This window comes from Pristiophorus japonicus, chromosome 2 (assembly GCF_044704955.1).
Source record: "Pristiophorus japonicus isolate sPriJap1 chromosome 2, sPriJap1.hap1, whole genome shotgun sequence".
NCBI classification, from domain to species: Eukaryota; Metazoa; Chordata; class Chondrichthyes; family Pristiophoridae; genus Pristiophorus; species Pristiophorus japonicus.
Window position 1 is genome coordinate 55,147,125 of NC_091978.1, and position 72,089 is coordinate 55,219,213.

At 45.6% G+C, this 72,089-nt stretch overlaps 1 protein-coding gene across 3 annotated transcripts; it reads right to left on the reverse strand.

Moving 5' to 3' along the window:
* Positions 1–15,684: 15,684 nt before the first annotated feature.
* Positions 15,685–52,302, reverse strand: smad7 (SMAD family member 7). Of its 3 annotated transcripts, XM_070867480.1 has the most exons (5): positions 51,875–52,302; positions 51,087–51,610; positions 49,778–49,831; positions 42,092–42,166; positions 15,685–16,532 (listed from the first exon to the last, which is right to left on the reverse strand). In XM_070867480.1, exons 2-5 carry the CDS (start codon positions 51,580–51,582, stop codon positions 15,994–15,996), a joined length of 1,164 nt encoding a protein of 387 aa, XP_070723581.1. In that variant the 5' UTR covers positions 51,583–51,610; positions 51,875–52,302; the 3' UTR covers positions 15,685–15,993. The 3 variants fall into 3 exon arrangements, with proteins under 3 accessions (XP_070723581.1, XP_070723580.1, XP_070723579.1); XM_070867479.1 differs by having other exon boundaries at positions 42,092–42,163; positions 51,087–52,302; XM_070867478.1 differs by having other exon boundaries at positions 51,087–52,302.
* Between the last annotated feature and the right edge of the window lie 19,787 nt (positions 52,303–72,089).

Here is a 72,089-nt window from a genome sequence, read left to right on the forward strand (position 1 = left end):
CTGCGACGCCTCATCATATGGGGTCGGTTGTGTGCTCCAGCAAGCCAATGTATCAGGCAAACTCCAACCCATTGTATATGCGTCCAAAAGTCTGCCTAAGGCTGAAAGAGCCTATAGTATGGTAGAGAAAGAGGCTTTAGAATGCTTATATGGGGTTAGCAAAATGCACCAATACCTGGTTAGGTTTCGGTTTGAGCTTGAAACAGACCACAAGCCGCTCATTTCATTGTTTTCTGAGAGCAAAGGTATAGACACCAATGCCTCATCCCGCATCCAAAGATGGGCACTGACATTATCCGCTTATGATTATGTCATCTGCCACAGACCTGGCACTGAAAACTGTGCTGATGCGCTTAGCCGGCTACCATTGCCCACAACCGGGGTGGAAATGCTGCAGCCCATAGACTTGCTGCTGGTCATGGATGCCTTTGAGAGCGAGGGGTCACCAGTCACAGCTCGCCAAATTAGGACCTGGACCAGCCAGGATCCTGTAATATCAAGCGTAAAATGAAAATTGGTCTGCCATTCCCAGGAAAATGCAGGATGAAATTAAGCCATATACCCGCCGCAAAGATGAATTGTCTATTCAGTCTGATTGTCTGTGTGGGGTAATTGTGTTGTTATGCCAAAAAAAGGCAGGGAAACTTTTGTGCGAGATTTACACAGTACCCACCCAGGCATTGTCATGATGAAGGCCGTTGCCAGGTCTCACGTTTGGTGGCCCGGCATTGACTCAGACTTGGAGTCAGTGCAACTTTTGCATGCAACTGAGTAACGCACCTGTGGAGGCTCCGCTGAGTCTGTGGTCATGGCCATCCAAACCATGGTCAAGGATCCACATAGACTTTGCCGGCCCCTTTCTCGGCAAAATGTTTTTAGTGGTAGTAGACGCTTACTCCAAATGGATTGAATGCGTAATCATGTCATCCAGCATGTCCACAGCCACTATTGAAAGCCTCCGGGCCATGTTTGCCACACATGGCCTGCCCGACGTCCTTGTCAGGAACAACGGACCGTGTTTCACCAGTTCGGAGTTCCACGAGTTTATGACCCGTAATGCCATCAAGCATGTCAGGTCTGCCCCTTTCAAACCTGCGTCTAACGGTCAAGCGGAGCGGGCTGTCCAAACCATTAAGCAGAGCCTAAAACGCGTGACTCACGACTCCCTACAGACCCACTTGTCCCGCATTCTGCTCAGTTACCGGACGAGACCTCACTCGCTCACCGGGGTCCCTCCTGCCAAACTATTAATGAAGAGCGGCCTCAAAACCAGGCTCTCCCTTGTACACCCCGGATCTCAATGATCATATTGAAACCTGAAGACAACGGCAGCAATGGTACCACGATCGTGCGGCCATATCACGTGATATTGCTGTTCATGACCCTGTGTTTGTCCTGAATTATGGTCATGGTCCAAAGTGGGTTGCTGGCATGGTTTTGGCCAAGGAGGGGAAAAGGGCGTTTGTAGTCAAACTGCTAAATGGCCAAACGTGCAAGAGGCACATCGACCAAACCAAACTGCGATTCACAGACAAACCAGAACAAATAACATCATCATCGGCCAACCAACACACATCCAACCATCAGTTGACCCTTGTCATTCACGAAGACGAACCTACCATCCCCAACAGTCCTGTCAGGCCGACTGCTCCGCAATGCAGCAATAGTCCTACTAACTCACCCAAGCTTGGGTTCGAACTAAGAAGATCAGCCAGGGAGCGAAAGGCCCCGGACCATCTTAACTTGTAAATACAACCTGTACCAAGGACTTTGGGGGGAATTATGTTATGTATATTAACGGGGTTTTACCTGCCATCGGAGGGCGTCTGTAGGAGTCCTAATGGTCACTGGCAGACACGTGCAAGCCATGTATATAATGTTGGCAGCCTTGTTGAATCCTCACTTTGAGAATAAATAAACTGGAGTAAGGTCATGCCTGAACTAGCTCACCGTGCTTAACCTTGTGGAGTTATTCGATACTAATCACAGCCTATTCATCCTTTCCTGATAGGTAGACGCTCGTATTTCTGGTATCATCCTTGTAAATCTTCTCTACATCTTCTCCAGTGCCTCTATATCCGTTTTATAATATGGCGACCAGAATTGTACGCAGTACTCCAAGTGTGGTCTAACCACGGTTTGATACACACTTTTCAATTTAGCCTACTTTTCAATTCTCTGTTGATTGCTCTCTGCTATCTTGACCAAGTGACCATTGCCCACGTACACACCTGGTCACAGAGTGTCATGCTATTTGATAGCGGGAAACATCATGAGCCACCCTTATTCTTACCCAAAACCTACATACATATGCAGGAAGATGGACCCTAGCTGATTTTTACTCAACCCACTGAAACCTTCAAATTGGTCTTGATTACTTGTGCGCAAGGCCAGGGAAGATTGACTAGTTACATTATATAAATGCAAGGAGTTTTTGAAAGGAAATTGGAGCAGGAAAATACGTCACTCTATGATAGTGAAAAATAACAGGTAAAAATATACAGGGGATAGAAGCCCTGTATATTAGACAGTATAACAGGAGTAGAGTGCAACGGATCAGTAGGTCAACAGATCAGAGCAAAGCACTGTAGCCCCACCACATCCAATCAAGAATAGTGGTGGACAAACAGAAGGAGGAGTCAATATAAGGTGCACTACTCCACTATAAAACCCAATATTACTTAAATGTTTTGAGAAGCTTACCTGGACCCTGACATAGACAATGTAAAATGCTCTCATAAACAGTAAAAACCAAGAACTTTACCTTATTTATTAAAAACAGGCTGTAACAAGCTGTGTACTTTATGTAGATAGTGGCCCAACACATCCCTCATTACTTGATCACCATCAAGCCAGGAAATCAACCTTGGTTTAATGGGGAGCATTATGTATGTAATAACTCGATAGACTGAATACTGTAAACTAACACAGGTACAAACCTGGCTCTGCTTTATTCGGGCCCAAAGTGATTACATTTCATGATGGCTTGCCTTTTATACCTGGGCCGCACACATGTGCGTACAGCCAAATTATCTCAGGCAGTGGCGCCACCTGGTGGCTAGTAACCCCAAGCATACATACATGACAATATCCCCCTTTAAGATATTAGTAACAGTCTTTTTACAAATTGAGATGGTCTGGGGTTTTCCGCCCCCGAGTTGATTGCCTCAGTTCAACTCCAGCCTTAGGCGAGCGTTCTGTTATGACTGGGGGCTGGGTAGCCGATCTGATGGGAGTGTCAGAGATTGAAAGTCCATATTCATTGATGACAGCGGAGTCCTCTGATGACTGAGAGTGTGTTGGCTGGTCACTGATTGTGTCTTCCTCAGACTGATCCGGTTCATCCGTGTGCCGCAGCTTTATCTGATCAACATGTTTCCTGCATGTTTTCCCATTCTTGAGCTTGACGATAAACACTCCGTTACTCTCCTTGGCCGTAACAGTACCGGCGATCCACTTGGGACCTTGACCATAATTTAGTACATACACAGGGTTGTTAACAGAAATGTCACGTGACTCGGCAGCGAGATCATGATACCACAGCTGACTTTGACGTCTTGAGAGCTCTCTTCATCAATAGTTCAGCAGGGGAGACCCTTGTAAGCGTGTGGGGTCTTGTCCTGTAACTAAGCAATATGCGTGACAAGTGAGTCTGCAGTCAACCTTGAATTACTCGTTTCATATTCTGCTTGATGGTTTGGACAGCTCACTCTGCTTGACCATTAGATGCGGGTTTGAATGGTGCTGACCTCACATGTTTGATACCATTGAGTTTCATGAACTCTTGAAACTCCAGACTAGTGAAGCAAGGTCCGTTGTCGCTTACAACGATGTCGGGCAGACCATGAGTGGCAAACATGACACGAAGGCACTCAATGGTAGCTGTAGATGTATTGGATGACATGATTATACTCTCTATCCACTTGGAATATGCATCCACCATAACTAAAAACATCTTTCCCAGGAAGGGACCTGCAAAGTCAATGTGGATCCTGGACCATGGTTTAGATGGCCACGACCACAGATTCAGCGGCAATTCCGCTGGTGCTTTACTTAGCTGCATGCAAGTGTTGCACTGATGCACACATGATTCCAGATCGGAGTCAATTCCAGGCCACCATACACGAGACTTGGCAATGGCTTTCATCATGACAATGCCGGGATGAGTGCTATGTAGGTCATGTACAAATTTCTTAGGCATAACAATACGATTACCCCACAGTAAACAATCTGACTGAATGGATAGTTTGTCTTTGCGATGGTTGTAAGGTTTGGTCTCATCACCCATTTGCTTGGCTATGGCAGACCAATCACCATTAAGAACACAATGTTTCACAACCGATAAGGTCGGGTCCTGGCTGGTTCAGGTCTTAACTTGTTGAGCCATGACAGGGGTTCCTTCACTTTCAAAAGTATCCATGGCTAACAGTAGGTCTGCAGTTTATGGCGTCTCCACCTCGGGTGTGGGCAATGGCAGACGGCTCAGTGCATCGGCACAATTCTCGGTGCCAGGTCTATGGCGAATGACATAATCATAGGCAGATAATGTCAGCACCCACCTCTGGATGCAGGACGATGCATTAGTATTGATACCTTTGTTTTCCGAAAACAATGAAATGAGTGGCTTGTGATCTGTTTCCAGTTCAAACCCAAGACCAAACAGGTACTGATGCATCTTTTTAACCCCATACACATAGGCTAATGCTTCTTTTTCTACCATGCTGTGGACTCTTTCTGCCTTTGACAAACTTTTATAAGTATACGCAACAGGTTGTAGTTTACCCGACTCATTAGTTTGTTGGAGCACGCAAACAACTCCATATGACGAAGCATCACAGGCCAATACTAGACACTTACGCGGATCATAGAAACATAGAAAATATGTCCAGGAGTAGGCCATTCGGCCCTTCGAGCCTGCACCACCATTCAATGAGTTAATGGCTGAACATGCAACTTCAGTACCCCATTCCTGCTTTCTTGCCATACCCCTTGATCCCCCTAGTAGTAAGGGCTACATCTAACTCCTTTTTGAATATATTTAGTGAATTGGTCTCAACAACTTTCTGTGGTAGAGAATTCCACAGATTCACCACTCTCTGGGTGAAGAAGTTTCTCCTCATCTCAGTCCTAAATGGCTTACCCCTTATCCTTAGACTGTGACCCCCTGGTTCTGGACTTCCCCAACATCATAATGTACCAGCAGCTTGTTAGAGCAAAGCAGATTAGTAGCTTTCTCAAAAGCTCTGTCTTGAGACGCACCCCAAACCCAGTTCTCGCCTTTTCTTAGCAGCATGGGCAGTGACTCTAATAAAATACTCAATCTAGGTAGGAAATTACCAAAGTAGTTGAGTAGACCAAGGAACGAACGCAGCTCCATCACATTCTGAGGCTTGGGTGCATTTTTGATGGCCTTGGTTTTCGAGTCCGTAGGCCTGATGCCTTCAGCAGCAATTTTTTTCTCCAGGAATTCGACTTCCGGTGCCATGAAGGCGCACTTTGAACGTTTCAATCAGAGTCCCACTTTGTCCAGACGATGTAGAACCTCTTCCAGGTTGTTCAGATGTTCGGCGATGTCACGACGTGTGACCAGGATGTCATCTTGGAACATGACGGTTCTAGGGATGGACTTCAGTAGACTCTCCACATTCCTCTGAAAAATAGCTGCAGCCGAGCGAATTCCAAAAAGACACCTGTTGTGGATAAACAGTCCTTTATGAGTGTTGATGAATGTAAGTTTCTTCGACGTCTCGACCAGCTCCTGTGTCATGTAGGCCAATGTCAGATCCAGTTTAGTGAACAACTTCCCCCCAGCTAGCATTGCAAACAGCTCATCAGCCTTCGGTAACGGGTATTGATCCTGTTTTGAAACTCGGTTGATCGTAATCTTGTAGTCTCCACAAATCTTGACAGTGCCATCACTCTTCAACACAGGAACAATGGGGCTGGCCCATTCGTTAAATTTGACCAGTGATATGATCCCTTCATGCTGGAATCGGTCCAGTTCGATTTCGACCTTCTCCCTCATCTTGTACGAAACCGCCCGAGCTTTATGATGGATGGGCCTTGCATCTGAGTCCACGTGGATCTGCACCTTGGCTCCTGTGAAATTGCCGTTGCCTGGTTCAAACAGCGAGGGGCAATTGCTCAGCACGTGAACACATGGAGTATCATCCTCCGACAACAACACTTTGATATCGTTCCAATTCCATTTGATTTTTTCTAGCCAATTCCTGCCGAACAGCGTTGGACCATTGCCTGGAACAATCCATAACGGTAAATCATGAACTGCATCATCCTATGGCACCTTGATTACTGCACTGCCAATCACCGTTATGAGTTCTTTAGTGTATGTACGCAACTTGGCATTGACTGGACTCAGCTTAGGCCTCACAGCCTTAATATCCCACAGCTTGTCGAATGTCCTCTGGCTCATTATTGATTGACTCGCACCCGTGTCCAATTCCATCGGTACTGGCACACCGTTAAGTTTCACATTAATCATTATCGGTTGGCTCTTTGATTGGAACGAATACAGTCCATACACTTCCTCCTCTGGTATCTCGGATTGCATATCCAGATCTGCACTATACTGGTCATCATCCTCCACGTGGTATGTCGCAGCACGCTTGCTCAGTTGCGGACACATGCGCTGGAGATGCGCCAGTCTCGAACAGCCTTTACAAATGTACTGTTTAAACCGACACTGATGAGGCCGATGATTGCCCCCACAACGCCAACACGGTGAAATCGGATTAATTCCCGTTGACGGACTTTGGGCAGCCACAGGTTTCGCATACGCAGTCGAGTAGGCCCTGTCATACGCAGCTCTGCCAAATGACGATACAATCTTGTTTACAGTACTTGCTGAGTTACGATTTTTAAATGATATCTGCTTTAAGTTTTTGTCCGTCATCGTACATGCCTGGGCAATCGTGATGACCTTGCTCAAATCCAGCGTCTCCGCCGCCAGTAGCTTACGCAGGATCACCTCGTGGTTGATGCCGATTACAAAGAAGTCCCGCAGCAAGTCTCCCAATGCGTTTCGAACTTACACGGTCCAGCTAGACATCTTAGGTCGGCAATGAATTCCGACACATCCTGGCCCTCAGAACAAACGTGCGTTTAGAATCGATATCATGAGATGATGATGCCTTCTTCTGGTTTGAGATGGTCACGTACCAGAGCACCTCATAGTCCTTGTCCGTTGGACTTGCAGGCGAGAGAAAATTATTTGAGTCCATAGATTTTCGGACTGCAAACCGTGAGGAAGACCGCCCTGCGCCTAATTGCGTCAGTGGATTCCTCCATTTTGTTGGCAATGAGGTACTGGTCCAGGTGAGCTACAAAATCTGCCCAGTCCTCTCCCTCTATGAATCTCTCCAGAATTCAAATTGTGCTCATTTTTGCATGCGAAGGTTCTTAAGTTACCTCGTCGCTAAATGTTATGTCTGTAATAACTCGATAAGACTGAATACTGTAAACTAAAACAGGTACAAACCTGGCTCTGCTTTATTAGGGCCCAAAGTGATTACATTACATGATGGCTTGCCTTTTTATACCTGGGCCGCACCCATGTGCGTACAGTCCAATGACCTCCGACAGTGGCGCCACCTGGTGTCTAGTAACCCCAAGCATACATACATGACGGAGTATAGAAGGGTGTGCCAAAAACAGCACCAAGTACACCTCAGAGTGAAGCTATTGCACAGGGCAACCAAAAGCAAAAGGCTAAATGGCCCCACAGTCAACAGATCACAGCAAAGCATTGTAGCCCCACCACATCCAGTCAAGAGTGCTGATGGACAATGGAGCAACTAACAGAAGGAGGAGTCAATATAAATATTCAACAAGGTGGAGCACAGCATGTGAGTGCAAGAGACAAGGCTGAAGTGTTTGCAAGTGCCTTCAGCCAAAGGTGCTAAGTGGATGATCCTACTTGGCCTCCTCCCAAGGTCCCCATCGTACCAATTTGGTTAGCTAACATTAAGAAGCAGCTGCATACACTGGACACACCAAAGGCTATGGGCCCTAACAACATCTCAGCTGTAGTGCTGAAGACCTGTTCATCAGAGTTGTTCGAGTACAACTATAACAATGCCATCTATCTAACAATGTGCAAGATGAAAAGGATAAAACGAATCTGGCCATTCCAATCATCAGTATAGTGATAGAAGCAGACATCGATTGTGCCATCAAGTGATACTTGCTCACCATTAACCTGTTACTAACACTCAGTTTGGGCTCTGCCAGAAGTACTCGGCTCCAGACCTCATCACAGACTAGATTCAGACAAGGGAGAGCTGAATGCCAGAGTGGAGGTGAGCGAAGATGCCCTTGACATCACAGTAGCATTTGACCTAGTGTGGCACCAAAGGTGTCTAGAAAAACCGAGGTCAATGGCGCTCAAAGAGAAAAGGTCAGTGGCTCAAGTCACACCCTAGGCTCTGGAACTCCCTCCCTAAACATAGAAACATAGAAAATAGGTGCAGGAGTAGGCCATTCACCCTTCGAGCCTGCACCACCATTCAATATGATCATGGCTGATCATGCGACTTCAGTACCCCATTCCTGCTTTCCCTCCATACACCTTTAGCCACATCTAACTTCCTTTTGAATATATCTAACGAACTGGCCTCAACAACTTTCTGTGGTAGAGAATTCCACATGCTCACAATTCTCTGAGTGAAGAAGCTTCGCCTCATCTCGGTCCTAAATGACTTATCGCTTATCCTTAGACTGTAACCCCTGGTTCTGGAATTCCCCAACATCGGGAATATTCTTCCTGCATCTAACCTGTCCAATCCCGTCAGAATTTTATATGTTTCTATGAGATCCCCTCTCATTCTTCTAAATTCCATTGAATATAAGCCTAGTCGATCCAGTCTTTCTTGATATGTCAGTCCTGTTATCCCGGGAACCTTCGCTGCACTCCCTCAATAGCAAGAATGTCCTTCCTCAGATTAAGAGACCAAAACTGTACACAATATTCAAGGTGTGGTCTCACCAAGGCCCTGTACAACTGCAGTAAGCCCTCACTGCTCCTATACTCAAATCCTCTCGCTGTGAAGGCCAACATGCCATTTGCCGCCTTCACCGCCTGCTGTACCTGCATGCCAACTTTCAATGACTGATGTACCATGACACCCAGGTCTCGTTGCACCTCCCCTTTTACTAAACTGTCACTATTCAGATAATAATCTTCCTTCCTGTTTTTACCACCAAAGTGGATAACCTCACATTTATCTACATTATACTGCATCTGCCATGTATTTGCCCACTCACCTAACCTGTCCAAGTCACCCTGCAGCCTCTTAGCATCCTCCTCACAGCTCACACTGCCACCCAGCTTAGTGTCATCTGCAAACTTGGAGATATTACATTCAATTTCTCCGCCTCTCTAACTCTCCATCCTCCTTTAAGATCCTCCTTAAACCTACCTCTTTAAACCAAGATCTTGTCCTAATATCTCCTTATGTGGCTTGGTGTCAAATTTTATTTGGTAACACTCCTGTGAAGCACTTTAGGACGTTTTTCTTTGTTAAAGGCGCTACATAAATGCAAGTTATTGTTGTTACAAGGAAGCTGGTTGTGGTTGTCAGAGGGCAGTCATCACAGATCCAGAGCATCACTGCAGGTGGTTCTCAGGGAAGTGCCCTAAGCCCAACCATCCTTAACCACTTCATCAATGATCTTCCCGTCTGTCACAAGATCAGGAATTCCACAGTGCTTAGCTCCATTCATAACTTCTCCGGTAATGAAGCAGCCTATGCTATCCTGCAGCAGGATTGGACAACATCCAGGCTTGTGTTGACAAGTGTCAGGTAACATTCACATTGCACCAATGCCAGGTAATGACCATCTTGAACAAGATACAGCCCGACCATTTCCCTTCGATCTTCAATGGCACCACCATTGCAGAGTCCACTGCCATCGATATCCTGGGGGTCCCCATTGACTAAAAGCTTATCTAGATTGGCCATATCAGCACTGTGACTGCAAGAGCGTGACAAAGGCTATGTACGCTATGAGGAGTAGCTCACCTCCTGACCCCTCAAAGCCTATCCACCATCGACAAGGCAAATCAGGAATGTGATGGAATACTCACAACTCAGTGCAGCTGCAACAACAGTCAAGAAGAGCAACAGCATGCAAGGCAGTTTGCTTCATTAGTGCCCCTGACTCCATATCTCTCTCCATTCCCCCTCCCAATTATCACTGGTACCCTATGGCTGGTGTACCTACTATCTACAGGATGCATCTACAACGACATCTCATCAAGATTGCTTTGACAAAACTTTCATCTCCTGTGACCGCAACCACAAGAAGAACAAGAGTAGCAATCTTGTGCAACACCATGTTCCCCTCCAAGTCACACAGACTTGGACATACATCACTGTCCCTTCAATGTTCCTGTGTCAAAATCTTGCAATTTCCAACCTAATGGCCTTGTGGGAGCACCATCGCCACATTTCAAAGAGAAGACCCACCACCATTAAATAAAGTATAGGAAATAAATGTGGCCTTGTCAGTGTTACCCATGTCCCAAGAACAAACAACATGTTGAGTGTTTCAAATGTAATGGGCTGTGTGTTATTCTATATCTAACACACTACGCTATTCTATTGGTAACATGCTGTGTGTTCTATATATATGCTGTATGTTATTCAATATTTAACAGTCTCTGTAGGCTAGTATGGTCCGCACACAAACTAAATCTGCAGCTCACCTTGGACCACCAGGAACATCTGCAGCAGAAGACTGTTCAGAAGAGACTTTAATGCCAATCTCAGCATCTCTTGCATGCTCAGACAGCTGCCATATAGGCTTTGGGCTATACTGTCCCATACAGGCCTTGGGCTATACTGTCCCATACAGGCCTTGGGCGATATTGTCCCATACAGGCCTTGGGCTAAACTGTCCCATACAGGCCTTGGGCTAAACTGTCCCATAAAGGCCTTGGGCTAAACTGTCCCACACAGGCCCTGGGCTAAACTGTCCCATAAAGGCCTTGGGCTAAACTGTCCCATACAGGCCTTGGGCTAAACTGTTCCATACAGGCCCTGGGCTAAACTGTCCCATTCAGGCCTTGGGCTAAACTGTCCCATACAGGCCTTGGGCTAAACTGTCTCATAAAGGCCTTGGGCTAAACTGTCCCATACAGGCCCTGGGCTAAACTGTCCCATAAAGGCCTTGGGCTAAACTGTCCCATACAGGCCTTGGGCTAAACTGTCCCATACAGGCCCTGGGCTAAACTGTCCCATACAGGCCCTGGGCTAAACTGTCCCATACAGGCCCTGGGCTAAACTGTCCCATTCAGGCCTTGGGCTAAACTGTCCCATACAGGCCCTGGGCTAAACTGTCCCATACAGGCCCTGGGCTAAACTGTCCCATACAGGCCCTGGGCTAAACTGTCCCATACAGGCCCTGGGCTAAACTGTCCCATTCAGGCCTTGGGCTAAACTGTCCCATACAGGCCCTGGGCTAAACTGTCCCATACAGGCCCTGGGCTAAACTGTCCCATTCAGGCCTTGGGCTAAACTGTCCCATACAGGCCCTGGGCTAAACTGTCCCATTCAGGCCTTGGGCTATATTGCCCCATACAGGCCTTGGGCTATATTGCCCCATATAGACCTTGAACTACACCATCTTTGGACAAGGCACGTAATTGAATGAAGAAGACCACTAATAGGGACGTCAATAATTTCCTTTCTGTCCTAGCCCGGAACTTGCATTTTTCTCCAGTTTCTCTCCTATCTCCCCTCATGCCCTCTCTGAGCTCATCTTGTCTGTGAGACCCACTTCCTGCTCACTCGACCCTATTCCCACTAAATTGCTGACCATCCAATTTCCCTTCCTGGATCCCATGTTAATTAACGGTTCTCCCTCCTCAGGTACTGTCCCCCTCTCCTTCAAATCTGCCATCATCAACCACCCCCTCAAAAATACAAACCTTGAGCCCTCCGTCCTTGCAAACTACCGCCCCATCTCCAACCTCCCTTTCCACTCCAAAGTCCTTGAATGTGCCGTTGCCTCCCAAATCCATGCCCACCTTCCCAGAACTGCATGTTTGAATAACTCTAAACAGGTTACCAAAACGGCTCTTATCAAAGTCACAAATGACATCCAATGTTTTACTACGTTAAAGGTGCTATAAGTTGTTGTTATTGTTGCCCCTTGTCCTTTTCGACTTGTCTGCGGCCTTTGGACAGTTGATCACACGCTTCTCCTCCAAAGCCGCTCCACCAGCTGGGTGGAACTGCACTTGCCTGGTTCCATGTTTACCTAATTGTAGCCAGAGAATCACCTGCAATGGCTTCTCTACCCGCTCCCGCATCGTTACCTCTGGTGACCTCCAAGGATCTAACCTTTGCCCCCTCCTATTTCTCATCCAAGTGTTGCCCTTTGGCGACATCATCAAAAATACGTCAAATTTCCACATGTACATTGACGACACACAACTCTACCTCACCACTTCTCTCAACCGTTCCACTGTCTGTAAATTGTCTGACATCCAATGTCTTCGGTCCTTGCCACAAACTCTATTCCCTAGCCCGCCGACCCCATCCCTCTCCCTGGCAACTGAACCACACTGTTCACAATGTTGGCATCGTATTTGACCCCAAGCTGAGCTTCGGACCACATAGCCACACCATCACCAAGAATGCCTATTTCCATCTCTGGAACCTCTAGGCTTCACTATTGCAGTGCACTCCTGGCCGGCCTCCCACGGTCTACCCTCCCTATCTTTATAATCTCCTCTAGCCCCACAAGCCTCCAAGATATCTGCACTCCTCTAATTCTGGCCTCTTGATCACCCCGATTTTAATCGCTCCACCATTGGTGGCCGTGCCTTCAGCTGCCAAGGCCAGAAACTCTGGAATTCCCTGCCTAAACCCCTCCGCCTCTCTACCTCTTTCCTTCTTTAAGACGGTCGTTAAAACCTACCTCTTTGCCCAAGCTTTTGGTCTCCTTCCTTAATATCTCAAGTGGCTCGGTGTCAAATTTAATTTTATAACGCTCCTGTGAAGTGCTTTGGGATGTTTTATTACGTTAAAGGCGCTATGTAAGTACAAGTTGTTGTTGCTGCTGTCGGGTCTGCCTTCCCAATCAACGAGTAGTGACTTGAAATGGCAATAGTAAATGCTGCTGTCTCTCCCAGCGACAGCATGTTCACAATATTTCAACCCCTCTCCTCATGACCTCGGCTGTGCCACAGTGGGCAATGCCAGGTGTACCTACCCTTGTGTAAGTGCTGCAGCCTACAACTGAATCATCTCAGTCCACAGGTTAAATGCCACCTCAATCCTACGAACCTCTCATTGACACACAGCCGTCAGTCACACCAGTAACTCAGCGGTGAGTAGCACCAAGAAGAAACGCAAGATTTTGTAGTACAGAACAGCATATAGAAACGGTTCGGAAGACAAAACGTTGCAGTGGGTGCTAGAATGAAAGGCACATCACATTTTGAATAATATGGTGGCATCAAAGTTACAGTGTGCGGAAAGTTTCATTTGTCTGGTTGAGGAAAATACAGGGATGGTTGAAAGGAATGGTATGGCTGGCAGATAAATGGGTTATGCAAAAGCAGTTGATGGCAATTTTTCCCAGGGCATGGAAAAGATGGAGTGAAGTGCCAAGAGAATTGGGATAACTCAAGGAAGACGTTGGCTATGAGATATTTCCACAGAACTCTCACATCTGGCAAAGGTTCTAGGTCAGCTGACTCCTTTGTCTTCTCAGGTACCTGAACGACATCTTCTCGGTGATATTTAGTACCCTTTGATCTGGCTGTTTCATGCTGATTGCTTGTCAAAAAGGTAATTTATAGAGATTTCACATGTTCCATAGAATGAACTCTTTCAGTGCAGAATTCTGTCTGCCAGCAATGCAAATCAGGAATTTGGGCACGCACCTGAACCAAGCGCCACAATTTTCAGTTGAATGTTTCAGATGTAAGCCTGTCCTCAGACCTGATAATTACAGATGAACAGCATTTAAAATGATACAGAAACAAGGGAAAGGGGAGAAACACACATTTCATATAAGTCTCTTTCGTAAACACAGTAGATTTTTAAACCACTAATTTGGGGAGTATTCCAAAAGCATAATCCCGAAGAGTGTGCTAAAATAATGCACCAAGCAGCCTTCAAATAGTTTTTTCCATCTTTTCTAGCTTGTCTATTGTTTGATGATATGTAACTGCTGTGACTAATCTTCATGGGAAAAGGGAATTACTGTGACGAGCACAAATAAATGCAGAACAGTAAGTGAGCACAAGCCTGCTTTTCTGAAATAAGATTCAAAAGTTAATTCTACAATATTGGAAAAAAATTTTAATCACTATAGGCTGCTTCTGGCCTAATCACCATGGTAGGCCCCGTAACCATGGTTATATCCCAATAAGCTTTGGAAAACCTGAAAATCAAACTGGATGAATTTCTAACCTTAACAGGTCCAAATAAGTCTAGGTCAAATATATTTACACTTAGCTCAAAGATGCATCAGTACTTTCAGCTCTGTAAAGTTCACATTCCTTTCGGATCAGGACAAGGTCCCCAGGGTTTGCTGTGCATGCTGCTTCAAGCCATGCTCTGGGATGGCTATTAAATTACCTGCTTGGTAATTACCTGCTTGGGCTGAGATTTCTAGATTAAATCAAGAGAATTCCATCCAGTGTTTGCATCGTTTGCGCCTCCCATTAGCGCCTCCTGGGGAGGGGGGGCGTTATCGGGGGGAAATGATTTTTTGTTCGGAGCGGGATAAGGGGTGGCGCAGTGACCCGTTTTCGCTCCGCAGTGCAAATTGGCTAGCGCTCCGTGAGGCCGCCGTGGGCAAAGTCAGCGCCAGCCTCTCGGGCCGCACTCTGCTCGCGGGGCGAAAAGTAAAAGGGGGGGTGCACACTGGCATTTTTCCCCCCTGGCCAACTCACCGTTGTTGATTTCGCGGGGTCTGTGCCGTGACGGTGCAGCCCGGCATTCCAGTTCTGTGCCGGGTTGCGGCCACGGCACCCCCCGCATCCCCGGTGGCCTAGTGGAGGCCCCTTGCAGAGCTTGCAGCGTGGACTCCCCTTTAATGGAAGGGGAGGGCCCAGTGCTTGCAGCAGCGCTACGCAGAGAAGCTGCAGAGCGCTGGAAGATTTGTGCGCTTACCGCCCACTCCGAGAGGAAGTGGAGCACCTGACATTGTGCTCCACTGCTTCTCACGGGCGGTAACCCCAATTTCGCGGCCGCGGGTGCAGTAAGTCCCGCCTCACCTACCATCCTCAAAACGGGACGATACCGAGTTTCGCCCCCCAACCTGCACAAGCCAGTGCCTTCAAGGAGAGGAGGCAAGGAAGAACATTTGGTAGAAAAACACTGGCCTTGCCTGTGCCTCCTCAGATTAAGGATGGCAGAGAGAATTAACTCATTAAAAAATATTTGAAGCAGGTAAGAAGATGTGCTGTCACCCAAATCACTCCCGTCGCCCATCCCATTCATTGTCAAACTTATTGATGGTCAAAAGGTCACAAATGAGTTAATTGACACCAGAGGGGAAAATTTCCTCTGTGCTCTGAATAATGAAATTGTAAACCTGCCGACAAGGAACACAGAGAGGAAGTTTTCCGTTCACATTGCTTCATCTTAAAAAGATACTCAAAGCGTTTTTTTAAATCAGGTGTACAATTTTATTATTCCACTTGAACATAAACTCCTCTATTTAAAAAAACACATTCTTCTTGGTTTCAGCACCCATAAGAACACCAATTTTGTGTTATTTAAATTTTGGCGTTTTTTTCATCTTATTTGCATTTATATTAAGCAAAGTGCATCTTTATTTGTCTGGTTTACACATTGCACAATACATAAATAATGCTATAAAACGTCTTCATATTTACAAGTAATATAATATATTTATATATAACATAAAATACACTTTTTCTTTTATTAAATCCCATTACTTTTCATTGAAAGCGTCTCTGCTGAGTCTGAGTCCTTTAATAACACCACTCTATCGGTTATTGAGGAACACCTCCAGCCAGCAAGGGCAGCTGGTTATGAACTGTCTCGTGTAGCATTGGCCCCAGCCTTTTACAAAACTAATTTGGACGCTGAATCCAGACCATGGCTCGTGTGTGAAATCGTGGTCGTTGGGTCTCTGCAAGGTGTAAGACTTCTCGTAGTCAAAAGCCTTGATGGAATAGCCTGGGAACACTTTGTGAACCAGTAACGTCCTGGAGTCCGGGTTGTCCAGTGTGACTGACTTGATGAAGATCGGATAGTTGCTGCGGTTATAGACCCACACCCCGTCTGGCTCTTTGCTCAGCTGGATGCCGTAGCCGATTTTGCTGCGGACTTTGGTCACCAACTGGCTCTTATTGTCCGAGTTTAACTGTCCCAGGCAGAATCCGTTCCCATGAGGTAGATCGTAGAAGATATCGAGGGAGGGTTCTTGGACTGTGTACAGGCGACCCACTCGTGTCCGCTCCTCCCAGTATGCAACAACGCACCAGTGCGACCGACTTCCCAGCTCCTGACTTATTCGGGAATCTGTGGGAGGACAAGAGAAAGAAAAACCTTTAGCCGGGCAACCAAAATAATGAAAAGTCAGAAGGATTTGCTGTTTATTTTCAGGATTATGACCCACCGTTATTCATTACATTGATAAACACCATCGGGGTGAGAATAACACTTAAATCAATATACATAAAACTGTTCCCACTATCAGTGACAGACCTATAACCATTAGTCCTTTACCCAAGTGTTACACCCACCTAACTGATCAATACGCGGGCTACGTTTGGAAGGGCAGAATCTCGAACTATACTGAGCATCTCGAACTGTGCTAAACATCTCTACATACTGTTGGTTGTTCATAGTTTTCACATTACAAAAATTTTACACAACTATTGTTACGCTTTATTGGAATGTTAGTAATGGCAGATATTCGTGCAGAGGCAAAAAGAAAAATCTGAAATTAAAATATTTTATACTTGGTTTGGCAGGATCTTTCAACTTAACTGGCAGTTCTGATAAAATACAGACACAGATATACAGATGCACGCACAAACAGATAATCACATACACACATACAGAAAACATCGATATGTAACCTAGCCTTGGTGTACATGGGTGGGGCTCAAACAACAAATATTTACTCTGTATTTTGTGTTGTCTAAATCTGCACAGTGAAAATGTCTTCCTATTAACCAGTGGCCTTGTCAATCCAGTAGTGTTTGCTTTTAATAGATGTGGTTAGCTTACAGATATCATTGATGTATGAATGTACTAATCTGTGAGGAAAAAACACTGAAACACAGACACACACATACAGAAATAGACAGCAACAGAGACACACACATAAATACAGACAGATACAGAGACACGCAGACGGCAACACGATGACACACTGAAAAACAAGAGACACGCGCAGAAGGCAGAAGTGTGTGATGCCAAAGATCCAAAATTATGACCCCTCCTACATGGCCATTCCAATTTTTCACAGTGGAAGAGCTGCCCACGTCATTTGGTTCCTAAAGTCAAACTCTTAAAGAGACAACTCGTTTCACACGCCTGAAATTTAAACCTTTTACATTGGTGGCAGCAGCAAACGCAGGGTGTAAACAAAGTGATAACACTTCCTCTGGAGGCCGTAACATTTCCTCTGGAGGCCGTGCCCACACCATCAAACGCTGTGGTTTCTGTGGGCCCCACTTGAAGCAGCAGCACACAAACAGCAACATAAACAGAATCGGGCCATGATTTCTTGGCTACTGGCAGGCTGTAACTCCCCCATACAAGCCCAGCAAAGCTGGTTTGCTCTGGAGCTGGCCTGTACAAGCACCTTCCCAAACACAGGGGGCGAATGAGGGCCTGTTCACCTTCCCAAGCACCGGGGAGAAAATGAGGGTTGTTCAATAGTTGCATACGGTGATTTTAAACTGGGAGAGGTCGTGCACCCCTGGTTTTGCTGTACCAAACAGGCCTGGACTATATATTTTGGTAAATTAACGTTGCATTCTAGTTAAGCTGAACATCCCTCCTTTGCAGGCTGTTTGTGGAGATTTTGAGCCTACCAGAAACCTCACCACTGCCAAGGAAATAACACCCCTTTAACTAACCGTCTGAATTATTAACGGCAAAATCAGCATAAATGTTTTATGAACGTCTGCTTTATTTACAGTTGTGACTCAAGTTTTTTTTTCTGTCCCTTTGGTGAATCCAGCAGCCTACAGCACTGTCTCTAAATGATGTCTCTATGTACTTGACACGTTGTGCGTTTGGCTCTGTCCTAGCAGCAGGAACCAGGCAGCAAGCAGTCTGGCTGGCTCATTCACTTTTCTTGAAGCTAAAATGAGGAAGTGTTGCCCGGCCCCTTTAAGTGTACCCTGTCACCCCTCCCCCACCACCACTCCCTTCATTCCCGCCAGCCCCCCACCCCCTTGCAGTGCCCCTCGTAACCCTCTCCAGCTCGACTACATCCAACTGGAATCCTGGCAGTGAACAAGAAGCAGGAAAAGGGGAAAAAAAAGAAGGATCTGTGTCAAATTACTTCAAAACTCCCCTTCAAAAACGCTCCATAAAACATGCACCAGAATCAAATAGGAACATGTTGTTCAATGGGGCTCCTTTTTCTCTGCCCCCACCCCCCCCACCACCCCCCCCCCACCGCAGTTCTTGACGTTGCCCCTCAGCGGATAAAACAGGAATACATTCATCTCCAAAATGAAACGGGAGAGAAAAGAAAAACAAGGACAAAAATAATCTTAACAAACACAACGAACTTTATTCCACTCCTGAGACCTGACTGTAAACACCCGTCTAACGAAAGAAAATCCCAGATCGGCTGGGACGCTTCTCTTTCATCTTCCCAACCCTGCAAACCGCCCAGCAATTTTCTGGGAGACGTCAGTGGAGTGGATTCAGAGATTCCATTATTTGCCTGTCTCGGATGAACTGGGCTCTGGTGCTGCAGTTAAAGAGACAGTGCAATGTAAAAATAACTACCAGTCTCTCTCCCCCTTGCGCTGAGTGTCTTGAGGTTTAACCGCCGTTTACAGTAACACTGGGCTCTTGAGCATACATTTTAGAACGACAGGGTTCCAAATAATTACTATTTAAATTCTCACTTGGAGAGTAGTTCTGAGCCGTACAGACCTGGGACGACCCAGGTTAGATCCTGGCCTAGTTCATTCCAGCCAGTATGGCACAGGCTCGCCTTGATTGGCCTCAGCACCCCCATCTGTGGGGGGGGGGGGGGGGGGGAGAAGAAAAATCAAGGCCTGTGTTCCGAAGGCCTGTGTTCCGATCCCTGATCTCTGTCCAGTGACACCGCCTCACGGGAAGGTATAGATAGGATCGGCTCAGTCTTGGTGTCCTGCCAAGCAATGTTCCCTTTTATTTTTTTGGCGGGTGTGCGGCCCACTGAAAATGCGGTGTATGCGCGGTTTTCCCCGTTTAAAAGTGGGTGAGCCGGCTGCGCGGGAGTTGCAGTGCGCTGTGCAGCCGCGCAGCCTGATGGGAACACCGCTGACAAGGTAGTGCTGCCTCTGAGCACTCTCTCGGCTCACGCGCATAAAGTGGCCGTGGCAGGTTGTGGGTCCGTACCCCAGTATAACTCGGCAGCTACGGGAAAAGGGCGGAAATATTTGTGTGTGTGTGTGTGTGCTGGTGAGTTAGGTGAACGAGTGTGTGTATGTGTGGGGGAGCTATTGCCAAAGACTCGGTGGGGTAGATTGTAAGTATTGGGGCGGCTGGCAGCCGGCCGGCCGACAGCGGCCCACCACGCCACAGGCGGGCACCAGACGGGCACACTGCTGCAGCTCATCGCCACCGCGATATTGGCGGGCCGATGGGTTCCCTGGGTGGTGGGAGCACAAGATGCTTCTCAATCTACCATTCTGGGTCCTCTTCCACTGTACTGCTGAGTAAAACTGAGCACAGCACATTGTCTCCCAAAATAGAAATCACGGGGGTGTGGGGGGGGCGTACAAGGAGGGAAGATAAAGACTAGATAATGGCAGGCATAAAATCTTAAAAGACAGCTATATTTCTCTCGACTCTGGCCCACTTAGGACACGGTTATGTATGAAGCGGGGGGGGGGGGCGGTGTGGCTTGCTTGCAGGTTTGCAAATGCACCGTCAATAAAAGGAGAGACGGGCCACACAAAGGCGCTTCTGCTTAGCTGGCTGCTGGAGCCCTCCTATTCATTGCAGTAGCTGGGGTCTGAACAATAAAACAAGGCAAAGAAAGCCAGCACTGCTCCTTTTGTCTGTGAGAGCCTGTCTCCAGTGAATGAGGCAGACAGCTGATTACTGCTTCCTGCTGACATTCTTTATCCATAGGCGTAAGCTCCTCATCAACCATGCAAATTACAGAGTGCAACTCTGTCCACAGGGCAACTGCTGCACGCACTTCACTCAAGTAAGTTAAACCCTTAAAGGGAGGGCGGGGAAACTTACAGTTTAAGACAATTTATTTCCAGACAGAGTGTAATTGTCTTAGGAGTCTTCTTGTCCCAGTTTTTTTTATATTATATGGTACATATAGATAATTATTTTGCGCAATTAAAGATTTAGGTATAAATTTAGGGAAGAGGCCATCCATAATTTTCACGCAAATACACTTTTGCGCACTTTGATTGTGCCAAAGATGATAATTCTGCCTGGCTACTGATAGCGAGACTCGCGGAACAAAACAATAAAGTGCCCTCGATGGTCGAATGGCTCACTGATAGTCAAGTGTTTAAAAGCGCACAGTTGTGTAATAGCCCCCCAGGAGAGGGGTGGGCTCCCTGCGAGAGTCAGCAGCGGCAGCAAGTGGGGAAGGGAGTAACTGGATGATGGGGTGACACGAGGTGTAAATATTTTAAACATGTTTCCTTTATCACAGACTCCTGTGTTCAGTGGTACAGGGTAAGTATGTCTGCAGCTGTCAGTGCTATCATCATGGTATTAACCCAGTCCTGTTACATAAAAGGCTCTCTGACAAATACCTTCAGCCTCTTTGGCAAGGTGTTCCATTGTTCTTGAGAACTAAGGGATTAACAGAGATATATTCGTATTAAGCACATGGACCTAGAAATTGCTGTTGCCGATATTAGCAACTGAACGCTCGGTGCGATCGTATAAAACTCATATCTCCTCTTCTATGTTAATGCAGGCAATATAGCCTATTTATTTGAAATGGGTAAATGCCTCCCATTATTGCCAACTGAGAAAGTGCGGGAGGTTGGGATTAGCAGGAAAAAGAGTTCTGGCATTGCCAACAGAATGGAAAAGGTGGTTAGACGGGCTGGTCAGTGCTGCTCCTGTAACAGGTTTATGGGAAAGGCAAATTAAGTTGGGGTTAAAACAAAAAGACCTTTTATTTAAACTTTCTTATTTTTATTTTGTCTACATCACAACAGTCGCTGCACTCCAAAGTAGCTCAATGTGTGTAAAGCAGTTTGAAATATGTCTGGGAGTTTGTGATAAGACCTTGTATAAATCTTCATCTGGTTATAAATGTGCACACACAAGATGACTCAAGGAGGTGTTTTTGTTGGGGTGGGGAAGAGATGCCTTCATAGAAAAAAATCCAATGTAAAAAACAATTAGTTTTCTATCATACAGCAATGAATCCGTTTTACACAGGAGGGTCGCGAGCGATATCATCACCCCGTGTGACGCGATCATAGGAGAAAAACATGTTTAATACCTTCTTTCCCTATTAAAAATGTTTTTTCTAAAAATCATATTCAAGCATGGAGATGGGAAAAGCCTTTCAGCCAATTCTTTATGACTGAATCCATTGATAACCCACAAGCATGTAAAATATTAAGGGGGAGGGGCAATGAAAAAATAAACAACCAAGTATGATTTTTTTTTAAACACCTCCGACAGCCAAATTTTACTCGGTTCCGTAAAAGGGGATGAGGTAATTCAAATAGAGCGAAGAGAAGTCACGCTGAAAGGGAAAAGACTGGTAATCATTTCAATTCTGAACATGCGATCATTTTAGCGTTTGCTGGTTTTGACTGAACTATATTAGTGTCCGCGCTGTAACCAGTTCCAAGGCCTTTTCTAGACAGGACTATTCCTTATATGGAAACATGTATCAGGAGCTAGTATACTTGGTGGCAGCCTTTTGTCCTTTCCAAGATGGTTTGTTTGGCCAATTTACTGGGCATCAGAAGGCCCCCACACTTAAGAGTCTTATAAACGTCACTATCAGTGTTATCACTAGGCCTGTCCATCGCTCATGTTTTACAATAAACCTGGGGTGTAATACTTTTAAAATATTCACCTCAAATTGCACCTACCAGTGCCCTCCCCCTAACAGTGTCAGGCTTATAAGCACCAGCACAGCTTTTCGGACGAGTTGTTAAACCGAGGTGCCCATCTGCCCCCTCAGGTGGACATTAAAGATTCCACGGCACTATGTGAAGAAAAGCAGGACAGCACTCCCCAGTGTTCTGGCCAACATCTATGCCTCAACTAATATCACTAAAAACAGATTGTCTGGCCATTATCTCACTGCTGTTTGTGGGAGCTTGCTGTGTGCAAAATTGCTGCTGCATTTCCTACATCAACACAATGATGACGCTTCAAAAGTACTTCATTGGCTGTAAAGTGCTTTGAGTCGTATAAATGCATACCATTCTTTCTTTTTTCCTTCATACCTCCTCCTTTAGATTGGAAAACTAATTCTGCAACATAGTCTGAATTCCCCCCTCCCTCATTCATGACCAACAAGAATTAGAAACATAGAAATTAGGTGCAGGAGTAGGCCATTCGGCCCTTCGAGCCTGCACCACCATTCAATAAGATCATGGCTGATCATTCAACCTCAGTACTCCTTTACTGCTTTCTCTCCATACCCCTTGATCCCTTTGGCTGTAAGGGCCATATCTAACTCTCCCTGTTAAATACATCTAACGAACTGGCCTCAACAACTTTCTGCGGTAGAGAATTCCACAAGTTAACCACTCTCTGAGTGAAGAAGTTTCTCCTCATCTCGGTCCTAAGTGGCTTACCCTTTATTCTTAGACTGTGACCCCTGGTTCTGGAACTCCCCATCAACGGGAACATTCTTCCTGCCTCTAACCTGTCCAATCCCGTCAGAATTTTATATGTTTCTATGAGATCCTCTCTCATTCTTCTAAACTCCAGTGAATACAAGCCCAGTTGATCCAGTCTCTCCTCATATGTCAGTCCTGCCATCCCGGGAATCAGTCTGGTGAACCTTCGCTGTACTCCCTCAGTAGCAAAAACGTTCTTCCTCTGATTAAGAGACCAAAACTGAACACAATATTCTAGGTGTGGCCTCACCAAGGCTCTGTACAACTGCAGTAAGACCTCCCTGCTCCTATACTCAAATTATCTAGCTATGAAGGCCAACATGCCATTTGTCTTCGTCACCGCCTGCTGTACCTGCATGCCAACCTGCAATGACTGATGTACCAGGACACCCAGGTCTCGTTGCACCTCCCCTTTTCCTAATCTGTCACCATTGCATGTGCGCAGACCCGCAAACGTTGTGCTTATGAGGATATGTTATCAGTCGATGGACTTTCACTGATATCGCCAGGAGGTCCCACAGGCCAGCTATATGAAAATAGCACTTGTGGCCTGTACAGGTGGAAGGACAATTCCATCGAAAGCACTGTTCCCAATGTCAGTGCTACAATACGAGTGGGGTATAAATACTTTCTACAAACACAGCCCAAAATTGTCAGGACACACAGTCTGTACTTGTGCTGCTTTCCATAGTTGTAAATCTGTGGAATTCTCTGCCCCAGAGAGCTGTGGAGGCCGGGTCATTGAATATATTAAGGCGGAGATAGACAAGATTTTTAAGCAATAAGGGAGTAAAAGGTTATGGGGAGCAGGCAGGGAAGTGCATGATCAGATCAGCCATGATCTTATTGAATGGTGGAGCAAGCTCGAGGGGCCAAATGGCCTACTCCTGCTCCTATTTCTTGTGCTCTTGTTAAATGGACATAGTATAAAAATATTGGTCACCCACCATAACACTTCACAGAAAACTTCTCTGGTTGTAAATCCTGTGCCGGTCGAGAAATTCTGTATCTTCCCTTTTTTCCTCTACGCCCCCTACCCCTCCCCCATTCCCTGCCCCTTCAATCCCTCCAACCATCGGCCAACTTTACAACTTAACAACCTGCAGACTGTGTGTCCCCGTGGCATGTGAAGGGGAAAATCAACACTGCTCGGCAGACTGGAGACAGCGAGCAGCCTGAAGAAGTTAATGATTACTTCTGTCTGGCTTTATAATCAAATCATTTCTATTCCTGATCACACGGCTTTTCCTCCCCTGACGCACCACGTAGGCACATAGCAAGGTTGCAGCTTGTGATATAAATCAGTCGCCGGCAGCATTTTCTGGGTGCATCTCCCACATCTTAAAAGTATTTCTATCCTGGAGGTTTTCATTTGCAAGTAAATTAGTCACGGTCCCCCACCCCCAGCTTTCCTCACTATACACTCTCTCTAAACTACTCTGGCCTAAATAGCAGGTCGTGAAGTAAGAACAGACAACTGTCTGTACTGTACCGGGCGAAATGGAGGCTCGGCAGGTCAGTGTGAAGGACGAAAGCACAGCCTGTGTGTTTTATTCCCCCTTACAGTCTCACTGGAGCCTCTCATTGCTATTCGATCATTATTTCTATGACTCTCCAAAGGTTCAAAAGCTAGAGGACATAATTTATTAAAATTAGGAATTTGGGACTAAACAGGAAGTTCAGTCAGAACTTATTCCACACTTCGAGGTGACCCTATGGATGTTTTCACGATTATTCAGCAGGCGGATTCATCACATTCTTATTCATTGCAGCAAAAAAGAGTTCAAGTACCAGGGACACGAGTTAACAATTAAAACGTTCAGAAGACACCTTATCGTGTCACTCAGGACATCACAAAATGCTTCACATCGAATTGTTCTCTTTTAGCGCAGTCTGTGTTGTTAGGTGGACAAATGCAGCAGGAATTTTGTACCCAGCAAGGTTGCACAAGCAGCAATGAGCTGAGCGAGTTCATTTGTTTTCAGTGGTATAGAAGGGCAGTCGAGCGGAACGTTCATATTCAAAATTGTGGAATAAGTTACCAGTGAATGGGACAGTGTAACTGTTCAAAGGGCAATTAGGCGCGTTCCTGGAGAGAAGGATATGGTGAGATGGTGGGCAAGCGAGATTAATCTGTGTAAAAGTAGCCATTGGGCCTACTGCTAGAAGTGTCCCCCTACCCATTCATGCCAATATCCCTTTTCAGATTCTTTTATTGAATTTTAAAAACTGCCAGGGCTCAAATACCCCATCAGGGAACTCGGCACAAAACCACGAATGCACGTCAGAGCAAAATTCGATTTTGCCTCTAACACTGAAGAGAATCATTGGCTGATGGATGCCATGTTACGTGTCAGGAGAGTTTCTGCAACTGCATCCAGCTTCTCCAACTGAGCATTGAGCATTCCACCATTTGGGACATTCCCATCAAAATCTGTACAAAACGTGTGACGGCAACTAACTAAAACCCTTTAATTGAAAATATCAATAATGTTGATATTCAAACTATGGCACAAAATGTCATCCCCCTTTGTTGTTTTAAAGTCCTGGGTTGAATGGTGTCCAGGAAAAATGGATTTGGTTCCATTGTTGGGATAGGATGAAACCCAACAAAAAAGGTATGAATGATTTTGATCCTCTCTCCCTCCATAAAAAGCTTGGTACACAGAGAGGTACCAACGACATGGTTAGCAGCACAATGGCATCAATACACCACCAATCACTTCCTCTGATATTAATTTTACAGCTCAAACCTCCTCCCCCACCCTTTGGCCAGTACGGCATTACTGTCATGGTGGAGTTTTCAAAGCCAAGCCAGCCTGAAAATGCCCCAGATACACCCCTCCTTCCCACACTTCAAAAACACGACCACTCAAGTCTCGCAAGATATCTCACACCTGCATGTGTTTGTTCAATTGTCTGAAATCTGAAGTCAACTGGCTGAGCTTATTCATCTTTCATCTCACACAACAAGTTCCTAACTGCGTGGTGCCTTCTAACCAAAGTCTTCAGCTGCCATTCCTTTAATGGTTTCCCACGCCTTTGCAATGTGGTTTCAGAATCTATAGCTGTCTGAGATACCTGCAGGGGATGCTGGGATACCACGACTGTTTTCTCTGTTATCACGATAGACTTGGTGCTCTGACTAAACCTGCTGTAGACAACCTTGGAAGTCTATGCAGAGAAAAAAAAATAATCTTCAAATCACCCCTCCCCCCCCCCACCCCCCTCTCCCCCACTGAGGCCTCGTTCAGTTTTCTTGACAAAATGCCAGCTGTTTCCCAGCTATTAGCTCAAAGTAAACTATGACATTAATAACAGCGCCCCACCCACCAGAACTTTAACCAGCAGCAGACTAGAGGGACACAATGCGTGACTCAGGCTGAGTGTTTTGGCTCGCCTGAAACCGGAACAGCATCAGCCTTGTAGGATGTTAGTATGTCAATGTAATCTAATTGAGGAAATGGCAAAGAAACCTGAAAAGAGAGAGAGTGCAAACGAGGAATAGAGGCGAGTATTATGCAACTTGGTAGCGCTTGTGTGCATCAACGGTACTCAGTAAGTTCTTAAGAAACGTAAACTGTGTACGAGGAGCCTGCCTAAACTGGCCACGACAAACAACAAAGTCGAAACCCGCCAGGAAAAGCCACCTCTGTGTTTTGATTAAAGTGTCTGGTAAATGAATTTAGAAAAGGGAAGGGCTGTAGCCCTGGGTCAGGAGGACTTCTATTGATAAAGTTCAAGGAGCTGAGAGTGAACTTGTAAGGATTGCAATATTTTAACAACCCCAAGCAGAACTTCAAGGTCGGGGCACGGAAGCACTGCTGCTTGTCTTCAGAAGGGTAAAAGTGATATGGTTTCCCATGTTTACTAATGCCAAATTACAGGGCCCCAGATGAAACTCGGGATTCTCCCCACCGCAACATTTTAGCCCACTGGTGCGATGGGCCTTACTCTTTGGAAATACATTCTACCACACCTTTGAAGAAAGCACCAGTGTTAAGTCATAAATCCCTTAAAATTACCACCGGGACTCTGACATCACAGCCAACCCTGTAAAATCGTCGCTGGGCCTTTCAAGATCAAATCTCAACAAAAGGCCCCATTACTGGAAATGTTCCCATTTCAAATCACAAGGCTGCAAGAAACTTGAAATATTTACCGAAACTCTTTCACAAGATCTGACGGATATTTTAGCAAGTTCCAAGCAGCGGGACAACCAGGCATGAGTGCATGTGGAGTCAAGTATGGCTGTGACGTCAGCCTTCCCTTCTGTTCTTTTCCTGGAGAGATCGCCAAGAGTAGCGGTTCAGTTCAGAGTGCCAAAATCCTTTCTGCATCCAGAAATGCAAAGGGATCTCTCCACTCTTCTTATGCTGCCACACACCTTCAAAAATATGGGGGCCTATTTTCATAACTCCACCCCCCCCCCCCACCCCCCCAATATCCATTTCTCCGGCACAAGGGTACAAGGGTTATGGAGAAAAGTGTACGGAGATCCATTTGGCCAGGACTTCATTGCCTTTACCCTTTGCTCAAGATTCCCAAGGCTTCCCCTCAGAACACACGAGGCCCAGCATACTCATGCAAATAAAGGAGCAGGGACGGGGCAGAGATGTTCCTGATCTTCCGATCTCAATTTCCTGTTTGTGGAGTCTAGGACTGCCCAGTCAGAAAGCTGGCACTGGGGGGGGGGGTTTCACCAGAACCATGCTTAGATCAGACGGGGTCGGAAGCTGTCTGGCGGCAAACCAAAGATAAAATAATTTAATTTTTTTTTAGGTATTCTTGGGAGAGCAGCATACAGGAGGCCAGAGTTATGCGGTCAGATATGCAACTGCTGGCATCTCCGGCCTGCAGTTGCATTCCATTCCTCTACCCCCCCTCCCCCCCCACCCCACTTCCCAGTACTACACCATGCCAGGGGGAAGCCCTGCGCCAAAGGTGCCCCTGGAGCAATGTTAATGGCTTGAGACACCAAAATTGGCCACCGCCTGGCCTGGGCAGGTCAAAGTAACTTGAGGGTTCAGCCCTTGTCCAGCGCCAGGGTCAGTAAAACCCAACAGCAGAAATAACCCATGCGAGGCCACTTGGGGAGGCAGTGAGGAGAGATGCGGGTTCCTGCTGCACGCCCAGCGAATTAACGATGATGGAATGGGAGCAGCTCGGAGGGAATACCCGGCCATGGTGTTTCGCTATTTCAAAAATGCAGCGCCCTGATTAACAATTAATTAAAAAACTTTCAAAGACACCGTTAAGGAAATGTTTTTTGACTCCCTGCATGCCACCATCTTACATCGGCCAATTGCCCTCCACACCCATGAACTGTAGTTGACATGCCATTGATTCTCTTTGCAGGATTGATACCTCCTTCGTCAACTGTTTTTTATTCAACGAGTTACAAGTAGCCTACATCCTGACAATTCACCCTCATTCACTCTCCAGTAGTCCTCATGCCTGTTTCCACTTGCAACTTCAGCTCCTCGATGACTAACGAAAACAATGATTAAAAGCAACTTGCTGGCCGCAATGCCTGGAATTAATAAGTTATTGATAATTAACATGTCCAAACTTCATGAGGCACTCCAGGCAAGAACACACTACCTCTCATCATCATTCCATATCAGTTAACTTGTCCTAATCTGCTGGTATAGATAAAAGTGTGGATAATTTCTGTCACATAGTTTCCAAAGAAAATGTCCTCCTTACAAACTTAGCTGGACTTCCACCTATAAACTAGCGGAAATCCTGTGCCAGTGCTCACGGTAAGTCAGCTGACCTGTTTTGTAAGTATTGGAGCATTTTACCAACGCCCAAGATAATATCGTTGCTACGGTGGGCTGTTTTAAAGATGTGCTATCTGTTTAAGGCCAGAAAGCCTGATTGCTGTAAATGCTGAGGTCAATCAGAGGTTTACTGTTGATGACGTTAGTCTACAAATTGGCAGATACTTGCACATTCCCAGTTCCAGGTCAGAAGAAATCAGTTCAAAATGACCACATTTCTTGCCCCCTTTTAAAATCGCGTTCATGCTTTGAAGTGTGACGTAGAGGCTAGGTGTTGCAAAGTGAAATAAGCTCTTTCAAAGGGACCCAAAGTGGATGTTTTATACAGCTTCTGTACTAATGGGAGCCACAGTGTATTGAGCGTGTGCTAAAGTGAGTGAGTGGAGATTTGTTATGATTTTCGTGGGTGAGAAATTCCTCTCTTAATGAAAAATAGGAAAATGCCCGTTCTTTCTCTGCAATTGATAAGCCACGAATGAGTCACAGGAACACACAGCTTTGAAACTTGGGAATCTTTTTAAAAAACATTAATTATGGAGAAAAACTGGCATTTTCTTGTTCTTTGTGAAGAGTGAGCGACCCAGTATCTTATATCAGTTACAGTGAGTAGCATCTTATACAGTTTTGCATCATTACAATCTATCCACGGTTCCCCTTCATGAAGGCAAAAGGTGGGACTTCGCAACATTTACAAAATTAGCAGGTTCTAAATTACAAAAAAAGAGGTGACTGAGAAGTTGAAGTGTGCACTTTATCATATTCCCAGGATTTCAAAACGGAAGAACTGCCTGCTCCCACACAATATGCAGACTTTTAAAACCCAAGCTAGGCCTCACCTAACCACAAATTCCTGATGTAACTCTCCAATTCTTTCTGACAGTAGTGGTGCCCTGGACTCGTAGGCCTTCCGCCTTTCACTTAGGCCTCTTGGTAATAAAACGTTACGATTAGGGGTCAACTCAGCAAAACACACTTCCCCTTTTAGCAGAATAAATCATTTCTTTGGGGGTGGAGGAGAGGAAAGGGGGTCTAAGCGAAGGTGTAATTTTTTTCCCCTAGTTCGTGCTGATGAGACTGGGTGGAGCCCAGTGCGCAAGGCCCAGAGGACTGGGACCAAACCCAAGTGCAAATCAAAACCAGCTCTTCAGCCAAGAGCTTCCTTGGCTTCACAGCAGGGAAGGAAACTGGGAAAGGAATGAAATATCCATAAACAAGAAGCAGACAACCACATCCCTCTGGGTAATGATCAAGGCCGTATTCAAATTAAAGAGAAACGTTACCATCCTACCATCAGGAGGAGAAGAAAAAATTAAATAAATACAACACAGTACTTTCATTGTCTGTCTTCCTCTCTTCCATTCTGCCTTGAAAATGTCTCTAGTCAGTCCCAGTTCTGTGTGCATAGGTTTTATCCTCTTGCTCTGCACTGCCTTAGCAAGTTGTATTTTTTTTAAATTTTGTAGCTCAGATTTCTTCCTTTAAAGGCCCTATCGCACTATTTGAAGAAGAGTGGGCAGTTCTCCCAGTGCCCTGACCAACATTTCTCACTGAACCAATACCATTAAAACATATTAACCAATTCATCTCACTGCTGCTTGTAGAACCTTGCTGTGCGCAAAATGGCTGCTCCATTCGTGTACAAACGCAGACTGCAAATCAAAAGTCATTCTTTGACAGTGAAATACTTTGGGACTTGTCTGACAGACGTGATTAAATGCTCGGCGTCATTTCTTGTGATGCAACCTGATTTCCTGCATATAGCCTCGAAATAGGAATATGCAACAGGCAGAAGAAATGTGCCTAGCTTTCATTTTAATTTTTAAGATAAATTCTAAGAAATATGCATGGGTGTGAACTTATAGGTATCAAATAGTGTTGAGTGACCTCTGGTGGAAAGGACATGTGTGGATGTTGGGTTTGGCTGTGATGCCCTACATAGTCAAATTGCCTGCCAATGTTCACAGTCTAGGCATACACATGAAGAACAGCCATATCGGAGGGCTAACTAGCTGAAAAAGCACATCCTGGCAAAGGGAGAAGAGGGTAGAAAAATAAAAATAAATCATATTCAAGCCAACAATATATACAGACAAGTGATAGAGCAACATGCAGACAGATTCAGGGAATATTCCATCTTTTTTTAAAACTGCAGTTTTTATATTACATTATATTACCTATGCTTAAAAAATTGCTACGTGGTGATCAAAAAGATTGTCATCCTGTTTGGACAAAGAAAGGCCTTCTGACAACACCTGTTACTATGCCAACGCCTCCTCCAACTGAATGTTACAGGTAAAGATCTTGCGTTGATAGGAAATGATAACTGATAGGGTTGAAACTAAGCTTATTGAGTGTATTGGGACCAATATATTACAGGAACATTCAAACTTAAGTCAATCCATTTTAATATTATGCAACACACTTCTTGTATGAAAAACATTCATCACTTTAAACTGCTCCCAGTGGCAGTAAACAGACCTGTGACCAAAAGTACTTCATCTAATATTCAAAATATTTTGTTTAGAAACAACCCAGATTTTAAATTACAAATCTAATTATTTGCTGCTTGTTTTATTCAGGTCGTAATAAAGAAGAAGTTAGTTACACACCCATCATCTACTGAACACTCGGTGACAACAATGGCTGCACTGAGGAAGTGTGCTGTTCCTCTCTCCCCTCCTGCCCTGAAATGGGTCACTCCTACAGGGTACAGTTCCTCACCCAAGTGGTCTGTCTCTCTTTATGTATGAGCTCAAACAGTGATTTTTGGCAGTGATTGAAGACGGCATTGCAGGTGAGCCAACCCTGTTCTCACTTAAAAGTTTCTAAATCCTCCATTCCCTAGCTCAAATCCCTAGCACTGAGATCAGGTGTATCGTCCTACTGCCAACATGGTTTAGTCAACTAACTCAGCACAAATCCAGGACCTCTGGTCTGCGCTACAACCTTTACCTGCTATGTCATCAGCGAGCGCAAATAGCTGATAAACGACTAGTGTTTAAGAGGGGTTGATGTAGCAATGATTCATATGCATTCCATTTCTCTCAGAGTAACTGGGAGGCACAGAACTGTTTCTCTGGTTAAACCATCTGCCGTGAAAAAGCATGAACTAAGGATAACCTGAGAGCTAGATGACTCTCTCAGAAGAAAAAATACACGCACACACACACACACACAAGAGGAAACATCTCTATGACAGCGGGCAGGCAGCCAAGCCAGTGCCTGTGGGTCATTCAATCCCGACTCCAGAGCGGTGCCAGTGTCAGCGCAGTGTTACAGTATTCTTTTTCACAGTGGAGCGCAAAGGTCAGTACAAGACGGCACCAGCAGGCATTCCATGTGCTCTCGGTGGAAGGCAACTGTGACGTGCAGCTGATAAGAACCCTCTGGCGCCCTCTTCTCCCACACCCCCGCCACAAATAGTCCTGAATCAAGAGGTCAGCTTCTGCATGTGACCATGGCCTCAACCAAAGGCAAAAAGCCAAGGGGGTCATTCTATCGACTGCTAGAGAGACGGGACTTTTGTTGGCTACTAGTTCAGCACAATGCTGAAATACGTCCTTGTTTGTCTAATGCCTCTCTTGACCTTTCTGCCACTTGGCAAATGGCCTGGGGTCAAGGAAGGTAGAAGGGCACACATGCCCTCTCAGGACCCAAGTTAATAAAAAAAAATTGTTTTGTGAGATTACTACATTTCTTTGGCAAGTTCCAGACAAGTTGGCAGCAATGTCCAGAGCAAACAATAAGATAGCTAACTGTGCCTGCAGTGACTGCTTAAAGGGGAAGTACAGTCCCAATGAATGCCCCATAACACTAAAGGTTGCAAAAGGCTGAAGTATCTGCACTATCTGGTGTCTTTCAATCATCCTTGCTTTATACGGTAGCGCGGCTGGTCACTGTCGAGAAGCGGACACTAGCTTTCTTCCGAGTCGCTCCTGCTCTGCTGCCGCAACATCGCTGGAAGTCGGGGGGGAAGGCGGGTGCAGCTCAGAGGAAATTCTGGCCCAATTTAAGCAGAGTCAAGTTAGGATACTGTGTGGTATCATGAATTCTTCTCTAGTGATCGTGAATTCAGCCAGTATATTCATGATGTTGCTGGGGAGTAACTAAAACAGGGCAAGAATCAGTAACCAAGAGTCATCAGTGAGTATTGGCCTTTGGAACATTTACAGATATCTGGCATCTGTGCTGAGTTAGCTGATTTCAGCCGAGGCAGCGGTTTGTGGTGCGACCATTGGCTTTAGTAGTCTTGTGCTGGGGAGGTGGGAAATCAGCTAGGATCCCCATTCCTGATCGTTGCTGTGGTGACCACTGCTGGAAGTGTGCATTCACATGGAAGTGTGCATTCACATGGATGGGGGGGGGGGGGGGGGAAAGAGGACAAGATCTGGCTCACTTGTGCTGTCCTCTTACACAGCTCAACAGTCCCCTTATATTCATTGTCTAGGCTCCCAGATGAAGAATGACCACTTGCATGAGATACCAGAGGGCTTTTGGCATCCATGAAAGTAAATCCTTCGCACCACCCCCCCCCCCCCCCACCCAAAAAAAGGTCAAGTAAGGAGGACAGAAAATTGTATCTTTACAAAATTGTTAAGGGGATTTCGGCCTCATTTGGGCTCAGGTTTTGATATCCAGCCACCAGTTAACAGCAACATTCTGTGGTTCTTGGAGGGAGGGGAGCGGCGGAGGGAAAGAAAAGAATACGAGGTGTACAAAAAAGCAGTGGGACTTGGCCCATCAAAACCGGGTGGGACCCTAAGTGCATACAGCCAGCCACAGCCAGGAAACGGGAGGAAGAGATGGGTCTTATTTCCTTTTAAAGAAAAGATATCTAGGCCAGGGTAATTCACGGGAGAAAAAAAATTGTGTGAAGAGTTTTACAATTTTTTAAAAAAATGTTGAAACATGAGCCTTTATTGGGGCCCCTTCAAATGTCAGACCCCTACCCTCCTTACCACATCCTGCTGCAGATCCTACAAAAAGAAGAAAAGAAAAAGCCCACACTGCCTGCTCAACAAGGAGCCTGAAGCCAGGAAGGCAATGCGCAAGAAGGAACTGGTACTGGGACGGGGAGGGGGGGTTGAAGGCCAACAGCTACAGACAGACGGTGCCAAGTCCTAGTCTCTGCACTTCACTGACCGGCTACATTTTGTTCTGGTCACGTGGTGTGCGAGAGGCTAGTTGCAAGGCTCCCAGTCTGGCAGACGGCCTAGAGAGCAATAAAGGCTTTTCATGGTTCAGTTAACCCTTCAGTAACTTCCTTCGCACTGCTTTCTTTTGTATTCAGTAAAACACCAATAAAAAAAACCCATGCTTTAGATGGTCGGAAACAACTAAATTCAGGGAAGCACGGCGGCACAATTTTTTTAAATATTTAAAGCTATTTTTCGATGCCTATATTTTGTAGGGGATACTTAAAATTATATTTTTAAGCATTCCTCTAGTGCATCGTTCAGTGCCCCAGAGGCAAGTCTATAAAGGGGGTGAAGGAGACAGCTCAGTCTGCATAGATTTAAAAGTAGAAGACCTTGGGAAAGGGGCCTAACTCAAAAATGAGCACACGGGCATTTGAGAGACTTTTCTCTCCACCCCACAAGTACAGGGCAAATTAACTGTTGCCAAGGTCCGTAACGATTGTGAGAGTTAAACCCTTGATTCACCCCTGTCCCCCTCTTTCACGGAACTAAACAGATTGACGTGATTGTTGGGGCTCGTTCCCGCTACCCGCTTTCACTGATGAGAGAGACTAGAACTAAGAGGGCATGATCTTAGAATAAGGGGCCACCCTTTTTCTAAGGATGACAGAGATGAGGAGGAATTTCTTCTCTCAGAGGGTTGTAAATCTGTGGAATTTGCTGCCTCAGAGCTGTGGAAGCTGGGACATTGAATAAATTTAAGACAGAGATAGACAGTTTCTTGAGCGACAAGGGGATATGGGGTTATGGGGAGCGTGTGGGGAAGTGGAGCTGAGTCCATGATCAGATCAGCCATGATCTTATTAAATGGCGGAGCAGGCTCGAGGGGCCGTATGGCCTACTCCTGTTCCTATTTCTTATGTTCTTATTAATGTACGATTCAACCATCACACCTTCCCTTTCAACCTGTCCACACACAATGAGAGCTGCGGAACATATTGCATGTCTATCCAACCGCTTAGATTAGTTAAACCTAACAGTGGGCCTCCCAGAAATGTATTGGTACATTAGAATTTTTACTGAAATTGCTTTTAAGATATGAAAATATTGTGAAAACAAAGAAAAGCAAATTAAAGGTGATGTGGCTGTATTTCTTGACAGTGATGATTTTGGCTTAAAGGTTTAAAATAAGAGTCTCAAAGGTACCGTGTGTCTTCTGAGCCCATGCTGACTTCTCTACACCCCATCAAACATTCCATACATGATGTGAAAGGGCACAACCAGTGAATTAAAGGTCATCTCTGTGCTTCCAGGAGGAGACATTTCTTTGTCGCGGCCCCAGTGATTAAACTCAAGTGTTCCGTTTTTTTCCTGTAGTTGCCAGAGGAACTCAAGTCAGTCCCTAGCTCCAGCCTCCAGATCTTCCTCTTGTCTTGAACTGAGCCTCATTCATTACTCTAGCCGACTAGCTCTGCATTTGCCAGGAAGAGACAGGAATAGCGAGAGAGCGAGACAGACAGAGAGGTAATGACAGAGAGAAAGAAAGGGAGGGATAAAGAGTGACATAGGGGTAGTAGAGTGTGGAGACTGCAAAATGTAGAGATATGGAGAAAGGCACAGAGTTAAGGACAGGAAAAGATGAAGTGACAGAGGAAGGTACAGAGGGATGGGGATACAGAGGTAACGAGAGAAGGAGAGACAAATAGGTTCAGAAAAAGAAAAAGAGGTACAGAGACAGACAGATTTAAGAGCTAGAGCGATTGCGACAAAGAGGGAGATACAAATAAATACACAGATAGACTAAGAGAGAAAGAAAGCTGGAGTAAAATGATTACAGAGATAGTGAAAGTGAGAAAAGACGAAGAGGGCCAGACACTAACGGATAGATTGAGCCCTGCTATGGGCCCATGGAGGAGGATCCGGAATGGAGCTCAGTGCACGTGATTATCTGGTCATTTGTTTTAACGACCCAAAAACTGGGAGCAACACAAATCAGGTGCAGAGGGCTCGGAGCTCCAGTGTCAACTCCCCAATCCGTGCTCGCCTCGAGCATGGCTCCCGCCACGCACACACCGAGCCTCACTGAATGTATCCTAAAGAGAAATGCAAACACAAGAGTCCAGACTGGCTGGGGGGGGGGGTGAGCAAGCCAGATAAACAGGGACAGAGTGAGCCACACAGACTGGAACAGAAACATGAGTATGCACAGAAACACAGAGGCTGAGACAAAGGAGAGACAGAGCAGGAGACAGAGAAAGAAGAACAATGAACTAGCCAGCAAATTGAATTGGTACCAATTCAACTCGTACATTTCAGGCAGAAGATAATTCGAATGGTTACAAAGTGTAGATTTTTTTAAAAAGCTGAACAAATGCCTATGTTGCCTCGAAAGGTGGGTATTAGTAGCTTCCAAAGATAAATGGAGTTTTGTATCAGACCGAAGTGAAGCATCTGATTGGAATCTCTTGTTCCTCCCTCAGCTCACACTGTACCCCTCACACTGTCATTTACTAGTGTTTAGGGTATGTCCAGGGTAGGGGCAGAGGTGAGTGTAAGCACAGGGGATATCAAATTCAGGCTTGACCAATGGACCCATCACTTGAATTTGATCTCTAATGTAAATAACAGAATGAAAAAAGACACACAAGACATATTCAAGTGACAGGGAGGGAGACAGGCAGACAGATAAGAGATAAATTTGGACGGGAAAGCGAAAGGAGACAGACACAGAAAGAAATCAAATAGAGATGGGCGAGGGAATAAATACTAATAACTCGGTGGGAAAATGCACTGAATGATGTGGTGCAATTAAGTCTCAGTTTTAATTCTTGGTCTGTCCTGAGTTAACTTTTCTCCGGGTGAGTCAGGACACTACAATTGGCCTCGTCATCCTGGGCTAGGAATGAAGGGGTGTGGGGGAGGGAACTGGACAGGGATTGCCACACTACTGGTTGCTATCCACTGACTTCTGCTGGAAATTGTATGTGCACAGGATTGGAATTGGGGGAAGATTGTGTCCAGGGAAGAGACTCCTGCCAACGCTTACTGCCAACGGTTGCACCGGAAGAGCAACCTATCAGGGCAAAGTACAGGAAGGCAGGTGGCAACCATTAAATCATCCCTCTCAGAGCCCTCAGGGAGGAAGGGAGCAAGGTGGGCTGGTGGGAAGAGGGAGGATGGATGGGAGTGAATCAGGTAGCAATCGATCCAACACATCACCCACGCACCCTGCTCTCTCAGCAAAACACAGTAACAGTGCTTTTCAACAAGAGTTCTCTCCAGCGACAAGACACTGTAAAGTTGATTAAAAACATTTTTTTATTTTTAAAAACAAAGTCTTCCTTTGTGGTTTTCAACTATCAAAAAAATCTAGCAACGAGAAGCAAAAAAACTAAGCACAATCCACACCACCCTTGTGGTCCCTGCTGGCACTTTCAAAGAGAAACAGATCCAGCAAGTCTAGTACTCCACAAACAGCAAGCTCGACATTTAGTAAATGCAGAAGGAACAGAGCCAGAAAGACCCTTGAAAAACTGAGCTGCCTTAAATATTCACAGACAAGACATTGATTTAAAAGAAAAATCAAGTCTGGGTGGATGCGTGCAAACTTATAGAGGCCCTGGGTATTTCAGAAACCGAAGGGGGGTTGGGGGGAAATAAAAGGATTAAAAAGCTTTTACATTAATATTCCTCTACTCTTTAAAAAAAACCGATCAATTCCAGTCGACACCCAAACCAGTTCAATGGTTTACCGGTCCCAGTGGGACAGCCATCCTGAATTTCTGACTCTTTGCTGTTTTGTTTCTACACTATCCTGGTCAGCATCAGCTCCTGCCCTGATGCATTTTACTCTCAAATACCATTTCCTGCACCCCTCCCGCCCCCCAGCCTCCCCCCACCCCCCCCCCCCAACACAGCCACCCCCCCACAGTGGGTCTGACAGGCGAGATGTTACTAGTAATAGAAATGTTTCAAAAAGCCCCTTTTTAAAAGCTAGTACTTCCTTTGGCTCTTCTATCAGGGATCTTGTGGAACTCCGTTCCCCTCGCACTCTTTCTCACACCCCTCAAGACCCAGGAGTAAAATACACATTTCAACTCCAGCTTTGTATCTTTCTCCATTTCTAGAAATAAACTCATCTGGACGTTTTAAAGAAAAGGCGATGGTTTTTCTGGTGCAGTGGAGCTCTCGTTAAAACCCTGCGATCAAACAATGGCCCGACTCCTTCTCTTAACCCCTTCTCTGTGGATATTAGACCAAAAGAAAAACAAAACACGAGAGAGAGAGAGAGAGAGAGAGAGGGAGAGAGAGAGGGAGAGAAACACTCAGCGTCCCGGATGCTTCCTTACACAAGTCTCACATCCACTGAATACGCCTTCAGGTCAGAAAGATGCACTCTATAAAGCAGTGACAACCCCTTGCACAGCTCACTGCTGATTTCCAAGCCACCTGATGTGATTTGACAGAGGCGCCTGGTTACTGGAAAGTCCAACGTTTTCTTTTTAAGTTACTTATTTACTCCTTCCTTCCCCGCATTCTTCTCCCTCCGCAGACCCTCCCATCAGGGATGAGTTGGTGGTCAGGCGTTACAAGTGGCCAGAGTGTCTCTGGGCTAGGGAGAGGGGTGAAAGTCAGCCATGTTCCTCTTCTTACCGACGATCCAGTGACTCATGCTGGAAGTGTACGCATGGCGAGCAAAGGATCGGCTTAGCTGTGATGCACCCACAGTCAAACAGCCGGCCAGGACTGACTGCCTGGGGTCACCCATGAGGAGTGGACACTTGCACCCCTGGGACTGCGTCCCCATTGAGGAGTTCCAGCAAGCTTTCAGGGTAGCTCCCCAGCTGAGCCAATGGGAGGGTGGCCTGCTGTGCTGCCTGTGATTGGTTGGGAAACCCATACCTGCTGAGACCACCACTATAACAGCCGGCGAGGAGGCCCGAGATTTAAATGGGACTGAAGAGTCCCGAAGAAGAGGAACGGAAAGGATTATAGGCCTCGGACTCAGCCACGCTCTAGAAAGCTTCCCTTTGCCTCTATCCTGCAATTTATGGAGGCCTTGAATCGCTATCTAGGGATGACTGCCATCCTTTTATGGGGTCGATGACTGCCACCCTTTTATGGGGTCGGTGGTAAGTAGGAAAATACCTCCCCCTTGGCTTGCCTCCCCCACTGGCATTTATATGCAGCAGGGAAGGAAGGGGCAGGTGGTGACCATTTGGTTGGAGGAGGGGATGATGGGGAGGGACTCTTGGTTAGGCAGGTATCTGGAAGTGGGTATTACCGCCTGATTTTCCTCCACAATCCATCACTATCCCACCTGGTCTCAGAGGAGAATCCACCTATCGTGCCTGAGATGCTCTACATGTAAGTAATTTATCAATAATTTTTGGCAGAGCGGGGACATGCATTTTTTTCTGTCGCGATTAAGTTGGAGGCCACTTGCCAGGAGTCTTTCTTCTCTCATTAAACCAGCAAAAGCCTAGCCATGCAGGCAAACATAATTCCGCCTTCTTGTACTACCCATTATTAATCAATAGGCCTAAGTGTGCAGGGTGGGTCACATTACAATGGAACATGTTACGTTGCTGCATAAGGCTCACCATCTTATCATGCTCCCCCCATCTTTGCCAAGTTAATGGTAAAAGTAGACCTATAGACCAAACCCCACATACTCACACACTTTGCCATTTTTTCACTCTGGAGTCAGAAATCAAAGCTGTTTTGAACTGATGTTTCAACTAATTATGCCAGTTTACTCAGCCCCAGTTTACAGATATTAAGGATTCGGATCAGATTAACAAGCTGTGTTGCATTTTTTTTAATATCAGGACTGAATTTGTTCCTGACTAAAGTCATAAGCCACAGAGGGACTGATCTCACGTAAAATGGCAATAAAGTGTCCATTCTGACCCCTGGCTTATGCAGAGAATCCCTTTGCTATTACTAACTCAATTTCAAAGCCCTCGCTGAAACAGCCATACAACACATATCGCACTCATCGCTCTAACTCAGTGTCGCCGCTAGGCTTGTGACTACTGGTGCCGACATGCCTTTTAAAAGACTTGAATGAATGATTTGAATGAACACACTTGAAAGCCATGTCGTCCATTCTTTCTGCGATACTCTTAATTAATCGGCTCAAATTGCTCCCACTGCCCGTAACAGACCTGTAATTATCCGTGCTTCACCGTAATGCCATACAGCCCAAAAATAATCACTCCAGACACAACGCATATACCACAAAGCATTTTCCGCAGTTCAAATGAACAGAGCATAAAAAATTTCGCCATGCCCGCCGTTACGCTTAAGCGAATTCTAACCAAACAGAATTGAGACAGCTCCCCTGTATCAGGACTGCGCTGTGCTGGTTAACAGCGGTAAGTGGGGCTGATTGTTACTTTGAGTTCCAACAACTTCCTACAATGTAGCACCACAGTCTAAAATTAACTTGTTGGATCCTGACCAGAATGTTAGTCACTGAAATATCAACTCATACATTTTATTTGAAAGAGTGAGAGCTAAGAGTACCGCTGGCTCAGGAGGAGACTCTGCCTTTGCGTCCTCGTTCGCTTCTTATTGTCAAACAGTTCACTCGGTATCACGGTCTTTTAAAATTTCCCACAGACCTGCTCTCCAGCAATTAGCTGGCTCCAAACACACTTGTGTGGGACCCGACTAAGACTTGCAAACAAGACACACAACTGGCCAAGTATGTTGATGTATTAACACAATGTGCTATGGAAAAATAGGATGGCGGCTAGTTCCCTCTCCCCCCCGCCCCCCCAGCTTCTCCACCCGCATCATAACTCGCCACATGATGGATTAAGAACATTGGAATGTGGAAATAAGCAAGACATTTTAACCAAGGACAGCAATGCCCCATTAAAATCCATGGGATTTAGTCTCATTGACGTATGTTATTACACACATCTGATGTAAAGCCAGCTCCAAGTTTAACAGACATCCATCACGAAATGCTCTTCTACCAAAAAGCCTGCAGAATGGCAAACCTTAGATCCAGCTTCACCTCTTGGGAGTCCATACACAACAGCAGCCTACAACTGGGCGGGGCCAGGAAACTTCAGCAGAGAACAAAACCTCACCACAAGTTTGCAATGCTCGCTGGTTTGCAATTTAAAATCGGCTGCTTCAGTAACTGTGTAGTTACAGCTCAAAAATACAACCGTGTTGTAAAATGAAAACCATCAAAATTGCCCTATTTTGGCAGTGCAGGTTGGTTTAAGGAGTCTGCCATTTTGTCTGTTAAAGCCATTGACTTCCTGTTTTTATTCCGTCCAGTATCACAGAACGCCACAGCACTGGGATGAAGAGCACCAATTAGCTTCAAGAGCATGCAAACTCTCACATCCTACCACCATACCGGGCTACCAAACTGTGAATCCCTTCAGAACGTGCAAGGACAATGTAACATATGCAAAACAGAGCTTTCTGAAACACTATTAGAGGCAGCAATAGAACATTATATCCCAGCATTATTTATCTCAACTACCTAGGATATAAAGTATACGTATCTAGAATATACATTGTACACCTAGAAAACCACAGTACATTGTACACTGAGAATATCGCAATATGCTGTACACTTAGAATACCCAACTAGACTGGACACTTTGAATACCACAATATAATGCTCCCTAGGATACCACAATATAGTATGCATGTGGGATACTACATAGCATTGTAAATCTCGAATACCACCCAGAATACCAAGCCATATTCTGGTACTGATCCATGAAATAAAAGACATCACCCTCACTGTCCTTTCCTCTCAATGTGAGTAGTGGGGGAGATTTTTGTCTTCACTGCCTAGGCAGTGATCTGGCGGGGCGGATGGCCACCCATTAAGGGACCCGTCTGATTTTCATCCCATTGATTTCAATGGAAGAAGAGCAAGCAGGTAATCTGTTCCACCAGATTACAACCCAGGCACTGAAGACAAAAAAGCCACCCAGTGATCTCAAACCTCCCCCCACCCCCTCCCCACACATAATCCTTCACTAAATAATGTTTCTTTTTTAAATCGTGAACATCCCGTTTTAACACTCAAGAGGGATCACAGTATCATTAACTGGCTGAGAATGCTACATAGTGTCTCTTACCTGAAAGCCCCCCAGGGGCCATATAATGAGTTCCCCCAGTTTCAGTAGAGGGAGGCACAGAGTCTGGTGAATCTGCTGTAAGCAAAAAGGAAAAACACACATTAAAATAATTCATAACATTTTTTTTCTGGCATCGTTTGAATCATTCAACCTGAACGTCACATATAATTACATGCCCTCTGTAGCTAAAAAGCCTACTGATGCTCACTGACTAGACTCATGTATAAAGAACAGTCACTTCAACAAGATACCAGAGGGCCACCAGTGTATTATGAACTGTGTTCCCAGCAAGTCACTATCGTGAGAAGAAAGACATACCCACAACTTATCGCACTTCTCTCTTCAAATATCTAATTCTCATCATCTCTTTTACAGCCCAATTACTTCCAGTTCCACTTTCAAGCTGGCTGCTAGAAGATATGATGGCATCGCCCCAGGGTGACACATATAACCTCTGACCTTCTCTGGGGGGGGGGGGGGGTCTGACTGTCACTCAATTGTCCCATCCTTCTGACTCATAGCCTACTTTAAGAGCTCACCAGGTAGGCAGTCAGAGAAAGGGAATACGCCTCTTCAGAAAGGCAGGGGGGGGGTGGTGGTCAACATATTGAAAGGGTGCTCCCTCCTTCATTTCCCTCAAAGCTTATCCTGACAATTACCCAAGCCTGTTCTGCAGGATGCTCCAATCTACAGAAAGAGATGCAGCCGGCACACACTTGCAGAAGTATGGTAGGAAAGTTGTATTGGGGAAACTGCATCAATGAGAGGGAAACACGGGCTTACAATGTCAGGGTTACAATGCCAGTTATTGATGAAAATGCAGCGTAAATGCCTGGTGAAATGATACAGAAATCCATCCAGCCCTCAAAGCATTAACTTTCATTTCCCTTTTCCTGCAGCCCATTTTTGACTGAGCTGATGAAAGCCATCTCCTAAAAAGCTTCAGCCATGTTTTCATGCCACAGTTCCACATTAAGAGCTGGACAGTGAGGGAGTGATGTGGGCCCATTTTCTTTGGCTCCTCTCCAAGCTATCTCCATTTCCCTGCCAGCCGCACTGAAATACCTCAAATACTCGGCGACGCACTAAAACCCAGAGCTGTGTAAAGCCCAACCCCTGATAAGACTGGGCACAATAACAGTGTGTCTCCAAATATCTCTCCTTTCCCTCTTTTCTTGTGAAGGGATGTTTGTTGCTTTAGAGTATATCATGTAAATTGTGTGGTAAACCTATTCAGGCTTCAGCTGAAAGCTAGTCAACAGATCTGCACAAAAACTACCTTTAACCCACATCAGCCTCCTGCTGCACCGGCTCCGAATTCTACCCAGCTCATATCACAAGAAACTTACAGAGTTAACTGATAGATAACAACCAGGGGTATCTCATAACCAACATGGGGCCATTACTATATTCTATGTCAAGAGTAAACTTGGAAGAAGGGCCTGTTTTTTTTTAAATCATTAGCTGAGTTCAGGCAAGCTCTGCTCCTGGAGCAGCCTAGGCCGAAGAACTCCCACTGTCAGTGTTGCTCATAGGAGAATTTCTCAGAACCTTTTCTTCCCTGAATTGGCCTCGGGTTTAAAAAAAAATCTGTTTTGTGCTTCTCCCAGGAGCTTACATGGCTGCTGCAGGTTGGGTGGGGGGGAGGGAGGGAAAATGCTCAATTGCAACATGCCTGTATGGGATGGGCTCACTAGACCTGCTGGTCTTTCCCTGTCTGCCGTTTTTGTATGTATCTGAGGCAGCGAAGGTGCACTCCAACAGCTGTATTATCTGCCACATCATTTCATTATAACTTTGTTGATTTTAGTAATGTCGGTTTAGTTTCTCTCTGCTTCCCCGGCAACCGCCCCCACCCCGCTCGCCGCAGCCACCACCATCCCCAAAGGCAAGGTCTCAAGCTGGGGTGCAGTTCCACATGTACCAGAGACCCTTTGGGTTGTCATCAAATTATGTGAGTGTCGCCATGGTGTGGGAGGGGTAGAAATTGTAGCTGATGCCCGATTCTGTTGTCACCCAGTATGTTGCACATGTGCACTTCCCAGCAGGGATTACCAGGACAGTAGCAGGACCCCCTCCCTGACCCAGGGGCATTGACATCAGTTGGGAGCACCCTTTCTGATGTCACCCCGCTTGTGCAATTAGCAAAGACTTAAGTGTTGGATCTTACTGGTTTGTTTGACTCAATTCCACTCTGGGCAGTGCCTCTATTTTACCTTCCCAGCATTTACAATTTTTCAAAAATAAAAAATTGGTTTCAAGGCATAAAATAATAAATGTCTAAGTGCCTAATTGTGTACTACAATGGGGCTCTCCTTGGGATTCCTGCTCAGCCACATTGTTTTGTATGACTGCTGAGCAGAAGTGGAGCGATTGTTTGATAAAAAGTCTTTTTTTGCCAGTGTCTTTTTGGAATAATTCTATCCCTGATTACAGCACAAAGGGGACCAATTGTGAAATTCTGTCTCAACAGCATTACTTAAAAAAGACACATTATTATTAACAAGAAGCTACACAGAAATCGATATAAATTCTTGTTTGTTTTCACTCCAAACCAGAAGGAAAGCCTTTTTCTGCTGCTTCCAAATGCCAGATTGTGGCTTTCTGTTTACATACATAATGTTAACCTTTATGTCAACACTTTGCAGGAAGTTGTTCCACTCAACTAATGGGACACATCAGGTGCAGACATCGCTGCGCGTCTAATTTACTCGAGGGCCCAAACTGTTTAGTTAAGCTTCTTCTCTGCTCAAGCTGCTGCTAGGGGCAGCCCCAGCCCCACACAATGCCCCCAGAGCCGAATCTGTGATGGGTGCAGCCCAACACATTTGGCTGACCGTTAAAACTTTTCATTTGTTAATATAGTTATAGTTTGTTACCAACTGCCAAACTTCCCAATGGTTTTTCCCTCTGGATAGAAATCTGACTAGTTGTGAGCAGACACTTCACAGGACTGTACTTGTGGAGGGTAGAGGTATAGCACTCATCAATCAGAAATCACACATGCTTGATTTTCAGATATTCCTTTGATTCATGCACATACGGGCACCACAGCTGTACCAGTCAGCCCGCTCCCTACTCAAGAAAAATCTACATACCTAACTTATAGTCTATAAAAATAAAATACCAGTTCAATTCAAGAAACTACAGGGCCAAGTTTATGAATAATGATTTAGACGAAAGAATTGAATGTAATATTTCCAAGTTTGCAGATGACACTAAGCTGGGTGGCAGTGTGAGCTGTGAGGAGGCTGCAGGGGGACTTGAACAGGTTAGGTGAGTGGACAAATGCATGGCAGATGCAGTATAATGTAGATAAATGTGAGGTTATCCACTTTGGTGGCAAAAACAGAGAGACAGACTATTATCTGAATGGTGACAGATTAGGAAAAGGGGAGGTGCAGCGAGACCTGGGTGTCATGGTATATCAGTCATTGAAAGTGGCATGCAGGTACAGTAAGCAGTGAAGGCAAATGGCATGTTGGCCTTCATAGCGAGAGGATTCGAGTATAGAAGCAGGGAGGTCTTACTGAAGTTGTACAGGACCTTGGTGAGGCCACACCTTGAATATTGTGTACAGTTTTGGTCTCCTAATCTGAGGAAGGACATTTTACTATTGAGGGAGTGCAGCAAAGGTTCACCAGGCTGATTTCCCGGAATGGCAGGACTGACATATGAAGAAAGACTAAATCGACTAGGCTTATATTCACTGGAATTTAGAAGAATGAGAGGGGATCTCATAGAAACATATAAAATTCTGACGGGATTGGACAGGTTAGATGCAGGAAGAATGTTCCCGATGTTGGGGAAGTCCAGAACCAGGGGTCACAGTCTAAGGATAAGGGGTAAGCCATTTAGGACCGAGATGAGGAGAAACTTCTTCACTCAGAGAATTGTGAGCCTGTGGAATTCACTACCACAGAAAGTTGTTGAGGCCAATTCGTTAAGATATGTTCAAAAGGAAGTTAGATGTGGCCCTTACGGCTAAATGGATCAAGGGGTAGGGGGAGAAAGCAGGAATGGGGTACTGAAGTTGCATGATCAGCCATGATCATATTGAATGGTGGTGCAGTATCAAAGGGCCGAATGGCCTACTCCTGCACCAATTTTCTATGTTTCTATGGAACAGGAGTAGGCTATTCAGCCCCCTGATCCTATTCAATTAGATCATGGCTGATCAGTATCTTAACTCCATCTACCCGCCTTGGATCCGTAACCTTTCACACCCTTACCCAACAAAAATAATGCATGCTGCCAGCACAGGGGCGTACCCATTGGTAATCTTATGCCCATCTTGTTGGCAAATCGTGGGCACACTTGCCGCAATTTTCCATCCTTATGGCGGGAGAGTTATGGGAAATGTGCCACCCAGTGTCCTGTTATGTGCTGCTGGTGGGTGACCAGTAACATGCAATTCAGAAAAAACATGTCTCATTGCGGGACATCAATTTGGTCCACAAAGCTGCCCCAATGGCCTGGTGGGTAATAGCACTGCTCGGTCCGGTACTGGGAAGTTCAGCTTTGATTCCAGGTCCGTGTTGAGTTAAACGATCTCAGACGGGGTGGTAATGGCGATGCTAAGAATTGGTCTAGCCGACTTGGGTTTAGGGAGAGGCAAAACAAAAATCAATCAAGATTCCTGCTCCATATCCCTGCTGGAAATGCTGTGTCTGGATATTGGGTGTGAGGTTCATATTAGACTCAGCTGCAATGCCACCTACAGTTGAATAGCCTACCAACACTCACTGTCTAGGCTGACACATGAAGTGGGCAAATCATCAAAGTACTACAAGTGCCCGTGGAGCTGTAGAGGAGGATGATAATACTTTAAAATCATACTGGATCACGAATAAAAACAAGTATTCATTGTCAGAGATAATCGTTATTTTTTCCCTCCTCGAAACATGCCTCTAGTTTACAGTCCAGCATGGAAATCACACACAGATATCCATTTAGAACTGTTACTTCTCGACAAGTCACAGGGCGAGTTACTAGACATATGGATGGTGTGCAATCTGTAAACAATCCCTCAATGTATATGCAGATCTTCATCTCGCTTAAGAAAATAAAAATGAATGGGTAAATGTTACAATTTGCAGAGCTACATGTGTGAGGAACTTGGACATGGAGGTCGGTGCGTCCGATTTGTAGCTGGCCTGATTTTTTGATTCGTGACCATGGTTCTCTACACAGTGGCTTATCTTGGGCCATGCTGTCAGAAGAAGCCAGGCTCTTCCCCACCGAGAGGGAGGGCGTCAACTGAACCTCACAAGTCGCTACCTTCAGATGAGATGGGGGAGAAAATTGGACAGGAAAGAAAGGTTGGTTGGGCAAGTTAAAAGCGAGTGGTCAGCTCCCAAGGAATTGTACACCAGATCAGGGCCTACAGAAGATGGGTATTTAATGGACAAAAGTGTGCTCTATCGGCCTGTGGCTGCACAATTGCATTTCATTGGAAAAGTAATTACATTTTAAATACGATATATAAATACCTGCATTTATATAGCACACTTCACGACCAAATCACTTTACAACCAATGAAGTACTTTTTTTGAAGTGCAATCAAACAGCAGTGAGATAATGACCAGGTAATCTTGTTTTAGTGATGTTGGTTGAGGGATAATGAAAACTCCCCTGCTCTTCTTTGGAATAGTGCCGTGGGTTAACGTCCCATCTGAAAGACAGCATGTCTGACAGTGTAGCACCCCCTCAGTACTACACTGGAGTGTCAGTCTGGATTTTGTGCTCAAGTCTCTGGGACTTGAACCCACAACCTTCTGACTCAGAGGTGAGAGTGCTACCCACTGAACCACAGCTGACTACTTAAAAATAATTTTTGTGTGTAAAATAATTATTGACCCATTTCCACAGATACGTCGCAGTTCACCTCACCCAAAGCAAGAGTAATGCCAGCTTTCCTGCCTCTTTCCTTTAATGAAGACTACTGTCTGTCATCAGGAGGCTTACTTCAGACAACCACATAATTTCCATGTCAGACTCAGACAATCAGCAGGCGTTGCTCTGCTCTACTCTGTGCTGTTTGACAGCACAACTCATGTAAAAACATCACTGCACCAATAAATCAGACCTCTGATGCCAACCACTCGTGTAGAGGAATTTTACTGACAGTGCAGTTCCTCTCAACATGGCAGCCTGTATGCTCAATGGTTATGGTTTTCACATCAAGGTAGTGACAAGATTGGGGTGGCGTGGGGCTGGGGGAGAAGTGTACAATTCCACACACACGCGCGGAGAGACAGGCAAATACTACGCATGAGTCCTACAGCCTCGCCCCGAAGAGTTATTTTAGTATGCCTCCTCAAGAGTGGCATTGACAGGTTGCACCCAGAGAACAGTGCCCAACACTGGCAGATCATAAAGGCATATGAGATAAAAGCATCTGATTTGTATCAGTAAAAGTTCACGAGGCTCCTCTACACACAACCTGGACATTTTCCGGGAGTGTCTGAGCTTCGGTATATTTAGAAATGTTGGTGCTAAAGACTAATTCACATCTGATTATCTCATTTTAGCCACAGGTGATTCCCAGCTGGAACACACAGTAGCTGCACCCCAGTGGCACAACACAAGTCCCTTGCAAACACAACTACTTTTAACTGCAGAATGTTTTTTTTTGAACTGCCAACAATTAAATGCATTGCCCAGTGTGTGGTACTGAGCCATACAGAAGGAGGTTTTAAGTCTTGATCCCCTAACTGTTTTGAGTTAGCTTCCGCTGCAGCGAGACAATGCAATAGGCCTCAGCAATCCAGGGCCGGGGAGGGGGAAAAATCAGCCAAGGTTTCCACTTCTAATCACTATCCCAATGACTTCTGCTGGAAAATGAGGGCATTGGGTGGATGAGGACCAGGTTGATCTGTTATAGCCTCTCAACCCCTCCCACTCCCCATTCTCAAATGGCCTGCTAAAAATCAATGTCTAAACTCACACAAAAATTAGGAGGCCCTGCAGTGTAGCTGTGGGATCAAACCCAAGAATAGATCAAAGTCCTCAGGACAGGGGAAGAAAACTGGCGACCACAGTCTCAAAATGTTGGTGTATGATTATTTTTCATGTGAATAGGAGATGGTCGTAATTTTTTCACTGGCTCCACTGAGTCTTTAATAAAACTTCACAGGTCAAAATTTCCATATGTTTATATATACAGGTATTTCATACAAATATGTGTGAAAACCGTGTATGGTGTGTCTTGTCTTGAGCTGTATACAGTGCATTTATTAATTTTCTTTTACAGTATGAATGTTAATGGTTTCTACCCTTGGAACTATACAGTAATTCAGAAACAGCCAGTTTGAATGGCTCAAGTTTCCCCAACAGATCATCTGATTACACCGACAATCCCCTGGAGAACACATTTTCTATCTGTGCCCCAAATCAATTCTGAATCATTCTCCTCCCTGGTGGAAGCTTCTATTAACATCTACCCCCTCCCCTCCCCAGTTTTCTCAGGATTGGACTCATTGGGAATGCCTTCAAAATGTAACTAAGTCACATATTTTAATTTTTAGAACTGAAACAAAAATCGCTACAACTTTTTCCTACATATACACATAGTTAAATGTTACTTTTAAGTGATTGTGGGGTTATGGGAAAATCGTTTTTATTGAAAACACAATAGAAAAAAAATTACATTCCAATCATAAATAACGCGAACACAAGACTTACCAGGTTGTTTGAGTGAGTCCATTGGAAATCTGGAATAGGGAGGCGGGGGTGACTCTGGAAACATAAAAATAAAAGAGGAAAAAAAGGCAAAGCCATGAGAAAAGAGATAGAAACTTATGATAACACTGGCAGGAGAGCCGGCATTCTTTCGTAAACTGTTTGTCTTAGCTCTGGGGGCTGGAGGCAGAACAGCAAAGGCGGCGATCGCCTTGATAGTTAACAGTCACATAAACAAAAGAGTCAGCCTGGCGCCAGCCTTACTGATATGCAACTTGTGTGTCTAATCGCCCCTCCTTGGCTCACGTAAACCATTTCTGCTCTGGAAATTACTACTGAATCAGACGGGCTGAGAATCTGACCGCGCCATCTAACTGCAAAATCACCCATTTACCGCGGCGACAAGTCTGCGAGACAACTTTTTTTGTGTGTTTAGAAAAACTTTTATCTGCTTGATTGATACATTTGACAGGCTTTATAGGCTGTTTTAAAATAACTTTCCTCCTCCTTCCTTCTAAAAGGAATGTGAATTTAAACATTAACTTTTGATGTTCAGACAATTCCAAGATACATTTTAATCAAATCAAAATCTGCAGTTGGCCTCCTGATCCTTGATCTAATCCCAGCATATTTGCAACATTTACCAGTTTCAATTCAGATCGCAATCTGGAATGAAAAAACAAATCTAACTTTATAGAGATTTAAGAAATGCTTTGAAATCGCGACATACTTACATCTTTAAAAAAAACTGTTGCCCAGTAATGTCTGGTTTTATGGGCAGTTTTAAATCAGCCCAAAGGCGATCCATTTTTTTAAAAACTCGGTTACTGAACTATTTATGGGATAAAATTCTCAGTTTTAAACCGGATCGCCTAGGATTAATACTAATCCGGGATCAAACTGGATTGTTGTTGTGAATACACCCAAAAAACCTTTTTAAAATAGCGATTTTTTTTCATGAAATTACACCATAACCTTACAGAAATAAAATAAATTGTACATAAGATTCACAGAGTTAATTCTGCTCTTAAAAGGACACGTTTCAGGGCGTAAAAGAATGACAGTGGGTTAAAGTTTATCAAGAACTTTGGTCTCTCTCGATCTTTATAAAGTTACCATTATTGTAACGCCTGAGTGCTGACTCCCTTAAGAAAGTCAATGTATCCCCTGTTCCAGAGTGGATGGCCCAGGTGATCGCAACACTCAAGAAGGGAGGGAAGGTCACAAAAACAAAAGATACATTTGAACCTACCTGATTTAAAAAATAATTTTAAGCATTAAATAAATTGAGAATGAAGCAAAGCGATCTTACCGAGTTCACAGAGCCTGCTAAGGTGGTGTGGGTTGCAACAGACGGAATCCGGGTTGTTGGTCCCGTACGATTCACAGCAATAGAGTCTTTTGAGCTCCGAAGAGTTCCTCAGGTCGGGCCAACGGAAGACTTTGCAGATCAGTACCGGTAGGGAGTAAGTTTGTTTGCTGAGTTTGGGCTCGATCATCTTGGGCAGGAGGAGGCAGCCGGTGCGGGCTCCCCCTTTGCTCTCCACCGCTTGCAACAACAATTCTAGCTGTTTCTCCTTCAGCTTTTTCAACAGCGAGTGGGTGAGGGTTTTCAGTTCAGGGTCCGAGGTGGTGGATTTCGACCCTTTACCCCCGCAACATCCACCGCCGCCGCCGCTGCTGCCGCCGCCTCCGCCTCCTCCTCCTCGGCTTGCATCGCCCTCGTTATCCGTCTGTCCGTCTGCCTCTCCCAACGCACGGCTTCGCCAAAGTCGCCGGACCAGACCCGATCGTTTCGTCCTGAACATGCGAGACGAAGATCCGCCAGAGAGAAATCTGCTAAAATCCAGCCAGGTACAGCAAAAACATATCCGCAAAACATGAATCCAGCCTGTTCTCGATGGCAACAACACAGTAACAGCTGCACAAATTTGTACCATACGCCACCCCCTTATTAAAAAAAGAGGGGGGGGTAAAAAAAAAAGAAAAGATCCGGAAAAATTGGTTTAAACAATATTGCAATTAAATATATATATATATATAACTAGGGGGATGGGTCAGAGCGGTTCCCCAAAGATACAATCATGCATTGTAACCCACCGATATAAAGTAGGAAAAATGTAGCCAAGAATATGTATCCATTAAAATGTAACCCAAGCGATCGTTTCTTGTTCCTTCCTTGGCTTTTGGGTAGATTAATCCAAACCCTTGATCCGGTGGGCAAGTCTGTTCTAATGATTGTGAAGATCGCTTTCTTCCTTGGTTTTTCCTTCTTCCTTTCCGCGTTTACAGATATACATGCAGTGTCTTTTTCTCTAATCTGCTGCTGTCTGCTCTCTTTCTTTCTCTTTGGCTTGACTTGTACGTGTGTCTGCTTTGTCTGTCTGTTTCCCACTCTCCGTTTACTAACTTAATCTCTCTCTCTCTTTTGTAGAAAAAAATACACGATTTATAAAGAAGAAAAGGATCAAGAAAGTTGTCGCCGTTTGCAGCTCCTCTGCTTGTGGATTTCCTGAGTGCTCGGGACTCCTGACTGAAACTGACACAAGGCTTGAAATTTACAAGCCCTTGGTTTGGCTGCGCATTGGCGCGGTCGATCACGTGTGCGTCTAGACACTTTGTCGCGGCCCCCGGTTTAAAGTGATTGTTACGCAAACAAGCGATCACATTACTAACAGACCCTTTTACTTATAAACCGTTCCCCCTTCCAACACACATATACACCATTACAACAAACTACAGTGAAGATTAAACCACGATTAATAATATAAACAATTCATACACACTATAATTTTTTTTTGGGTTGCGGGGGGGGGGGGGGGGGGTGGCGAGCAAAAGGAAAAATCAGTCGGGAAATTTGGGAACTGAAACTTGCTCCAGACTCTTGTATAAAAATTTCTGACATATTTTGCCTTCACTGGAATCCAGCGTACTGTACGGAAACAGGTAACGGCGCCGAGATGTTAAAGTAGACTGACTTTTGGAGGTTATTGCACGCTACTACGCTACACGTAGCGATAGAGAGAGAGGTGGGACAGGTGTGGATCGAATTTTGAAGGTTGGTTTAAACGTTTGAAACTATTGGTTTCTGTGTGATAGATAGATCGATCAACGATAACTTGCACCTTTATAGTGCCTTTAAGGCTTCAAATGATGCCTCACATCTGCCAGTTTAAACCTTGTTGGAATATGGTCCAAAGTATTTTAATCAAGTGGACATTCTTCACGTATAAGCCGACAACAATTTGCATTTATGTTGCGCCTTGAATGTAGGAAAACGTCCCAATGGGCCGGAGAGGATGGCTTCAGGTCCCCCGGAGTTTAGTTGGAGGAAATTACTGCTCATTCAAAACTGGATGCCACGCAAGCAGTCTGACAACACAGGTGCAGTGCAGGGTTTGAGAGGTGGTGGAGAGGTAGAGCTGGGTATCATCAGCATAGATGGGAAGCTGCCCCCTGCGGATGGTGTCATGGTGCAGCGAATAGATGAGGAACAGGAGGGGGCCAAGGATCGATCCTTGGAGAACTCATCCTTCCAGGGCAAGATGAGAAGCTACTGTTGAAAATGCCCTGACTGCGATCAGATAGGTAAGAGTGGATAACACATTTTTTAAAATTCATTCATGGGATCTGGGCGTCGCTGGCAAGGCCAGCATTTATTCACCATGCCTAATTGCCCTTGAAAAGGTGATAGTGGGCCACCACAGTCCGTGAGGTAAAGGTACTCACACAGTGTTGTTTGGGAGGGAGTTCCAGGATTTTGACCCAGCGACGATGAAGGAATGGCAATATGCTTCCACGTCAAGATGGTATGTAACTTGGAGAGGAAATTGCAGGTGATGCTATTCCCATGCGCCTGCTGCCCTTGTTCTTCTAGGTGGTACAGATCGCGGGTTTGGAGTTGCTATCGAAGAATCCTTGGCAAGTTGCTGCAGTGCATCTTGTAGATGGTACACACTGCAGCCATGGTGTGCTGGAGGTGGAGGGAGAGGCTATCTAAAGTGGTGGATAGGGTGCCAATAGGGTAGATAGATGGCAGTGGCCAATCAAGCAGGCTGTTTTGTCCTGGATGGTGTCAAGCATCTTGAGTGTTGTTGGAGCTGCATTCATCCAGGCAAGTGGAGAGTATTCCATCACACTCCTGACTTGTGCCTTGTAGATGGTGAAAAGGCTTTGGGGAGTCAGGAGGTGAGTCACTCACCACAGAATACCCAGCCTCTGACTTGCTCTTGGTGCCACAGTATTTATGTGGCTGGTCCAGTTAAGTTTCTGGTTAATGGTGATCGCCAGCATATTGATGTTGGGGATTCGGTGATGGTAATTGCGATGAATGTCAGGGGAGGTGACAAGACGTTCTCTTGTTGGAGATAGTCATTGCCTGGCACTTGTGTGGCGCGAATGTTACTTGCCACTTCTCAGCCCAAGCCTGAATGTTGTCCAGGTCTTGTTGCATGCGGGCATGGACTGCTCCACTATCTGAGGAGTTGCAAATGGAACTGAACATTGTGCAGTCATCAGCAAACATCTCCACTTCTGACCTTATGATGGAAGGAAGATCATTGATAAAGCAGCTGAAGATGGTTAGGCCTAGGACACTGCCCTGAGGAACTCCTGCAGCGATATCCTGGGGCTGAGTTGATTGGCCTCCAACAACCACAACCATCTTCCTTTGTGCTAGGTATGACTCCAGTCAGTGAAGAGTTTTCCCCGATTCCCATTGACTTCAGTTTTACTAGGGCTCCTTGATGCCACCCTAGGCCTTGATGTCAAGGGCAGTCACTCTCACCTCACCTCTGGAATTAAGCTCTTTTGTCCTCATAGCAACTGGAATTACACATACAATTTGAAAAACAGATTCAAATTAAGCAGTTCCCTGAAGAAGTTTGGATCACAAATACATTTAATCCCTCTACTTGTTGCCTTCTTTGACTGAGCAGAACTGAGATCAGGAACATAGAGTGGAGGCAAATGCATGTCCAGACACTTGTGGTGCCTCTCCAACACTTTTCTTCACATTGAGCTGCAATTGACCTGAGTATATCTGGCCTGGTGAGTAAGAAAATAATTCAACCAGTTCCATACTCTGATTGCCACTTGGTTGACACGACATAGGGTGTCTGGTGTCTGTAGAACTGTACTCCAGCAAGGACTCAATGACTTCAGTAGGGAAGAGGAAGTGAGATGAGAAAATTACTGAGTAAAAGAAAAAGAAGAACTCATAAAATGATGAACTAAAATAGGCTCAATTGCCTCTCTGTATTATTCATTGTGTAAACAGCATAGTAAAACTGCTCAGTAAGCAGTTGCTTTGTGGAATAATTCAACCTATGCACTTATTTTCAAAGGAATCAATTTTTTAGCTTCCCTGAAGGACCAGTTGGCAAATGGACTGCCCAATGTGGTGAGCTGAGAAAAGATAGTGAACGTTAGCAGATTGTTTTGCTGTGGGGAGGGGGGGATCAAAGATGAGACTGATTCTGTTCTCACCTGGGGTCCCACGTATTTTCATCAGGGGTCACGGAATAGTGACCAAGAGTAAGAACCTTGGCCAATCTTTGCGCAGTCCAGTTAAAAGACTGGTGGTCAATTGTAGTGCTAGCATTACTAAGGTCAGCTATCTCAGCCCAGAAATTGAACCTGGAACATTCCTCAACAACTTGCATTTATATACCGCTATTAATGTAGGAAAACATTCCAAGATGCTTCACAAAAGCACAATCAGACAAAAATGGATGCTGAGCCAAAGAAGGAGATATTAGGAGAGGTGACCAGAAGCTTGGTCAAAGAGGTAAGTTGTAACAAAGGTCCTAAATGACAACAGCGACTTGCATTTCCAAAGTGCCTATAACAGAGTAAAATATCCCAGGCACTTCACAGGAGCATTTTTAAACAAAATTTGACTCCAAGCCACATAATGGAATACTGTGTGCAGTTTTAGTTTCCATATTTACGAAAGGATATACTTGCTTTGGAGGCAGTTCAGAGAAGGTTCACTAGGTTGAATCCGGAGATGAAGGGGTTGACTTATGAGGAAAGGTTGAGTAGGTTGGGCCTCTACTCATTGGAGTTCAGAAGAATGAGAGGTGATCTTATCGAAACGTATAAGATTATGAGGGGGCTTGACAAGTTGGATGCAGAGAGGATGTTTCCACTGATCGGGGAGACTAGAACTAGAGGGCATGATCTTAGAATAAGGGGCCGCCCATTTAAAACAGAGTGAGGAGAAATGTCTTCTCTCAGAGGGTTGTAAATCTATGGAATTCGCTGCCTCAGAGAGCTGTGGAAGCTGGGATTGAATAAATTTAAGACAGAAACGATAAGTGGATAAGGGATTATGGAGAGCGGGCAGGGAAGTGGAGCTGGGTCCATGATCAGATCAGCCATGATCTTATTGAATGGCGGAGCAGGCTCCTATGGCCTACTCCTGTTCCTATTTCTTATGTTCTTATAAGGAGATATTGGTACCCCCATCCATGACTTTAAACATTCACTCCCTCCACACCATGGTTGCTGTGTGTGCTATCTACAAGATGCACTTCAGCAACTCGCCAAGGTTTCTTTGACAGCAACCATCCCGGATGGAAGAAAGCGCCAACGTCCTCTTATGGATAAGCCCTTAGACCACGATATTGAGGTAGAGTTCCAAGGTATGGTTGAGGTGCTGAATGGTTACTTTGCACTTGTTTTACTAATGAAGATGATGCTGAGTTGCCTGAGTTGGTAGAATTGATGCTAAAATCCATTGAAGTTAATGCAGGTTAAATACAAAACTAAAAAAAAGAAATACAATACATACCTTATACAAGGCTTTGGTATGGCCACATCTAGAATACTGTGGTCAGTTTTGGTCCTCGCACATGCTGAGAGATATTGAGTGTTATTTGTCACTTGTCTGGTTCCATTCTTCCCATCTAAGCGTAGCCAGAGAATCACCTGTAATGGCTTCTTTTCCCGCCCCTGTATCGTTATCTCTGGTGTCCCCCAAGGATCTATCCCTGGTCCCCTCCTATTTTCCATCTACATGTTGCCCCTTGGCAACATCATCCAAAAACACAGCGTCAGTTATCACATGTACGCTGATGACACCCAGCTCTACCTCACTACCACTTCTCTCGACTCCTCCAAGGTCTCTAAATTGTCAGACTGCTTGCCCAAAATCCAGTTCTGGATGAGCAGAAATTTTCTCCAATTGAATATTGAGAAGACCGAAGCCATTGTTTTCGGTCCCTGCCACAAACTCCGTTCCCTAGATACTGACTCCATCCCTTTCCCCAAATTCTGTCTGAGGCTGAACCAGACTGTTCGCAACCTTGGTGTCATATTTGACCTGAAATGAGCTTTCGAAGTCATATTGGCAGCATAACTAAGACCGCCTATTTCCACCTTCATAACATCGCCCGCCTCCGCCCTTGCCTCAGCTCATCCGCTGCTGAAGCCCTCATCCATGCCTTTGTTACCTCTAGACTTGACTATTCCAGCCCACTCCTGGCTGGTCTCCCACTTTCTCCCATACGTAAACTAGAGGTGATCGAAAACTCGGCTGCCCGTGTCCTAACTCGCACAAAGTCTCACTCATCCATCACCATTGTGCTCGCTGACCTACATTGGCCTCCAGTTAAGCAACACCTTGATTTCAAAATTCTCAACCTTATTTTCAAATCCCTCATGGCCTCGTCCCTCCCTACCTCAGTAATCTCCCTCAGCTCCACAACCCACCCAAGATGTCTGCGCTCCTCTAATTCTGCCCTCTTGAACATCCCTGATTATAATCACTCAACCATTGGTGGCCGTGCCTTCTGTTGCCTAGGGCCCAAGCTCTGGAAACCCCTGCCTAAACCCCTTCACCTTTTTATCTCTTGTTCCTCCTTCAAGACGCTCCTTAAAACATGCCTCTTTTGACCAAGCTTTTGGTCACCTGCGCTAATTTCTACTTATGTGGCTCAGTGTCAAATTGTTTTATCTCATAATACTCCTGTGAAGTGCCTTGGGATGTTTCACTACATTAAAGGCGCTATATACATACAAGTTGTTGTTGTTGCAATCACTTGGAGCTTGCTTGAATGCATTTGGAGTTGGAGAGGAATTTCCCAGGTTTTTTTTTCTAAATTGACAAGGTTTTTTTTCTTGTACCTGTGCCTCTCCCAGGAATTTGCAGGACTGGAAGAGTGAGGTTATAGTGAATGCAGACTGCATCATGTCTGGATGGGACAAGGTGGATAGATCAGTTGCTCTTTTCATTCGTTGCCATATGCTCAGTTGTCATTTGTTTTCATATGTTTGAAATGCACAGCACAGGGTAGAGCTTTACTCAACATATGGACAAACCATGGTACATCTGAGAGTACTTGATGCTGACATTGACTAGGAAAATTGGAAAATATTCCAGTTTCTCAGCACTGATATTCTTTAACTTAATGAGAACAAAAACGCGCCACTATAAATTGTACAGTTAACATGCATAGGAAAACAGTGTAGCAGCAAGATAAAATGAGATACAACATAACTGCTTCAGTCAATGGAATTACCCAGTTAGTCTGATAGAAAAGGGAATTCCAGAAGTTGATTATATCAAAGACCATTTGTCACATCAGGAATTTACTTCGGTTATAATTTCAATAATACTGAGCAAGTGTCAGTGCTATCGTCTACGTTGCTTGTATAGGCCAATTATGCAATGTTAAAACACTGACTTGACATCGGGGAAGAACCCCAACCAAAGTGGCGCAATAGTTCTATAGTTGGCAAATCCATCACAAGTGTAAATGGGTCAAATTTAGCACAATGGGAGCTAGGTCCTATTATCGAACTGCTGCAGTTGAAGGCAGTTTTGCAGTATCAATTGGATATTGCTGAGTTGAAACCCAGTGCAGTAATCGCAGTACGTGGGAATACCAGGGATAGATTAGTACAGATAACTCAGTTATACCGAAACTCCGTGCTGTGATCTGAGCTCATTATAACAACAACTTGCATTTATATAGCGCTTTTAATGTAGTAAAACATTATAACAGGAATACCAAGGCTAAGGAACTTTTATATCGCCTATTTTCACTGTTTTTGTCCAGTGAGTTATCTCTGTGAATCACTCTCCCCCTTTTACTTTTACAGTGAGGTGTTGGTGACACTGCGGAATACCAAACTCCAATTTTTGCATCAGTAGAAAGATGAGAGACCTGCCCCTGTGTTTACTTTTCTGAAGTCAGCTCCTTTCTAACCAATGGCACATTTTTGTGGACCTATCATGGCGTAAGCTTCTGAGCATGGGATATTTATTCTATAGAGCACAGTTAATGGAGGGAGGCCCATGTATGTCAATTCAGCTACACCCTTGTACTGTAAAAGTGCATGTAGACTAATGGAGCTGCATCATCATCAGCATCATAGGCAGTCCCTCAAAATCGAGGAAGACTTGCTTCCACTCTAAAAGTGAGTTTTCAGGTGACTGAACAGTCCAATACGGGAATTACAGTCTTTGTCACAGGTGGGACAGACAGTGGTTGAAGGAAAGGGTGGGTGGGGAGTCTGATTTGCCGCACGCTCCTTCCGCTGCCTGCGCTTGCTTTCTGCATGCTCTCGGTGACGAGACTCGAGGTGCTCAGCGCCCTCCCGGATGCTCTTCCTCCACTTAGGGCGGTCTTGGGCCAGGGATTCCCAGGTGTCGATGGGGATGTTGCACTTTATCAAGGAGGCTTTGAGGGTGTCCTTTGAAATGTTTCCTCCGCCCACCTGGGGCTCGCTTGCCATGTAGGAGTTCTGAGTAGAGCGCTTGCTTTGGGAGTCTCGTGTCGGGCACGCGAACGATGTGGCCCGCCCAATGGAGCTGGTCGAGTGTGGTCAGTGCTTCGATGCTGGGGATGTTGGCCTGACAAGAACACTGATGGTGCGTCTATCCTCCCAGTGGATTTGCAGGACCTTGCAGAGGCAGCGCTGGTGGTACTTTTCCAGCACTTTGAGGTGTCTACCGTATATGGTCTATGTCTCTGAACTATTTAGGAGGGCAGGTATCACTACTGCCCTGTAGACCACAAGCTTGGTGCCAGACTTGAGGTCCTGATCTTCAAAAACTCTCTTCCTCAGGCGACCAAAGGCTGCACTAGTACACTGGAGGTGGTGTTGGACCTCGTCATCGATATCTGCCCTTGCTGATAGTAGGCTCTCGAGGTATGGAAAATGATCCATGTTGTCCAAGGCCGTGCCGTGGATTTTGATGACTGGAAGGAAGTGCTGTGAGGCGGGGTCAGGTTGGTGGAGGACCTTTGTCTTATGGATGTTTAGTGTAAGGTCCATGCTTTCGTATGCCTCGATGAAGATGTTGATGATGGTTTGGAGTTCGACCTCTGAATGTGCGCAGACGCAAGTGTCGCCCGCATACTGTAGTTCGATGATAGAGGATGGGACGACCTTGGATCTAGCCTGGAGGCAATGAAGGTTGAACAGGTTCCCATTGGTTCTATAGTTTAGTTCCACTCCAGTGGGGAGCTTGTTGAGAGTGAGATGGAGCATTGCAGCGAGGAAGATCAAGAAGAGCGTTGGCGCGATGACGCAGCCCTGCTTGACCTCAGTCTGGATGTGGATTGGGTCTGTGGTGGATCCATTGGTCAGGATCACGGCTTGTATGTCGTTGAGATGCAGTCGGAGGATGGTGACAAACTTTTGGGGGCAGCCGAAACGGAGGAAGACGCGCCATAGTCCCTCACGGTTGACAGTGTCAAAGGCCTTTGTGAGGTCAAACAAAGCCATGTACAAGGGTTGATGCTGTTCCCTGCATTTCTCTTGTAGTTGTCGTGTGCTGAAGATCATGTCCGTTATACCCCTTAGTGGACGGAATCCACATTGTGACTTTGGGAGGAGCTCTTCAGCCACAGGGATATTCTCAGATATATGAGATTCAGTATTTCAATCCATCCTCACAGAGTTTGGGTTTGTGAAGCTAGTTATAATGAGTGCAATGAACATGCATCTGAATCACTGTAAATATGAAAATAAACACTGTGGTGGCTCTGGTTGAACTGGTACTGATTCAGGACTTGTGGTTCAGGTAGGTCGTGCTGCATATTGGAGGTCAGATTGTGGAAGATTTTGTTACAGATCCAGTGTGCAGTAAGGTCAAATTTGCATTGAGAATGATTAAAACAAATTAATTTACTTGTTGCTCTTCATCTGCCAAGAAAATGAAGGACACGGTGAGTGAATGTGTGGAGAGAAGGTGCATTGGATCATTAAACTGGGCATTGACGCCATTTAAACCACTTTGGCTCAACTCTATGGCACTTTATGTAAATGCACCACCAGATATGGTACTGAGCTAGGAGGGCACAGATTTCATTCCTGGCCTGTGTTAAATCAGTCACTCTCAGCTGGATTGTTTAGTTCACCTCAACGATAAGGGAAGGGGTAGAATCAGTCCAAATTGCTACTCCTGATCACTACTCAGTGATCTACTGCTACAAAGTGCATATGTCTAAACACCCAGGGGAAAGACTCTCCACAGGGATTGCCTGACGTCCCGTCGTGACTTAGACTTAAACCCCAGAGGAATGACACAGTTATTTGTGCCGTTTCTTTGGAGTTTCTGCCTATCCGCCAAAGTTATGATGAGAGATCGGGAAACCGCCCGAAGAAATTACTGGCACGTTTGCTTGCCTTGTTCTCTCAGGTCCCAGGCGCCCTGTTTCCATGTTACCAGCTCGCACTTCCAGCAACATTGTAAGCAAAAAAGAATTACAAACCGAAACGTGTATGAACAGGTCTAACTAACAGCGCCTGCGGCAAGATGCCCGGCTCCAGCAATATCCAGCCCATTATCTAAGTTCACGTGTGTGGAACAGTACTGAGGCCTGGTACCAGGGACTGCTGTTCGCACTTGTGGAATATTGTCCCAGCAGGAACCAGAACTTCCAGAGAGGAGGGAAGAAAACTGGGCAAAAAAATGCCTTGTATTCCATTTTGAATCTTTTATGTGTTCCTTTATGAAATAAGTTTTCGAACTTTTCTGTGTGCGGGACCCACTGTAACTAATGACATACCCCCAGGAAGATCCCCCAAGTTCTAACCTTTGAGAGGCAGCAGTACCTACCCAAAGGAAAAACAGTGATATCAGTACAGAAAACATTGCTGTGTTAGTATTGGCAACAGAAACCAAGTGCCAGTAATTCAACAAATACAGAAACAGTATAGAATGCAGAATTCTCAAAACATTGCGCCTGCTGCATATAATATTCCTGACCCCCCCCCCCTCCCCCAACGAAAAGATTTTGATGACCAGAGAGACCCCCCCGCCTCCCCACCTCCCCTGCCTCCTGGGATCCACTTGTACACCCCTAGGTATGTGACCCCAAACATAAATAACTATGTTTAATGGGTGTTATGCTGGAGCTGTTAGTAGCGCTGTGAGGAAAATGTCTACTGCGTACGCTGGTATGAGGGAAAATGGAAGGCGGCATTATTGGACCTGAATCAAGTACACTTCATTGCTAAAATAAACTTCTAAATCTTTCATTCAGTCCTGTGTAATGCACTGTAATGGATCTGCTGATAATGCAGTCAGGAAGTTGAGCTGGCACTGGAATTATACCCAGGGAGAAAGCTTTTTGCTGTAACTCCACCACACACACACAAATTAAGCATGTTTCTTTGCAGTTAAATGTTTCTCCCTTCCAGATAAAATTAGGGCTGAGAGTTTCTGCAGAGTTTCTCCCGATCTCCAGGCGTAACCTCAGCGGAAGATTATCAGAACTCCCTGAGGAAAGGTGTAAACAGCTGTGGAAATGCCCAGAGGGAGTGAGTTATGTTGGAGTACAGTTCCATGGGTGTGAGCAGCCCTCTGTTAATCACCTGAAGGGTCAGTATTCACATGTGACACTGGAAATTGAGCATTACGAGCGAACCCAATCCTGCCTTCACGCACGGTGGACTACTACTGAGCCATTCAGACCAGGAAGGTGCCAATGTCTGATCCCTGATCTGTGCTCAATTAGCTGCTATCAGCCACGTTGGCACTGGGAACCCTACAATTTATAATTGGGCTAAAAAAAAAAGTCAGCTCCTGATCACAGGGACTGAAGCAGCTCAAAGAAGGCGACTCACCACCAACTTCTCAAGGGCAACTAAGGATGGACAATAAATCCTGGCCTTGCCAGCAATGCCCACATCCTGGAAATGAATAAATATATAGATTGTTAAATCCAGTGGACCCCGCCAGGTGGTTTGTGTGTGGTGGGTGGGGGTGAGGGGTGAGGGGTGCTGGGTGAAGACAGGATTAAACATGGTGTGCTATCCCTCTATGGTTGAATGGCATGTTGACACTCATAGTCTCGGCTGACAATTGAAGAACAGCCATTTGCATGAGGTACCATGGGGCTGCTGACATAGGAACAGGAGTAGACCATTCAGCCATTCGATCCTCCTCCACCAGTCAGTTAAACAATAGGTGATCTGCACCTCAACGCCATTTACTTACCTTAGTACCCTATCTCTTGATACCCTTACAACAATTAATATTTATATAGTGGCTTTATTGTAGTAAAACGTCTCAAGGTGCTTCACAGGAGCATTAGAAAACAAAATTTGACATCGAGCCACATAAGGAGAAATTAGGGCAGATGATAGATTTTAAGGAGTGTCTTAAAGGGGGAAAGTGAGGAAGAGAGGCGGAGAGGTTTAGGAAGGGAATTCCAGAGCTAAGGGCCTTCGCAGCTGAAGGCACGGTCACCAATGGTTGAGCAATTATAATCAGGGATGCACAAGAGGCCAGAATTAGAGGAGCGCAGATATCTCGGGGGTTTGTAGGGCTGGATGAGATTAGAGAGATAGGGAGGGGTGAGGTCATGGAGGGATTTGAAAACAAGGATGAGAATTTTTAAATCGAGGCGTTGCCTAAAAAGGAGCCAATGTAGATTAACAAGCACAGGGGTGATGGTTGAACGGGACTTGGTGCGAGTTAGGACATGGGCATCAGAGTTTTGGATGACCTCAAGTTTACATAGGGTAGAATGTGGGAGGCTGGCCAGGATTGCTTTGGAATAGTCAAGTCTAGAGATAACAAAGGCATGGATGAGGGTTTCAGCAGCACATAACAAAAGTCTTGAAAGCTTCACAGCATCCACAGCCTTTTGGTCGAGCGAATTCCAGATTTCCCCTATCCTTTGTGTGCTTCCTGGATCCCCTCCTAAATGATCTGGCTCTAATTTTAAGATTAGCCCCCCTCGTCTTTGATTCCCTTACCAGAGGAAACAGTTACTCTGTATCTATCCTATTTCAATCCTTTTAACATTTTAAACACCTAGATCAGATCACCCCTCATTCTTCTATAGTCAAGGGTGGAACTGTCTCCAAGGGCTAGAATCTCCACTTTTTTTGCCTGCTTAACACCAGTTAACGCCCATTTAACTGCTGAAATGATGTATAACGCCCAGATATTGCTCATTTTGGCACCAAATGGAAAGTGACAGGCTTTTTTAGGAGACTTATCACCGAGCGTTATTTTCCCCATGTGCTTAACTCCGAGAAAAAATATTTTTTGGGCGGAATCAGCAGAATGGGTGATTTCAATGCCTATATTATCGCCCAGCGTTACTTTCCTCACGGACTTAATGCCGAGATTCAATAATAGCGCCCGGCGACTGCTTTTTGCCGTAAAGAGCATTTTTACACAAACTAGCGGCCATGGAGATCGCCAACTGTCAATTTCACCACCTCGCACACATATCGCCCAGAATATCGCCTACTCAAAAAGACGCCCACAAAAAGTGGAACTAACCGGGACGGACGCCAGTGGTGTGGCTCGCAATTGTTAAATCCCACTCTTACATGAGGAGCTGATATCGGAACGATTTGCCTGAAAGAGCGCTGATATGAGTGACAACGCTGACATACTGCTGTGTGTGTGCAGCTCAGACATCAGTGGTGCCCATCACCTTGGTGCCAGTTAAAGTTTACGTTGATTGATGTTAAGTTGTATTTAACCCTTTCACGGTAAGGAATCACCAGTGTGTAACGGTCCAGCTATCTGAGACAATGCGCAACAAGGTTATGCTCAATAACAAAAGTCTTACACCAACATTGGTCTGAAATCATAAGTAACACAGCCAATAACACCCAATCCCCGCCACATCCCACTTTTTTCACCATTGACATAAATCACAGAATACAAAGGCAAAGCAGGAGCGTGGTTCCCAGGCCCCATACATTGCAACAAATTGCATACACACAGATGGAGGTATAACACAGCCATCACCTGCGCACATGCACCTCACTTTCCTTCCCATAAGAACATAAGAATTAGGAACAGGAGTAGGCCATCTAGCCCTTCGAGCCTGCTCCGCCATTCAACAAGATCATGGCTGATCTGGCCGTGGACTCAGCTCCACTTATCCACCCGCTCCCCGTAACCCTTAATTCCCTTATTGGTTAAAAATCTATCTATCTGTGATTTGAATACATTCAATGAGCTAGCCTCAACTGCTTCCTTGGGCAGAGAATTCCACAGATTCACAACCCTCTGGGAGAAGAAATTCCCTCTCAACTTGGTTTTAAATTGGCTCCCCTGTATTTTGAGGCTGTGCCCCCTAGCTCTAGTCTCCCCGACCAGTGGAAACAACCTCTCTGCCTCTAGCTTGTCTATCCCTTTCATTATTTTAAATGTTTCAATAAGATCACCACTCATCCTTCTGAACTCCAATGAGTAAAGACCCAGCCTACTCAATCTATCATCATAAGGTAACCCTCTCTTCTCTGGAATCAGCCGAGTGAATCGTCTCTGTACCTCCTCCAAAGCTAGTATATCCTTCCTTAAGTAAGGTGACCAAAACTGCACGCAGTACTCTAGGTGCGGCCTCACCAATACCCTATACAGTTGCAGCAGGACCTCCCTGCTTTTGTACTCCATCCCTCTCGCAATGAAGGCCAACATTCCATTCGCCTTCCTGATTACCTGCTACACCTGCAAACTAACTTTTTGGGATTCATGCACAAGGACCTCCCTCGGGGGCCGGCGCCTCACAACTTGAGCCGCCTCGGGGAAATCCCCTCCGTGCCTTTCAGTTCCGCGCGGAGGGGTTTCCTGTACGGGCTGCTCCTGCACACCCTCAACTTTGCCATCCTCGCCGGCCGTCCGGACACGCCATGGCGTACCATCTTGCCGTCCGGAGGAGGCGGGGGTCCCCGATGGAGGGCACTCTACGCAGGGGTCCTCCCACTATTCATCGGGGACTTGGCCTGGAGGGTGGTGCACGGAGCAGTGCCGTGCAACAAATTTTTAAGCCGGTTCACGGACTCCCAGGCCGCCTGCAATTTCTGCGGTCTGGAGGAGTCCGTGTTCCATGTTTTTATTGAATGCACAAGGTTGCAGCCCCTGTTCCACTATTTGAAGGGGCTGCTCCTGAAATTCTGGCTGCACTTCAGTCCCACTCTCCTGATCTTTGGGCACCCTGTGCGGAGGGGAGCGGGTAGGTCCGAAGGCCTCCTCGTAGGACTGCTCCTGGGCACGGCCAAGGGTGCCATCAGCCGGTCCAGGCAGCGGGCGGTTGAGGGGGTCGTTCAACCTGACTGCCTGCCTCTCTTCCGCTCTTACATCCGGTCCAGGGTGTCCTTGGAGATGGAGCACGCGGTGTCCACCGGTACGCTCGCGGCCTTCCGCGAGAGGTGGGCACCGGAGGGACTGGAGTGCATCATCACGTCCGGCAACCAAATTTTAATTTGATTTTACGTTTTAAAGTTTAATTTGTTTTAATTGCCGGTGCTTTTAGTGTCCCCCTCTCCTTTTATAGGGGGCACTGGAAAAAGGAAAAATTTGATTTTAGTGCCCAAAAAAAAAAACCCCAAAAAAACAAAAAAGGGCCTTGTAAATGTCTTGTGTGTGTCATCCAGGTCGGGTGGCACGGATACATGTTTTATGTTTTGCAGGTTAACTCAAAAGAGTTTCATGCACAAGGACCCCCAGGTCCCTCTGCACCGCAGCATGTTGTAATTTCTCCCCATTCAAATAATATTCCCTTTTACTGTTTTTTTTTCCAAGGTGGATGACTTCACATTTTCCGACATTGTATTCCATCTGCCAAAACTTAGCCCATTCGCTTAACCTATCTAAATCTCTTTGCAGTCTCTCTGTGTCCTCTACACAACCCACTTTCCCACTAATCTTTGTGTCATCTGCAAATTTTGTTACACTACACTCTGTCCCCTCTTCCAGGTCATCTATGTATATTGTAAACAGTTGTGGTCCCAGCACCGATCCCTGTGGCACTCCACTAACCACCGATTTCCAATCCAAAAAGGACCCATTTATCCCGACTCTATACTTTCTGTTAGCCAGCCAATTCTCGATCCATGCTAATACATTTCCTCTGACTCTGCGTACCTTTATCTTCTGCAGTAACCTTTTGTGTGGCACCTTATCGAATGCCTTTTGGAAATCTAAATACACCACATCCATCGGTACACCTCTATCCACCATGCTCGTTATATCCTCAAAGAATTCCAGTAAATGAGTTAAACATGATTTGCCCTTCATGAATCCATGTTGCGTCTTCTTGATTGCACTATTCCTATCTAGATGTCCCGCTATTTCTTCTTTAATGATAGCTTCAAGCATTTTCCCCACTGCAGATGTTAAACTAACCGGCCTATAGTTGTCTGCCCCCATTTTTAAACAGAGGCATTACATTAGCTGCTTTCCAATCTGCTGGTACCTCCCCAGAGTCCAGAGAATTTTGGTAGATTATAACGAATGCACCTGCTATAACTTCCGCCATCTCTTTTAATACCCTGGGATGCATTTCATCAGGACCAGGGGACTTGTCTACCTCGAGTCCCATTAGCCGGTCCAGCACTACCCCCCTAGTGATAGTGATTATCTGAAGGTCCTCCCTTCCCACATTCCCATGACCAGCAATTTTTGGCATGGTTTTTGTGTCTTCCACTGTGAAGACCGAAGCAAAATAATTGTTTAAGGTCTCAGCCATTTCCACATTTCCAATTATTAAATCCCCCTTCTCATCTTCTAAGGGACCAACATTTATTTTAGTCACTCTTTTCCGTTTTATATATCGGTAAAAGCTTTTACTATCTGTTTTTATGTTTTGCGCAAGTTTATTTTCGTAATCTATCTTTCCTTTCTTTATTGCTTTCTTAGTCATTCTTTGCTGTCGTTTAAAGTTTTCCCAATCTTCTAGTTTCCCACTAACCTTGGCCACCTTATACGCATTGGTTTTTAATTTGATACTCTCCTTTATTTCCTTGGTTATCCACGGCTGGTTATCCCTTCTCTTACCGCCCTTCTTTTTCACTGGAATATATTTTTGTTGAGCACTATGAAAGAGCTCCTTAAAAGTCCTCCACTGTTCCTCAATTGTGCCACCGTTTAGTCTATGGTTCCAGTCTACTTTAGCCAACTCTGCCCTCATCCCACTGTAGTCCCCTTTGTTTAAGCATAGTACGCTCGTTTGAGACACTACTTCCTCACCCTCAATTTGTATTACAAATTCAACCATACTGTCATCACTCATTCCGAGAGGATCTTTTAGAAGGAGATCGTTTATTATTCCTGTCTCATTACACAGGACCAGATCTAAGATAGCTTGCTCACTTGTAGGTTCTGTAACATACTGTTCTAAGAAACAATCCCGTATGCATTCTATAAATTCCTCCTCAAGGCTACCCCGTGCAATTTGATTTGACCAATCGATATGTAGGTTAAAATCCCCCATGATTACTGCCGTTCCTTTTTCACATGCCTCCATTATTCCCTTTATTATTGCCCACCCCACCGGGAAGTTATTATTTGGGGGTCTATAAACTACACCCACCAGTGACTTTTTCCCCTTACTATCTCTAATCTCCACCCACAATGATTCAACATTTTGTTCATTAGAGCCAATATCGTCTCTCACAACTGCCCTGATATCATCCTTTATTAACAGAGCTACCCCACCTCCTTTCCCTTCTTGTCTATCTTTCCGAATTGTCAGTTACCCCTGTATGTTTAATTCCCAGTCTTGGCCCCCGTGCAACCACGTTTCTGTAATGGCCACGAAATCATACCCATTTGTAATGATTTGTGCCGTCAACTCATTTACTTTATTTCGAATGCTGCGTGCGTTTAGGTAGAGTATTTTAATACTAGTTTTTAAACCATGATTTTAGTTTTGGGCCCTCCTGCAGCCCCTTTATATTCATACATATTGTCCCTTCCTATCACCTTGTGGTTTACACGTACCCCAGTGCTACTCTGCTTTGTTGCCTCCTGCCTTTTGCATTCTTTCTTGGGGTCCTGTTCATCTGAGCTCTCACCCACTCTAACTAGCTCAGAGCCCTCTCCTGGGTTCCGAATACTCCTTGCATTGAGGCACCAAGCTTTCATGCTTGCCTTTTTATTACACTTTGACCCTTTAGAATTTTGCTGTACAGTGGCCCTTTTTGTTTTTTGCCTTGGGTTTCTCTGCTCTCCACTTTTACTCATCTCCTTTCTGTCTTTTGCTTTTGTCTCCATTTTGTTTCCCTCTGTCTCCCTGCATTGGTTCCCATCTCCCTGCCATATTAGTTTAACTCCCCCCCAACAGCACTAGCAAACACTTCCCCCTCTCTTTGTTCTCCCCACCTCTATCCCTTCCCCTTCTCGCTCCACGGCGCCTGGCATTGGGTGGGGGGGGAATGAAGGCAGAAGCGTTGGTTGGACAGATATGGGAGTGGGGTGTGCTGAGGAGGCAACATTCTCTGACGCAAAAGCAGGATCTTGGTCCTTGCTTGCATCTGTCATTCGCAGTGGTGGTGCGGAACCTAGGGGTGCAGTGCCGCGCTCTGGGACCACTGGGAGGGTTGTGGCAGCAGTGTTCCTGGCTATTGCATCCAGGGACTCCGCCATGCACGGAATGTACTTGGACATGGAGGCCAGGTGTCGGGATATGCCCCCCAATGATTCGATGAGCTGGTCACCAATGTCTACAGTCCTCCTGGACAACTGAACCATCTCTCCGCTGTCATGTCGCGCTTGTGGAACAGACCTGCTGTGTCCACGAGGCCTCCGCGCGGTCGGTGCCGTCTGGGGACAAATGGGGTGCCCTGTGGAGAGGTGCTTGGGGCCGGTACCTCCAGAGTGGAGGCGGGAATGACCAGAGGACCAATAGATGGCCTTGGGGTGGAATGGGTTCTGGAGCATGGCAATGCAGGTTCTTCAAAGTCCGCGCTCTCATCCGTCGAGAACAGACCCAGCGGATTGACGGGCGACAATCGGAGCTCCTCAGCACCAGATATAGTAGGATCGTTCGCCGATTCCTGCCCACGCCCCCACCTTCTGACCTCTGTGGTCTTGCCTGGGGCCATGCTGCTGGCTGAGCTGCAAGACACAAATGAGGTTGTTAGAGGAGAAGGGGGTACGAGAGGACAAGGTGAGTCCAGCGCTACCCATAGCATATGCACGACAAAAGCACCACCGCTCTCAAAATCATCGCAGACATCACATTTCATGACTATCAACACATTATGAATTGCAATGATTTTCATTAGGCCAGCATTATTTCTATGACACTTTTAGAAATGATCTATCATATATGATTGGTCGGATATGAGTTGGTGTGGCATTTATTGACTTTATATCAAGCAATGGCATAAGCTTTACTCACATGGAATCACTTCAGGGTCTGCAGATGCATCCGTGGCTGTCCGGGGGTGATTCCCCACGAGTGCAAGCACTCGCTCCTCCATGTCAATGATGTCGCTGGGGACTGGTGGCCCCCCACCCGTTCGCCTCTGCATGGACCTCATCGTCAATAGCTTCTTCTATAAAAGGTGACAGGACGACATGGCATGAGATCATTACGTGATATCATTGCTCGGTAATGTCACAGAGACTGATACAACACATAACCGACAGATGTAATCATGATTATTATGATAATGATCATTCTTTACCTAAAGACATACACCGTGACAGCAGACTTTGAGTAAAACATTCCCGGTAAAAGTGCAAGGCTTCACATCTGCTGATAGTCACTCATGACTGTTACAAATCAAATTATATAAATACATAAGAACATGTAAATCAATGTAATAACTCTTGCCAATCCCACAAGGTCGTTCCATCGTTTGCGGCATTGGTTGCCCTCACGCACCTCGTTGGTTGCCGACGAGACCACCTCTGCTATCTCGGTCCATATCCTCTGGTAGGCCTTTGGGATGGGCTTCCCACACCCTCCCTGTGTCAAATCACCCCAGTGTGACTCAACTTCGTGCAGGAGGGAGGCATTTGCCTTGTCCGAGAACCTCCTGGTTTTTTTGCGGCCTCCAATGTGCTCCTCTCCCACCTCATTGCTCTCTCCAGCGTCAGTCTCCACTGTGCTGTGATGCCTCCTCCTCTCCCTCCAGTATAGGGCAAATTCGGTCAAATATGTGGCTGTTAACAGCTACTTTTTGTTTGTGTACTTGCTGTGAAGCTCGAAAGTCTCCATCCTTCCTCCCAAACCAGCCACACCACACCCAGCCACGCCTTCAGTCCCTCTGAGCTCCCTCTCTCTCTGTCTCCTCTTCTGCGCATGTCATGATGACGCTTGACCTCCTCAATCGTGGGAATCATAGAAACATAGAAAATAGTGCAGAAGTAGGCCATTCGGCCCTTCGAGCCTGCACCACCATTCAATAAGATCATGGCTGATCATTCACCTCAGCACCCCTTTCCTGCTTTCTCTCCATACCCCTTGATCCCTTTAGCCATAAGGGCCATATCTAACTCCCTCTTGAATATATCCAATGAACTAGCATCAACAACTTTCTGCGGTAGGGAATTCCACAGGTTAACAATTCTCTGAGTGAAGAAGTTTCTCCTCATCTCAGTCCTAAATGGCTTACCCTTATCCTTAGACTGTGTCCCCTGGTTCTGGACTTCCCCAACATCGGGAACGTTCTTCCTGCACCTGATCTGTCCAGTCCCGTCAGAATTTTACATGTTTCTATGAAATCCCCTCTCATCCTTCTAAACTCCAGTGAATACAGGTCCAGTCGATCCAGTCTCTCCTCATATGTCAGTCCTGCCAGCCCGGGAATCAGTCTGATAAACCTTCGCTGCACTCACTCAATAGCAAGAATGTCCTTCCTCAGGTTAGGAGACCAAAACTGAACACAATATTCCAGGTGAGGCCTCACTAAGGCCCTGTACAACTGCAGTAAGACCTCCCTACTCCTATACTCAAATCCCCTAGCTATGAAGGCCAACATATCATTTGCCTTCTTCACCACCTGCTGTACCTGCATGCCAACTTTCAATGACTGATGTACCATGACACCCAGGTCTTGTTGCACCTCCCCTTTTCCTAATCTGCCGCCATTC

What these genes read in the sequence shown, in the direction of transcription:
- smad7 (XM_070867478.1), bottom strand. Translation starts at nt 51,714, where the DNA reads ATGGTACAAATTTGTGCAGCTGTTACTGTGTTGTTGCCATCGAGAACA. An exon ending in TAGCAGGCTCTGTGAACTCG is followed by an intron (nt 49,832 to 51,086) that starts GTAAGATCGCTT and finishes TTATGTTTCCAG; the next exon opens with AGTCACCCCCGCCTCCCTAT. An exon ending in GGCCCCTGGGGGGCTTTCAG is followed by an intron (nt 16,533 to 42,091) that starts GTAAGAGACACT and finishes GTCCTCCCACAG; the next exon opens with ATTCCCGAATAAGTCAGGAG.